At 52.1% G+C, this 69,892-nt stretch overlaps 2 protein-coding genes across 2 annotated transcripts; both read left to right on the forward strand.

Moving 5' to 3' along the window:
- The first annotated feature begins 2,722 nt into the window (after positions 1-2,722).
- Positions 2,723-35,402, forward strand: LOC142861049 (transmembrane protein 273-like). The gene is made up of 6 exons (XM_076010307.1): positions 2,723-2,842; positions 22,673-22,726; positions 24,134-24,274; positions 25,318-25,348; positions 29,013-29,036; positions 34,244-35,402. The coding sequence occupies exons 1-6, from the start codon at positions 2,797-2,799 to the stop codon at positions 34,266-34,268; spliced, it is 321 nt and encodes a 106-aa protein (XP_075866422.1). The 5' UTR covers positions 2,723-2,796; the 3' UTR covers positions 34,269-35,402.
- Positions 35,403-54,885: 19,483 nt separating this feature from the next.
- LOC142875691 (protein FAM170B-like) lies at positions 54,886-57,688 on the forward strand. Its single transcript, XM_076010406.1, has 3 exons — positions 54,886-55,047; positions 56,436-57,083; positions 57,186-57,688. Exons 1-3 carry the CDS (start codon positions 54,939-54,941, stop codon positions 57,266-57,268), a joined length of 840 nt encoding a protein of 279 aa, XP_075866521.1. The 5' UTR covers positions 54,886-54,938; the 3' UTR covers positions 57,269-57,688.
- Positions 57,689-69,892: the final 12,204 nt, after the last annotated feature.

Raw genomic sequence — 69,892 nt, forward strand, 5'->3', positions numbered from 1 at the left:
AATGTGACCATGTGTTTTTGTAGCTGTCGTCTTATTCAGATGCATTGTGGTAAGGAAATGTGGTCTGGATGTCACCTATTCTTTGAAATTTTGGGGACATCATGGTCCAGATGTGGCCATTGTTTTGGGGTAAATGTTGCATGTATGCTGAGAAGAATGGCTGTTTTTAATCATTGGATGCAGAGTTGTGTGTAATGCCAGTACAGCAATCTGTGTGTAAAATCTTCCCTGTCTTCACATTTTTAAAACCCTCCTACAAAGATGGAGGATTTGGCAGTTTCTCCTGACTTGCACCAAGGCGCACACAATCCTGCGAGCTCCGTGGCTGGTCCTGAGGGCGCTGGGGGAGGAGGGGTCTCCACTTGGCAGCACTGGAGGGACCTCATATCCCAGTGAGGAGTGGAATCTCGGCGCTGCGGGAGCGGAGCGGGGCTCACTCTCTTCCGACTGGCCGTGCAGGTGACCTCCCCATGTGGGTAACCCATGACATCCCTGCCTGCTGGGCTGGCGGCTGTGCCAGCCGGGCCGGTGTGAGCCAAGGAGGGAGTCGACTCCCCCATTCCGGGGGCGCTACCCGGTGCCCACGCGGCGTCGGTGCTGGCCACGTGCTCTCCCTGTCCAGCGGTGGCCACTCTGCGCCCGGCCCCGGAGCAGCCTCGGGGGCTGCGCTGGGCGTTCAGTATAGGTGCACCGGGCGGGGCACCCCCAAGCTGGGGACATCGCACTGCAGGAGAAGACAAAGGAGCCGCCACACTGGGGCGCGGAGGCGGGGTGCCGGGTCGTCTGGCGAGACTCCAGCTTATGGGCCATTTTGAGCCTGTTTCTCAGCAGGTAGCAGGCTCCGCATTTCCGGACTCAGGAGGCTGTGGCCCAGTGCAAAGCAGAAGTTGCTGCAGATGCTTCTCCTGCCGACGTCTGTAGGACAGGCCGGGCCCCTGCGGGGGTTTCCAGAGGAGATCTAGAGGAGAGGTTCTCACCAGTGTCTGCATTCATGCTCCCCATGCGGAAATATTTTAAAGTTAGTTGCCAACATTTGAAAATTAGCGATTTCACAGAAAAATGGAGCCACTTGGCATGGCTGGAGCCCGGCCTGGTCTGGATGCAGCTCCCCGTGCCCAGCTGCAGCGTGCGGGCTGTCACGTCCGCACAGGCGTTTCCTTCCAGTGCTCTTAGAGGACAGTGAGATGTTTCTCCTGAAAATGCCTCCACTAGCTGGGGGACATTTAAAAATGCACGCATTCCAGGGGAAACGAGAGAGAGTGTGTTTCTCTGTGCAGGTGAAAACTGATCTTAATTTCATGAAATAAAATGAATAAAGTGTGTCTGGGTGGAGAGACTGGTTCCTCACTACCAGCCTTCTCCACTCATGCCCGGCACTTACGTGAGACCTGAGAGCCACGGCGGCCACACTGCAGCACCTAGCGGGCCACCCAGCAGCCGCTGGCCCGACCTCGGCTTGGGCGGTGCCCGCGCAGAGAGGGCGCTGCGCGTAGGCTGAGGCCCTGAGCCCGGTGCTCACACTCACCTGTGTGGACTAGGCACCACACCCCCCATGACTCAGTTTCCTCCTCTGTCACAGGGCGGCTGGCCGGCATGAGTAACTAACTCATAGGGTCGTGAAGGGCTTGAGTCAATGTCACACTCTAAGAGACTGCCAGGCAGATAGGAAGAGCCCGTGGATGGGCTGCTGCTGCTGGGGTGTGACTGAGGGAGCCCAAGAACCACAAGAGCCCGATCTGCCAGCGCAGCGCCCGGGGGCTCGAGACTTGTCATTCAGTGGATTTATATTTTAAAGTGACATTTCTTGTGCGCTGGGGTGGGTGCGTGGAGTGAAGCGTTTGACAATGTGCAGGCACACGGGAGAACTGCAGGAGCGTGTGGCTGCAGGCTGCGGGCTGAGCCTGTGTCACCGCCAGCTTCCTCCAGGCAGGGCGTGTGACCTGGAGTCTGTGAACTTGGGTAGGAAACGATCACACCTCTGTTCTCTGACCTTGACAGAAACTTAACATTTCCTTCCAACACGGGTGCAGGTGCAGCAAACAAAGCACAGTGATAGCACCAGCGGTGACTTCATTCCTCATGGGAATCGCAGGTGGCGCATCAACACTCCAGCTGTCACAGGCAGCTTCACATATTGTTTGCGTTCATCACTAAGTTGAGACTGTGGTGTCCGTTTTATCTGCCACTAGATCTTACTGTGTGCATGAAGCAGCATGTGTACTTCTATACCACACATCTGGTTTTTAAAAAATATTTTAATGACTATGTTTTAATACCACTGATTTCTTTTATAGTCCCTATATGCTCTACCTTGGGCGTTTAAACTTGTTACTCCGAGGAGAGAGCGATGGGTCTCCCCAGACTCGGGAGGGTCGCTGGCACAAACGGTGCCCAGGCCGCGCTCTGGGCTGGAGGGTTCTTCCTGGTCCTGCCGAGGCGGGTGGCTGCTGCCAGGGCCGACTTCGGGGCAGACCAGCTTTGCCCCCGTGCCCTCCTGACGCTCACCAGCACGGGTCTTTGGGCGAGTAACCGCGCCCAGCCACACGGGCTGTGAGGGTCACAGAGCTGACACTGGGTGCAGGTGAGTCCCCATCGTGGGCACGCTGCCCACCACCGCCAGGCAGAGCCCAGGGCGACAGGGGCTTGCCTCAGCCCTGCCCTCAGAGATTGCTGAGAGGAACTGAGCAGCCGTGGCTTCCTTCCCCATCGGTCACGTGGGGCTTTGTTCCTGTCCCCGGAGCCTTGGCCACAGGGTTCACTGTGCCTGGCCTGCAGGACCAGGAGCAGAGCGCCAGCATGGGCTCAGGGGCCGGCGTGCTGAGAGCCCTCCTGCTCCTCCTGGGTGAGTGTGCGTGCAGACGTGGGGGGGCTTGCTCTTCTCTGGCCTTGGGGGCCTCAGTGAGCAAGCAACTGGAGGAGCCTTAACCCGCTGGGGCTCGATCCCTAAAGCATGGATCTGTCCCTGTGGACAGATGGCCTCTCTCACTTTGACAGTGAGCAGTGCTCTTGTTTGTTTCATTTCAGCTGCGACTTACAAATGCTTTTGGGCTAAGGATGAATAGGAAGGATCATGTGACAGAAAGAGCTTTGGGCTTGGGATTTGGGAAAATCTGGGTTTAAACTACGGCTCCATTTGCTGAACTAGAATAAGCTAGACTATAAATAAACTAGAATAAGCTTCTGACACTCTCTTGAGTGTAAGTTTCTGCACCAATGAAATGGGAGATAATAATGCTTACTTTTTAGGACTGTGAGAGAATTAAGTTAAATTTAATCAAGTCAAAAAAAATAATTACATAGAATGAGAAAACGTAGGCATGTGGATGCTGCCCCACCCTCAATGGCGAATCCGTGTTACTGTGCCGTGAAGTGGACTCCTTGTTACCTGGAGCGAGAGCATATTTGGTTTTTAAAATCATCTTTCATGTGTGCGTTGGAAGAAGGGAGAAGGGAGAGCGGCAGAGGCCGACAGAAAAGTAAGGGCCGCTGGAGAGGGAGAGTCCCAGGCCGGAGAAGCAGACGGAGAGGAGGAATTCCAGAGAGAGACAGGCGCAGAGAGATGGTAGCAACACGCACTGAGACAGAGACAGAGAGAAACATGCAACTTTTTAAAGTCCCCTTTGACATCAACTGCTATTTCCTAAAAAGCAGCAAATGTTCCTCATACACACAAAGATTTCTTTCCCACAACTTGCCCTGGGCCAAGACTCCAAGGCAAGCCGCTGTCTTCAGACGAAATCTGCGTCTTGGAGCAGCGGGCTGCGTCCGGCCGGGCGGAGTGAGGCCCGCGGGCAGCAGGGCTCCGCCTGAAGCCCGCACGAGGCCGAGGAGAAGGAAGACCTTGGCCTCTGGGAGTCAGCACACAGACGACAGACACAGCACCTGTCAGCTTCCGTGCCCCGGCAGCAGCCCTGAGGGAACGGCAGACACCGCTAGCAGCAGCCAAGAGTGCATCGGGCAGCGAGTCCGGTGTGCCGGCCTGGGAGGGGGTGTGGGAGGAGCTCTGATCCTTGTTTCTGCTTTTCGTCTATCTAGATAAGCAAACCAGTCTGTCCTGTGGGGAAAAACAAGGTTAAATTTCAGAAATCCGATGAAAAATGTGCAAATTTTATGAGCAAGCAATTCATTGAAGAATTATAAAAGACATGCCTTCAAAATGCTCAAGCTCACAAATAATAAAGGAAATGACACCATTTCCTTTATTTTGAGTATTTCTGGTGTGCCAGGTACTCTACAAAACACTTTCCGTTAGTTCATTCAGTCCCACAACAGCTCTACGAAGCAGGCACCGCCACTACCTGTATTTTATCAGTAAGGTTTGGATTATTTGGCCAGAGCATCTTGGCGTGCTAGTGCTTTCACATGCCATTAGAAGAGACATGCAGTGGGTAGGAGGGTGTGCCTGGGGCTGGACTCCCTGCATGTTAATCCCTGCTCTGCCCCTTACCAGCCTGGAGAACATGCACAAGTTATTCATTCTCTCTGTGCTCAGTTTTCTCATCTGTAAATTGGGGATAATGCTTGTACCTACCTCATGGGGCTATTGAGAGAATTAAAACTGTTATCACATTTAAAGCTCTTAGCACAGTGTCTGATGCGTGGTCAGCACTCACTTCGAGGGGTTTAATTGATCCAATCTTTCCAGAGGGCAATTTGGCAATATGTAGCAAAGTGCAAGCTATTCACAACTTTTTGCCCAGAAATTCTACCCCTAGGAATTGATCCTAATGAAATAATAGGATAAGGGCCTCCCAAAATATTTAATAGGATATTATTCAGCGCTGCTAAAACCACAGTGAAATCCAGAAAAGTGAGTATCAGTAGGACTCTGGCTAAATCAGTTACACTTTAATGTTTCAAACAATGTCCGATAGGTTTAGATGAAAGACACATCTTCCTAGGAACTGACGTGGACTTAACAGGAGTGACAAAGCGACAGCTATAGAGTTACGTAGTTGTAGTTATGGTTGGCACATGTTTGCTGATCTATCTGAAAGTTGACTGGAAGGAAGTCTGGAAAATGGGGCTCCGAGTATCCCTTACTCTTTCTAGGAAGAAGGATTATGGGGCACCTTAGTTTCTCTGTATTGGAATTTTTCATAATGATCATATACATTTTTAGCTCCAATAAATACATTTCTTTGAACAAAAAATAACATGACAGCTAACTGAACACAAGTGAAGAAAAAACTGGGCTTTCTCCTTAATGGCCGATGAATCTGCCCGGTCACCCTGTGACACCCACGCTCCCAAAGCACACAGCTGACCGGGCTGGCGAGGGCCCTAGGATGAGAAGCCAGGCCACTGCTTTCCACACACAGCAACACCGGAGTGTTTTTGAAAAAATAGTTTTGGAATACTCTATAAATATTTTTTTAAAAACTGAGATTAATGGAACAAACATTTATGGAGCCAACATCATGAATTAACAAATGTTAATTTTCTTTGGATACCTGTATTTAAAAGTAGGTAGCTACATCAACACATCCATCAAAAAAAAAATAGAATGTTAGGGATGGAATTAAAGCCCTCTGGCTCCCTTCCTGTGTCCTGCTCGCCCCTCCCCCTCCAGAGGGAGCTGCCGCATGGTTGGCCGCGCTTCCTTTGTGTGCCGCCTGGTAGCTGTTCAAAACTTCCCAGGAACCGGCCACGGCATGGTTCACATGCTGCACTCTCTACCATCCTGTAATTAGACCACACGCGTTATCCCAGCCACTCTGTAACTCCTGTGGGCACACTGTCGTTTATCCGTCTGCTTATCCACTCTTGTACTCATGGAATTTAGGTTGTTCCTGACCCTTTCGGGGCCCCCCTCCCAGAACTTGCATGATGCTGTGTTCTGGCTGACACCCTGGAAGGCGGTTGCTGTACCAATTCTCCTTTGATTGGATATTGTCGAATTGCCGTGGACATATCTGTTCCCCTACATACTTGGCCACACTTGATATTGTCAGACTTCTCCATTGTCGCCAGTTGGTGTAAAATATTTTCTCCAAGTTTTAGGTTGTGGGCTCTTACTTACTACTGAGAATATACATTTCCCTGTATTTATCAGCCAGTCAGTTCTTTTTTCAATGAATTCCTCGTTATATAGAACTTTCTTCCAAGGTCTATTTGATTACTGGTCTTTTATGTAGTCTTTTCTGGATATTAATTATTTGTCTGTTTCATGAGTTACTAACATCTTCTCTGGGTATGTTGTTTATCTTTTATCTTTGTGGTATCCTTTGCTATGCATAAGTCTCTCAATGTGATATAATCAAATTTATTGTTTTTTCCTTTTTTGTGTGTTTGGTTTTTATGTCTTGTCTAAAAACCATTTTTTCTTTTTTTCTTTAAGTTATTGCATTTTTTATGATTAGGTCTTTAATTTATTTGGAATTTGTTTTTATGTATGGCTTACAGAAAAGATCTAATTTTAATATTTTCTGTATGGAACATCAATTTTCCTAGTATCATTTATGTGCTAACCTTTCCTTTCTCCCTGCTTGACAAAGATTCTGTGCTGCAAATAGACTCTGCATCTCTTCCGTACCCATTAATACATGCTTGAGCTGTTCGCGCTTCCTCTTCTGTGTCTCCTTTTGCATCTGTCTCTGTTGGAATTATGTCACACTGTTTTGCTTACCATAGCTTGCCGGTAACATTTCCCCTTCTGTTTGTCATTGCTTTTAGAGTCATCTTGGCTCTTAGTTCACTTCCTCTTGCATGCAGAGCTCCTTCTCGGGAAGGAGATAAAATTCCACTTCCTGAGAGCCCACCCTGGGCAGGGGCTGCTCTCAGCACTCATTTATCAGCCCTGCCCCAAAGGTAGATGCTCTTATTATAGTCACACCCATTTTTACATGTAAGGAAACTGAGATAAAGATAGATCAAAGTAGCAAATTAGTGGCTGATTTGGGATTCAGACTGAGGCATTTTGATCCCCAAAGCTGAAATTTTAGCTCTAACACCAAACTGTCTCCTAGTCGAGAACAGAAAAGACATCATGAAACTTATGTAACTTTTTAAAAATTGTTTTCAATTTTTTATTTCACAATAATTTCAAACTTCAAGAAAAGTTGCAAGAATAATAGTACAAAGAACATTCACATGATTTGCCTATTTTAAACAATTTACCTTATTTGCTTGATCATACGTTCTCTTTCTATATATAAATGTATATAGACACATACACATAATTTTTATTTTTTTGAAACTTGTGAAGACAAATTGTATATATCATTGGTGTTTTTAAACCTGTAAATAAATCAGTGTTTATTTCTTAAAATAGAGATATTCTCTTATATACCACAGTATAGTTATCAACTTTAGGAAATTTAATGCTGACAAAATACTTTTATATACTCTATTGATCGCATTCCGATACTTTCAGTGGACCCAGTAATGTCCCCTATAGCCTGTCTTGTGCCCCCGGCCATGCCCCAGCCCAGGGCAGGAACGTGCCACATTAGCCTTCTTGAATCTGGAACACCCCCACAGCCTTTGTTTGTCTTTCACAACAAAAATATTATTGAAGCAGACAGCTTCCCACCCTTTTATTTTCCCCACAGAGCATTCCTCATTTGGGGGTTTGCAAGATATTTCCTAGTGATTAGATTCAAGTTACCCGTTCCCTACCGGAAGACTGCATAGTCAGGACAGCCCTTCTCAGCGCCTCACACTTGGAGATACGGGGTATCTCAAAAAGGCTGATGGACTTTTCATGTAATGACAAAAGACTGAAAACTAGGCTTTGGATTATGGTTGTCACAATTCTGAATAAATTATTTGCTACTCAAATACCAACTGGTCGATATTTTTAAATTTTGCTAAAATATTGATCTAAGAATAGCTATTGAAAATATCTGATGAAATTTCGAGGCATTTTATTAGAGCTTTGCATCTTCCTTTTAAAAAAGCTGCCATATAAAATATGTCTATGGACTCTAATTCCAACCAAAATGTCAGCCATCTGTCTCTGTTTTAATTCTGTTGGAAAGCATCTGCTGAAATCTATGTATTATTATAATCATGATAATAAAAGAAATGCAATATCACTTTAATTATGTTCCCATGCCTAAAACATTCTTCACTGGAGGAGCCAGAGTTATTGAAGAGAGAAGAGGCTTTTTTTCCTCCTTAATTTATAATGAAAAGATGGCAGAGGCCAGGGTAAAGAGAATTAAATTCGTTTTTATCTTACAAGTCAAAGTCATCACTTTACTCCTTGGCTCTTAGTCCCTGAGATCTTTGTAAAAATCTTTCCTGACAGCTTTTCCCCTCTTCCAAGTTCCTGCCAAGGCAATGGTTCAGAATCATGTGGTGTGCAGATTTCAGTGAGAAGGAATGCTTGATGTATTAGTTTTCTTTTGTGGCAACAAATCTCCAGAAATGTAACAAAAGAAAACGAGCATGCCAGGTCTCTTGGCAAGTCAGCAGGAGGTAGAGGAAGAGGCTAGGAGCCCAGGCAGGTAAGAGAAATTTCCTGATCCGGCAAGAATTTCCCTAATGACTTTTTCCCATGTTCTAATTAGATTGCTTGCTTTTTCTTTTCTTTTTGATTTTTTAAGAGTTATTAATATAGTCTAGTTACAAGCCCTTTGTCAAATATGTGGTCTGCAAATATTTTCTCCTCATCTACAGTTTATCTTTCCATCTTTTATAAAACAAGAGTACTTAATTAAGTCTAATTTATTGATTTTTTCCTGCCATGGATTGTGCTTTTGATATCATGTCTGAGGAATTTTCACCAAGCTCTAAGTCCTCAAGATATTATCCTAAAATTTATATAGTTCCTCATTTTACATTTAAATCTCTGATCCATTTTTTGTACAAATATAAATTTAGATAAATTTTTTTTGACCTATGGATAACCAATTGCCCCAGTATCATTGGTTAAAAAAAACTGTCCTTCCTTTATTGAACTGATTATCTTCCCTTGTCAAAAATCAGCTGGTAAGACTTGTGTGGGGCCATTTTGGGGTTCTCTTTTCTTTCTCATTTTTGTGTGTGTCTGTCCCTCTGGGGATACTACAGTCTTGATTCCTATAGCTACAAAGTCTCAAGATGGTAGGGATGAATCCTCCTACTTTATTCTTCTTTTTCAAAATTACTTTTTAGCATTTCTGGTTACTTTATCTTTCCATGTACATTTTAGAATAATATTTGTATAGCTACAGAAAAAATCAAAAGCTGGGCTTTTGATAGGAATTTCATTAAACCTATAGATCAATTGGGGAGACTTGGCATTTTTAGTGTTGAATTTCCCATGAACTTGGTATGTGTCTCTATTTGCTAAGATCCTTTTTGATTTCTCTCTTCAGTGGTGTGCCATCGGGCTTATACCTAAGTATTTCTGTGTGTGATTGCAAATCCTGTTGTATTTAAAATTTTCTTTCTGTGTATAATTTTTGGTATATAGAAATATGATTGATTCGTGTGTGTTGATCTTACACTCTACCTGAACTCCCTTATTCTAAAAAGAATATTTTTTAGATCCCTTGGGGTTTTCTATGTTGACAATCATAACTGCAAATAGGGTCAGCCTCATTTCTTCCTTTTGGAACACTACGCCTTTTATTTCCTTTCCTTGCCTCGTTGGGCTAGGAACTTTCAGTGCTAGATTAAATAAGATTGGTGGCAGCAGATATCCTTGCCTTGTTCCTGATCTTAGTAGGAAAGCATTTCATTTCTTACCATTAAGTTTGATTTTAGCTGCAGGTGTTTTTGTAGATATTCTTTATCAAGTTGAGAAAGTTTTCGTGGTTGCTCATTAAAGCATTTTTATGATGGTCACTCTAACCTCTCTGTTGCATAATACTGACACCTGTGCCACCCAGGTGTCGGCATCTGCTGAGTGTCTTTTCTCATTCAAATAGAGATTTTCTTAGTTCTTGCTATGACAAGTGATTTTCCATTGAAATTTGGGCATTTAGGGTATTATATTATAAAACTCTGAATCTTATTTAAATCTTCTATTTTAACAGGCCTCCTCAGACATCATTCTGGTGGGGGAAGAGGGACATTTCCTCATTGTTGCCAGACAGGGGGAGCCCGGGTCCCTCCCTCGGCCCCACTGACACCTGCTGGCAGAGGGGCTTGCCGTTCCTCTGTGTGGGGTGGAGGGCAGGCTCCCTGCGGGGTACCCCATACCTCCCTTGCTGGAGACAGGCTCACCACTGCTCTCCACTGACACCGTGGGGCGGGGTGGCCTTGAGGTTGGTGGGCAGTGGTGGGAGCCCTCCTCTGACCACACCCCCAAGCAGGAGGGCCAGAGGTTCCTTGTCACTGCCAGGTGGAGGGAAGTCCAGGTTCCCCACGTGCTGACACCGCCTGGGGGTGGGGGCCTTCTCATCTGGTGGGGATGGAGGCCCGCTGCCCCACTTCGCTCTCTGACCACCCACCATGGGGAGCTGGGCTCCTAGTTAGTGCCCAGTGAGGGTGGCAGTCCAGGTCCCCACTCGGCATTTGTTGGTGTGAGGGTGGCGGGGCGGGTGGGGGCACAGTTTTTCTGTGCCATTTGACCGTTGTGAATTGCTTATTGTCTAGAAGCCTCGTCTTTCTAGGCTAACACTTTCCCAGATTTTTGGCTTGCAAGAAATGGCTTCCCTGTGGCTCCTGGGCCTGTGCCTGTTGGCGTTTCTAGGCTGCCAGCTTCTCTGTCACTTGGGCCAGGATCCGTGAGGCGACAGAAAACCCAGGAAATTCACTGTCCTTTAACTTCTGGGGTTTCAAGGTTCCTATTTGTTCTGCCTTCTTCTCTCCACCTTTTGGGGTTTTCTTATTTTTGTTTTTTCATAAAATAGCTAAGGGTTTTAGCTACACTTAGCGAGAGGAACAGGGAGTAGTAAGTGCATTCCGTTGTTCCAGACGTGGAAGTCTGCAATGAGTGTTTAGTGTCTGGGCTGGGGCCTGGGCCACCTGGCGTCCCTCTGACACACACCCCTGATCACAGGGCTCCAGACGGGGGTGCCCCGTGGGGTGAAGGCAGTAGGTGCAGCCTAGGCAGAGTGAGCCCCTGGTCCTCAACGCCCAGTGACAGCCACGGCTGGGAGGCCACCAAGCTGAGCCCGCCCTGCTGACACACAACTATGCAGACTTTTCCACCAGCTCCCAAATTAAGCCATCTGTGCTTCCTCTTTAAAGTCACTGTAAGCATTAATGTCACACCCAGACCCTCGTTTATCTGCCAGAATTGCTTGAACGGTCCCTTTTATTAAATTTGAGTCTACTAAATAACTGGCTAGTGGGTCTCGGTAAGAGGAACTGTGCCCGTCCTCTCCTGCTCGTGCGATGAAGCAGATGGCGGCTGCCTCCCGTCCACGGGAAGAGGCAAAGGGCTTGGAGCTGGGCCAACAGGCCGTCCCAGAGGATTGGGATGTGCAGACATCCAGAGCTTTCTCTTTGCTTAAGCAACAATAGCCTTCAACAAACTTTGCTGGGCTGCAAAGATAGGTGAGTCAGGTTCCAACCTGAGGAGTTGACAGTCTATGGGGACAGTTACATTGTAGTGTGTGACATGCTGAGTTGAAGGAAGCACAAAAAGAAGCAGAGGAGAAACCCTTGATCCGAACTGGGCATTTTGGAGGGCTTCCTGGCGGGGAGTCTTATCGGGTGCAAATTGATTATGCCTCTGCCTGGCTGAAATCCTTCAGCTGCTCCACTGTGGCCAGCACAGACCAAAGCATGCTGTGCCCACGGACATCCCAGCTCTGCCATGGGCCAACCCTGGTGTTCCTGCTTCCAGCCCCAGGGAACATCCGTCGGGTGGCTGTCCGACCTCGAGACTTCCTCACGTCATCTCCTCTGCGTGGGAGGAGTGCCATGCCCCTCTAGGGCCATGGAGACACTCTCATTCCCACTGGACTGTCACCTCTGTCAGGGCAGGGATCCAGTCTGGCTGGGCCACCGCCCACACCTGCTCAGTAAGTGGCACTTGTCTGTGAGTTGGTTGGTGCTCGAGGTGGAATGTGAGCTCGGGAGCCAGTCTGTGAGAACATGAGCAGGGGTCTGTCTGGTTGGGAGCAGAGGGGTGGCGTTCTAGGAAGAGAGGAGAAAGGACAGCCTCTGCCGAGGCCTGGCGTGAGGGCAGCAGGGACCGCCGGGGCCGTGCGAGAGGTGACACAGGCCAGTAGGGAGGAGGGCTTGGTCAGCCCTGGGGAGGACGTTGAACGTCATCCTGCAGGACTTTCACCAGCCTGGAAGGAAGAGGGCTCTGCTGCATGCCGCATGCGGGCTGGAGGTCGGGGGAAGGTGACTGGGTGTCCAGGGCTGCGCGGGCTCATGCTGGCTGCTGGCGCCTCAGCGCACTCTCACAGCCACTTCCCCATGGGGAGCAGCGAGGGGTCTGAGATTGGGCTGTGTGGCTGGACTGTCCGTGTCTGTCACAGCCTGTGGCCAGCCCATGCTTAGCCCCTGTTGGACAGGGCAGGCCCAGGCTGTGTGGCAGCCCCAGGGAGGGGTCCCAAGCTGCCCCTGGGGTGCTGGGGGACAGAGGCCCTCCCAAGCTGCAGGTGAGCCTGATCATTGAGCCACACATGACATATGAAGATACTCGTGGTGACTACTCACCCTCCTTATCGGTGTGAGACTCTCCCCAGAGCCAGGCTGACTCTGGTTCAAACCCCAGATCCCTCATACTCAGGCACGTGGTCCCGAAGAGGTCACGTTACCTCCTAGGGCTTTCCCATGAAATGACGGCCACTGTCCCCCAAGAGGGGCCCCTGTCCTGTCCCCTGCCGAAGGGCCTTGCATATACATGCAGATTCAAATGCAAAGATGTATTTTTCTTTTGATCTTGTCAGGAATCTTTTGAAAGTCCAGGATCTGGGCCAACACACAGGTAAAGGGAAAGGGACTTGTGTGGGCACTGGGTCCCCTGCAACTGAAAGTGGCAGTTGTGGGCGGGGGGAGGGGGGAGAAGTAGGCGCAGCCTGGTGGCCATGTGGGAGCCAGAGAGGGAGGGAAGACATGCTTTCGTTTCAATTACCAGCAGACCAGAGTCCCAGATAATGGAGCTGCCTCTCTCCCTTGGTGCCCAGGAGTTCAGGGGGGAGCCAGGGGTTGAGTGGGAGAAGCCTCTGCACAGTCCGAGGGGGTCAGTCCCCACCCCTCGTCTGGAAAGGTTGGGTGGCTCCAGGTGGCCCAGGCCAGGCCTATGTCCTGCAGCTCTGCTGGTTGAGCCCTGCCACCCCGGGCTGAGCCCCTCTGGAAGGGCCTCTAGGGAGTGGACTAAGGGCCCGGGGCATGGGGGCTGGGCCGTGCCTGCGTCTTGATGTGTAGCTTAAATATTTAGACATGCGGTGTGCTCCGGGCTCTGTAAATGTCAAGAGCAGCCTCAAAAACGATAAGAAGAGTGGAGATGCCCAGCACAGAGCTGGCGCAGGGCAGGGATCAGTGAGTGGCTTCTCCTGGTGAACGGAGGCAGGTGGCTCAGTGTGGCTGCACTGGCTTTGCCAGGGGCTCGGCGTTGGCTGCAAGTTGCAGTTTCTTCTGCAGCATCATGGCTCTGTCCCTGTGGGCCAGGGCAGCTGCCATCCCACAGCCTCGATCCCTGGGCACGTGCTCCCCTCGGCCAGGTCCCCCAGGACTTCAGAGAGAAGCTTCCCAGAGGCTGAAGAGCACAGTATGAATATTGCATGAAAAATAATAACCCCACCACTTAGGGGTTATGTAACCTTTCCTCTTTCACAATACTTTACCATCATTAATTAGTTATTCTGCACTGCTGTGCTGCTTCCAGCCCCCCGTCTCTCTGCAAAGGCAAGCCCTGAGATTTGCTCTTGAAAACAGGCCTGCGCTGGTCTGAAGCACCAACGTCGAGGGGCTGGGCCCTTCCCCACTGGAATCTTAGCTCAGCCATGTCTCAGAAGGATACCTCCTTTCTGATCTGAGCACCTCCCCAGAGCTCCCCTTGCATGCTCTGCTCCCCACTTCTCCCCTGGCCCCTAGAAAAGTGGGGGACGTCCACCTCAAGTGGGTGGCGAGCTTGGTGGAAGGACAGCTCCCGCCTGCACCTCAGTGCACACACTCGCCTTCAGAGAATTGGCCAGCTATGGCGATGTGGCCACTGAGCTTGGGGCCGTGTTGTGCCTGGCTGTGGCCATTGGCTGAGCAATGTGCTACAGAATGGGGACTCACATCTCCTGGTTCCAAAGGGCCTTTCCTCCCAGGCACCCTGGGGGCAGAGGGGGCTTCAGGCCCCCACAGAGAGGATTGGAGATAGGGGAAAGTCACCCTGGTGTGAGGGTGGGCGAGATGTCCTGCTGTGATCTCTCATCTGGCCTCCCTGATCCCCGTCCACCCACCACAACCACGACAGCCTCAGGTCCCCCCTCGAGGTTTCAGCAGCTTCCCTGCCAGGTGTGGCTTAGCATGGTACCTCACCACTTCCTGATCAGAATGGCCCTGGGACACCCCTGGAGGCCCTGCTCCTTTGGAAGCTCTCCCAGCACCTGGAGCATGGCTCACGTGGCCTCCTGCTCACAGAGGCATGGCTGTAGGCAAAATGCCAGCCAGGCCAAGCCGCCCACCCCCGGGAGCAGTGTGGCCAGTCTGGCTGCAGTCCCTCGCAGCTGGCCGCAGACTCTCCCCTCTGCTGGTCCGGGACCCTCACCTGCCCACGGTGCTGGCTGCATCTTGCACCAGTGTCCCCAGCTGCTCCGACCCTGCTGAGCCACCTTCTTTAGTCCCTTGGCCCTCTGCACCTTTGTGAGCCTCCTGGCCTTTGCACCTGCCTCTTCCTCTGCTGGGACACCTCCCCTGCCTGGCCACTCTCAGCCCCGCCACCCACAGCCTTGCTTTGTCTCCATTGCCTCGAACTGGTCCTGTTGCCTTCGATTTAAATAAGGACCCCCCAGGGGAGCTTCCCTGACACCTCCAGGCCGGGTTGGGCGCCCCCTTAGCCCTCCAGGCCGGGTTGGGCGCCCCCTTAGCCCTCCGGGCTGGCTAATTGCTGTGTGGTCTCACACGCCAGCCTGCCCGGGTGTGGAAGTCCTCACTCACTCCCAGCCCACCTTCCCAGGGCCAGGGGCCTGGGCGGGTCAGCAGAGCAGGTGGCCTGCTCTGGCAACGCCTGTGTCCTCTTTCCGTGGGTGGGGGATCCAGGGACATGCAGGAGGTCCAGAGACCCCTGCGCTACGCCCAAGCCCTCTCTGCTTTGTGCTCCTTTCTTCTCGTGTTCCTTTCGCTGGGGCCCGCACAGCTCTGCCAGGTAGGTTTGTGTCCTCCCCAGACTAGATCCTTTCACAGAAAGAAGGGTGAACAAGCAGCTGTGGGGGAGGGGGGTGGCGGATGTCCTGTTTACTTGAAGTTGGGCAGCTAGAGCCATGCTCTGATGAGACCGCAGAGGGTGACAGAGGAAGAGCAATCTCAGGTGGTTTCTGGGCTTGTGATGGGGAGTCTGAGTTTTTGCAAGTCATGGCAGTGTTGGAGAAGGCTCCAGACCCTGGCGGAAGGCAAGCGACTCTGGGAGTGGGAGGACCATGTAACCGAGGGCACTCCACCCGGGAGAGGCCTGGAGAAGCGAGGCTGCCCTTGGGGTAGATGTGCTTCATTTCTAGCTTCAAACAGCCCTGTGGAAGGCTGGAAGGCCATAGCCACTGGCCTTGCTTTTCTGAGAAGCAGACCCATTTGTGAGCCCTGAGGAGGGGGGGCTGCCGGCACCCCTCCCACCCAAACCAGCTGAATCACAAGAGTGTGCCTTGTGTTCCACGCTGGTCCCAGGCTCGGCCGACATTGCAGGGAGTCGCAGGATAAATGGGCGGAAAGGCAGGGCTGTCTCTGGTGAGTCTTCCCTATCCGCCAGGGTCCCGGGTCCCGTTCTCAGATGAGAAGAGTGAGGCACAGGGTCAAAGAGCGGAGTGCAGCATAGCTAGACTGTCTGCCCTGTGACTCTGCACGTCCCATCCCCTTTTCAAGCCTCTTTTGTGTGCTGTGGGGTGCCAGCCGGGCCCGCGGGGCTCCTGGTCTGTGGGGGAAGTTGGAGCCGCTCACAGGGGCAGCCCCTCGCGTCACAGGGCCGGGTCACATGTGCGATGCTATCGCTCCATTTGTTCCTCTCTAGCTGCAGTTCACTTGGTTCCTGAGGCCCCACATCACTCAGAACCGTGCACTTGATCTTGTCTCTTCAAGCCACTTCTGGTTTACTGCTCTGTGACTTTGGGGTACTGGCTCAGTCAGTTGAGTGCTGTTCTCCCCTTCCGCCTGCTCCCTGCATCTCCCGCTGGCAGAATCTAAGTTCCAAGTCTCCCCCATCATCCTGCTCCTGGGGGAAACAGCTCCCCTGGGGTATGGGCAGCTTTCAGGCCACCGAGCAACTGTGTCCAGTGCAACGATGCAGGGGAGAGGTATGATGAGGTGGACCAACAGAGCGAAAGGGGACTTCCAGGGGAGGTGGCTTCTGTGCTAAGTCTTGAAGTAGGAACTTCCACAGATACGAGGGAGAGGCATTGCATCAGTGACCGCAGCGTGTGCAAAGGCCCGGAGGGGCCCAGGGCTGCTCTGCTGCAGGTCCTGGGCAGACTATCTGAGGCCGTGCTGGGGAGCTCCAGGCTCACAGCCAGCATCCTCTGCTCCTGTCTCCTCCTCGCCAACCTGATTTCCAGTGACGCCCTATCAGGACCTGCCACCAAGTCATCGGTATTCTTCCAATTGTACATGACAGTTACTGAGCTCAGATAAGAAAGAGAAGGCATTTCCTCACTGTCCAGGGAGACATGCTTAGGCAGCTGGATTCAGGGGCTCAAAAGCTGTCTTTAGGACTTATCTCAGCTGGACCCTCTTCAGTGGGGACTTCAGTCTCGGCAGGCTCCCCCCATATAGTGGGCGACTTCAGGCTTCCCTCAGCCCCACAGGTGTCGGATCCAGCAGACATTCCTGCTTCCCAGTGTCCCCCTCAAAGTCCCAGAGTTGAGTCTCACTGGTCTGAATTGGAACATCTGCCCTACCCCTCAACCAATCACTGTTGACAGGAAGAGGAACTATGCTAATTAATGAGGTGTGGTTCACACAGCCATCCTTACCCCTTGACCAATCACTGTTGACAGGAAGAAGAACTATGCTAATTGATGAGGCATGGTTCACACTCCAGTCACATGGAGGTGGTTCGCCAGAGGAAAACCAGGGTACTGGTAGCAGACGACGGGTTCAGGTTTGGGCAGGCCATATAACAATGTCCACTACAGCATCCCTGTTCAGACTTCCTCCAGCTTGTGTTGTCTGATGTTTGCATGAGGGTGCTAAGCTATGCCTGTGATGTTCTGATCTTTCTTCAGTGTAAATCTGGTCTCTCATGTCACCCTGTGAGCTCTTTCATGGGGCTGTGGGTCTTTGGTTGCTCTTAGATCTCCCCTGGGCACAGGACCCCCTGGAGTGCTCTGCAGGTGCTTTATGTGTGTGGACCCTGTCAGGAGACCAAAGATGCCTGCTCTAGACATTTGAAACTGCTTCCTCTAGCGGAGAATGTTGGAATTCATGAGATCTAAAGTTAGGAGCCATTCTGCAATATTTAGGTTCCAAAATGAATACGGCCAGGCATCAATTGACAAACACTTAGGGCAGCCTCTCCCTATTTTTAGTTCAGATACTTATAGAATGACATATGGGTGCATGCACGCCTACTGGCCCACAGCTGGGAATCACACAGCCTGATTCTGCCCAAATAAGGGTGGCAAAGAGTATCAGTCCCCCACTGAGGGTGGACCCAACAGGTGGACTGCACAGAGAGGTCTGGATGCCAGGGATGGGCTCTCAGCAGGTCAGATTCCAAGTGAGAAGGGGCAAGGCTGGGCCACGCCCTCAGCTCACTCTGAATCAGCTCCTCTCATCTCAGTTGCGTAGAACAGCCCTGCCGTCTTCCTCTGCAGACAGCAGTGTGGCTGTCCTCCTGTGTTGCTGGGGGCCACAGGCCTCAGGGCCATGCACTCTTGCAGGAGGCTCCTTGCTGTCAGGGAAGCCACTGGCAGAGCAGGTTGTGTACTGCAGGCAGGAGGGGGTGCATGGAGGGGCTGGGGCCCACTGTTTTGGCAGGGAGGAGCAGAGTTTCAGGTACAAATGGGGCATGGGGAGAAAGCAGAGACTCTGGAGTCAAGAGCCCATACATTGTGTCATTCTAATGTGCCTTTGTGCACATTAGAAAAACCTCCTTTGTTCAGGGCCTAACCCAACCATGCAGGGAGGCTGTGCAGGTGGAGCTGCAGAAGGCCCAGAATCTCAGCAGGGCCATCCAGAGGCGCCTTCCTCTCTCTGCCCTAGGCAGCAGCAAGGGCCATGCCCTGGCTTTGTGCACTCAGCCAGTGTGGACGGTCTGAGGGAGGTGGGTCGGCCAGGCTCACTTGGCCAGTGGTGGCAGTCAGATGGGGTCAAGCCAATTTGGCCACCTACTGTCTTCCTGAATCTACTGGTCAGAAGGGTCCCTGCCTCACACCCCTTATTCCTACCACTGGGGGATCCGCCTGGTACATCTCACCCCTGCTCAGCCCCCTGGACTCTCCCGGGTGCCAAATTCCACTCTTTGTTTTGCAAGAAAGACCAGAGACCAGAGGCCAGAGAATTCCAGCAGAGAGCCGTGGTGCGGCTCCAGCTGCTTCTGTGCGCTTCCTCCGTGGCCGTCACAGATCCGGGGCGGCAGGAGCATTGTGGAGTCCTCGGCCATGCCGGCCCATGGGCCCTGCTAGGACACCCACCAACCAGCTACTCTGCAGAGCCAGGGCACTTCAGCGCCGGGCTCGCAGCGGGCGTATGGCCCAGGAGGGCCTGCCCCAGCTTCGGTCCCGGCAGGAGGCAGGCGGCCGAGCGGGTGGCTCAGGATGGGTCCTCGCCCAGGGTGGTAGCGGGCAGGGTGGCAGCTCCCTGTGCAGGGGATGGCTGCGCTGGGGATTTCTGTCCCTGGGGAGGGGAGAGGCTGCCGCCGGGTGTCCGTGGGGCTGGCTAGCAGGCCTTGCCGCCATCGCCTGTTTCGGTGCCCGGCCTGGTCCGCCGAGCACGCTTGTGCGCTGCAGGCGGGCTCCTGGGAGAGTCACTCAGGGCCCAGCCAGCCCCGAGGGAGCAGAGCTCCGCCCGAGAGGCCTGCCAGGGCAGGGACCGGGAAGCCTCCGTTTCTGAGGCGACACAGAATGGGTGTGGAGGGTGGTGTCCAGCAAGCCCTCCCCCAGCGGGGGCTGAGCTGAGGCCCCGGCACGAGGAGGGGCAGAAAGAGCCCCGTGCTCAGGACATGCACTGGGGGGGTTGAGGAAGGGTGTCGCTGGCCTGGTGAGATGGGGCCTGGCTGCCCTTTGGGAGGCTGCGCCAGGCTGGGCCGCGGCTTTCTGACACTGCGGTTTTCTCCTTTCTTTGTGCTCCCTCCCGCGGACGGCGTGAGCCGCCCGGGCATAGCCTCCGCGTGGGGCCCTGCGCGTCCGCCTGTGTTTCCCCGTGCCTCTCAGCGCTCCCACTCCGTCTGCTCCCTCCTTCTTTCTCTGTCCATGTTTCCTCTTGAACCAGTGTGTGCGCCGCGGCGGAGGCGTGGTCACGCAGGGCCCTGAGGGGACCAGGCGGCATGTCAGCGTGTGGGGGAGGCTGTCCCCTACGGCCTCCCGTGCCCCTGCCTTCTGCCCACGGAGGGCAGAGAGGTCGGAGGTGTCAGCGCAGGGCCGGGCGCAGGTGGGGCTGCAGCACGCGCGGCTCTGAGTTTAGGGCACAGGTCTGTCCGTCACACGGCTCTGCCACATCCCTGGGAGGTTCTCAGCCTGGCTGGAGCACGAGGGTTAATTCAAAGAAACAGCGAAAGGTGGTGGTGTGAGGCTCACTGGGGATTCAGAGATAAACACGGTCGGCCATCTCGTGTGCAGTGTGTCAGTGCGTGTGAGAGGGCGCCCACCCATCTCGTGTGCCGTGTGTCAGTGCGTGTGAGTGGATCTGGTCCACCCATCCGGTGTGCAGTGTGTCAGCGCGTGTGAGAGGGCGCGGCCCACCCATCTCGTGTGCAGTGTGTCAGCGCGTGTGAGTGGACGCGGCCCACCCATCTCGTGTGCAGTGTGTCAGTGCGTGTGAGTGGACGCGGCCCACTCATCTCGTGTGCAGTGTGTCAGTGTATGTGAGTGGGCGCGGCCCACCCATCTCGTGTGCAGTGTGTCAGTGCGTGTGAATGGGCGTGGCCCACCCATCTCGTGTACCGTGGTGTCAGTGCGTGTGAGTGGATGAGGCCCACCCATCTCGTGTGCAGTGTGTCAGTGCGTGTGAATGGGCGTGGCCCACTCATCTCGTGTGCAGTGTGTCAGTGCGTGTGAGTGGGCGCGGCCCACCCATCTCGTGTGCAGTGTGTCAGTGCGTGTGAATGGGCGTGGCCCACCCATCTCGTGTACCGTGGTGTCAGTGCGTGTGAGTGGATGAGGCCCACCCATCTCGTGTGCAGTGTGTCAGTGCGTGTGAATGGGCGTGGCCCACTCATCTCGTGTGCAGTGTGTCAGTGAGTGTGAATGGACGCGGCCCACCCATCTCATGTGCAGTGTGTCAGCGCGTGTGAGTGGGCGCGGTGCACTCGGGGGCTTGCATCTGTTGGAAAGACAGAAATTACTGCATTTCCAAAGAGACCCGTGATTAGAACAAAGCCGTGAACTTTGCTTTGGAACCCCAAGCTTTATCCATCTACCAATTTAGGCTGCAGAATAATCCTCATGATCCTTGCCGCCACCACACAGAGCAAAGTGGTCCTCTGTAGCGCTTCAATCTGCCACGTCACCCTGGGCCCCGCTGACAGTGGACGGCGGGCAGGGTACTTACTGCAGGTGGAGGACGTCTTCCTGCCTTGGCCGCCAGGTGTCCTGCAGCTTGGTCTTCCCCGATGAACACCTGCTTCCTTTGTGACACACAGGGGCATGGTGTTCTCTCCTCTGCCTCTGCCTGGAAGTCTGAACGTGAGAGTCAGGCTTGGGTCCCACCATGGGTCACCCCACCCCACACCACTGTAGCCCGTGGCCTGGAAGGCTTTGGTGTTATTGCATCTGGCAGCTTCTCCACATCCAGATTCGTGCTTGCAGGGCTTCCTGGGCTCCCAGTGCAGCCCTGCCACTGCCACTTCTCTTGGCCCTTGGATGCATTATCAAGTCCTCTATGCCCCTGGGTCCTTGTGCATCAACTGGCGATGGTGACAGGGCTGTCTCATAGGGCTGTTGCTGTGAGTATTAAATCTGCCAATACCAGAACCACACCCAGCATCTGACTCACAGCAAGCGGCCTGTTAATGTGCACCTTCCTCTCCAAGGCTGACACCTCTGCATAGCTCTTGCAGGACCCCTCTGTGGGACACGGGCCCTGCTGTGAGTGATATCTCCCATGTTAAGGTTTCAAGCACTGGTTAGAAATGTGAGGCACCCCTGAGGCATGCTCTGTCATATTCATTCATTCATTATGCCATCCAAAAGGCCACCAGGATAGCTAAATAGCGGAAAGGAGGGCTTTATTGCAGATATCAGATTGCAAACTTCTCCTGTGTGGTGTGAAGGTGCTTTTTATGAAGAGGGAAAGGGCAGGTTGGGTTTTATGCCTCGCAGGGTCTGTACCTCACAATAGAGTCGTATATATTCAGCGGGTTTGGGGGAAAGGTATACATATTTGTAGGGGGTCACGTGCAGGTGCAATGGGCACACAAATATGTAACACACACCCCTTGTTCACTTTGATTTTGGGGCAGGGTTTCAGCATTAAAATGAGGTGGAATTTGGCTCTTTACCTCACAAGGTGAACTACTGAACACTAAGACAGTTTGTGTGCAGTCGCTATGAGCCAGGTTAAAACTGGCTTTTAAGGTCTGCTTCTCTGTTCAATCAGATCAGAGTTGTAGGGTCTGGTTGTAAATCAGAGTCAGGAGGGGTTGGAAAAATTTTTTGACAGCTCCCATTGTTGGCAAGCTTAGCAAGGATGTGGTTTTTCTTATGGCCACAGGAATTTAGGAAGTTGCCATGCCAGCTGAGCCCTGAACCCTTGGTCCTTAGGTAACTTTTGTGTCCTTAACCCTAGGGTCTGTCTTAGTTGGATAAAGGGGCATCTATTTTGGTCTTTCAGGTCACAGTTCACTCAGCAGACATCTAGCGATGCCCACTCCGGCCGGCACCGCACCGAGTCCTGGGCCCTGCGCCTGCAGCGGGTGGGGGAGCAGCGGGAGAGGCTCCGCGGGCTGATGCCCGGGGAGCGTGGGCCGGGGCACGGCAGTGCTGGGCGCGAGTGGCCAGCACGGGTGAGCACAGCCCTGCAGCGCGCATGGGGCAGTTCACCTAGGTGCGGGAGTCAGGAAGGAAGCGACCCAGAACCAAGACCAAGTGAGGGAGCAGGGGGAAGAAGGAGCCGGGCAGAGGGTGCGGCCCAGAGGCAGCGGACACCCTGCTTGCGTGGGGAACTGGAAGCCTCACAGTCCTGCTGGACTAGCGGGCCGTGGGCCGAGGCAGAAGCCTAGACAGGCAGGCTGGGCTCAGCGTGTGGGCCTTGGAAACTGTGTTAAAAGGCCCAACTGAACCGACAGAATCACATTCCTGGACTGGGTTTTGAGAGGGCCTCTAATGTCCCAGCAAGGCTCCAAGACCCTTGGTGGCAATCAGGAGCCCACCTGTGTGCTCTGAGGGTGGTGGCCAGGTGGGAGGGGTGGCCGGGGACCCTCACCGCCTGGCCTGATCGCAGCTGGCTTTGCTCTCACTGGACTCTGGGTTTTCTTATCTTACAGACGTTGGGGGAGCTCAAGTGTTGGCAACTGGCAAGTCTGCTGGGGCTGAAATTGGTAGGTGACTCCATCTAACCCTGGGTGCCGGGTCGGGGGGCAGAAGGAGGCTTTCCAGAAATTGCAGGCAGGTGGCTGCGGCGCTAGAACTGGTTCCACACTGGTGAGTGCAGAACAAGGGCCACCCTCCCTCCAGGCCTGCCTGAGTGGCTAATGGCTTTATCCCAGGGGGCAGGGACCTGCACTGGAGCCTGTGCTCAAAGGGGACACTGTTACCTCCCCAGTGAAGGGGTTCATTCGCTTGGTGGACATCAGATCAACAGACACAGCCTAGCTGATTATAGCGAGAGAGTTTTTATTACCTGGCACAAGTAAGGAGCACACTGGGGTACGCTCCAAAGCAGTGTGTCCCGGAACAAGAGGGTCGGGCTGGCTTTGTGAGCATAGGGCAGTGAGGCGTGATCTGACTGGATCCTGCAAGGAGGTGATGCCAGGAGGCTGACCTGAATGGACCCTGCCATGGGGTGACCCAATCCGATTGGGTCCTGGATCCTGCTGGGTGGTGCCCACTTCTTCAGCTGCCTCTCCTTGGTCCAAGCACTTAGGCTCCTCTGTGGTTGCATACTTGGTTCATCTGGGCATGCTCAGGTTGCGTGACCTTCAACCCCGGGGCCCAGGGCAACTGAGAAGCAACTCACAACTTTGTTACATACAAGTTGAGCCAGATGGTCTGGTGTGGTTACAGCAGGAGGCATCTGGGCCACCCCTGTCGGGTCTCTGTGCTGGATGAGCAGCTCCAGACCCATACCCCTAGCACCCTGCGCTGCAGCTGCGAGCCCCGACAGCAGGCTCTGCCTCCCTGTGCATCCCCCACCCACACAATTCCAGCTCCCCCCACCCCCTGCCTGGCTCACCCGCAGGCAAGGTGCAGTCTGCATGCACTTCCCCTTACGGGCTCCTGACACCACGACTCCAGCCGGCCCAGGGCACCCCAGTTGTGTGGCCTTAGAGTGAGCTCTTTGCCTGCCCTCCCCAGATGCCTGCAGGCTCCTCAAAGGCAGACAGGCTCCTGTTCGCTTGCCCTCAGTGCTCGCCTCAGGCAGGTGATGAACACATACTCGGCAGATGGGTCAATGAGTTGATGAAGGGATAAGAGAGGAAGGGCCACAGGAAGCCAGAGAAACCAGCCACCTGCCACCTGGCCTGGGGTGGCAGGTGAGTATGAGGGCCCTGGGAGGTGGGAACGATTTCCACAGCTGGAGGGACCAGGGGCCGTGCTCCAGGAGGACAGGGTGGGATGTGGCGGAGGCTGGGGGCAGGGGCTCACAGGCGTGGAAAATAGGCTGGCCTCGGCGGTGGGAGCGTGCACGCGCGTGCTTTGGACGTCACCGCTTGCACAGGGAGCTGAGGAAGACCTTGCAGTGTGGCGACTGACGGAGGCCGCTGTTCGGTTCCTCCCTGCGCCAGACATCAAGTACGCCCTCATCGGCACCGCGCTGGGCGTCGCCATCTCTGCGGGCTTCCTGGCCCTGAAGATCTGCATGATCCGGAGACGCTTGTTCGACGACTACTCTTCAGACCTGAGAAGCGCACACCAGGCCCCCAGTGGTGAGGACTGGCCCGGGAAGCACAGCGTCCAGGCAGCCGCCTGGCGAGAGGGGGGCAACTCCACGGCACCCGCTCGAGGAGGCACCAAGCCGCAGTGCCCGCGCAGCAGCTGCGGCCGGCAGGAAATGCCGCCACCGTGCAGCGTGGGCGTCTCTCTCTGCGTCTCTGTGTCTCCATATGCCGCCACCTGTCTGTCTCTCTGTCTTTTGATCTCTCTGTCTCTGCCCCTCTCTCTGCCTCTGTCTGTGTCTCTGCCACCCTCTGCACTTTCCACTCGGCTCTCAGCACGCCTGAGAACCGGGCCCCTGGAGAAGGGCGGGGAGGGGAGCTCAGGTGGGCCCAGACAGACATGTCTGTTCTCTTTTCCGCATGACATGATCAGACAGCGTCTCCTCGGAGGGGTGAGGCTGGTCTCCGTGCGGGCAGGTGGTGGTGGCAGGTGCTGCCCACACTGCATAGGTGGTGGCGGCACCATCCTGTTTCCGTGCCTCGGGCAAGTGCGCTCAGACCCGAGCGCCGCGAAGCGCCGGCCGCCCGGCCGCGGCGCAGGGCGTGGCTCCGGGCCGGTGCCGCAGCCAGTCTGCGGTTGCAGCCGCAAACGCAGTGCTGACTCGCACGCTTTTCTCCCGAGGTGTCGCCTCAAAATCGTCCCGTGTCGTGTCACGCTGCTTAATGCAATGATGGCACAGTGTCGCGGGAGGCGTTTCCGAGCAGAGGGGAGCCCCACTGCGTGGACTGTGTGTCCCTGTAAACGAGGGGGAGGAAACAGCCTCTCGCCCACAGCAGACAGGCCCCGCATCACTTGAGGGCGCCAGGGAACCAAAGCGGCGGGCCCAGGTCCCCAGCCGTTTTGGCACCAGGGACCAGTTGCATGGAAGACAGTTGTCCGCAGAGCGGGGCGGGCGGGCAGCTGTGTGTGGGGCGCTGCAGAACCAGAGGGCCGGGAGCTGCTGGTCAGGGCCCGGGGGAGGCAAGGGCTCCAGGGAGCGCTCGGTCCCTCCTCTGTGCCGGCCCTCCCGCCTAACACCACCCTCTTTGTCTAGACGCCACGCTGCTGAAGAAGAGAGCCCCGAGGTAAGGCCGCTGCACTGGGGCAGGGAGGGCCGTTGCTGTCCCCGCATCCCACTCCCTGGCCTGCCGCCCGCCCTTCTCTGCACTCTGCCATGCTTTCTAGGGGGACTGGAATGCGCCATGGCCCCGTCCTCCCACTCTCCTCTCCTTGGGACCAGTGGGCAGGTGTCATGACAGTGGGGGCTTCAGAGCACAGCAGCCAAAGGGGACTCGGGCTCGTTTCTGCACACCCTCGGTCAGATTCTGGCCCACCCCTTGCTTGGAACCCTCCAGCCACTTGGGGGTTGGAATCCCCATCCCCCACTTAAAATGAGGTCCCAGGCTCTGCCACCACCGCTTGGGAGGCCACACATGGTCTGTCCCAGGTTTCTTGGCTTCTCTGCTGGCATCCAGCCACACTGCTCTTTTGCACGGAGTACACGTCCTCCTGGACAGTCCTGCCTCAGGACCTTGCACTTGCTTTTCCTACCATGTGAACTGTTCTTTTCCCATATAGCTGCGAACCTCACCCCTCATTTCCTTCACATCTCTACTTCAATGTCATCACTTCATTATAGATGGCCTGTTTAAAACAGAATCTTCCCTCCCCCACAGCCATTATTCTCTTCCCCTTACCTGGCTTTATTGTTTCTTAATAGTTCTTTCCTCCAGTTGATGTTACATGCTATATTGATTTGTCTTTTTTTATGGTTTCCTCCCTAAAATGCAAGCTACTTAAGGGTGAGGTCTCCCTTTTCACCTCTGTGGCCCTAGCACTTAGCTCAGTGCCAAGAAGAGAGTAGGTGCTCTTGTACCTGTTGAATGAATGAATGAGTGCGCACGAGGCCATGAGCCAGGTGCTGGGGGTTTAGAACAGAGAAGTAAGACAAGTTCCCTCCATCCAGGCGGTCGCTGGTGGAGGCTGCGCGTGGGAGCGAGCTCACGGGAGGGCTGTGGCAGGGCAACGTGCATGTCGCCTCATGTCTTGGGGGTGCAGAGGCCGCACAGCCAGCTGGGAAGGTGGGCTTCAGTCTGCATGTGGAAGGACAGAGAGAAGCTCATGTAGGCACAGGGGACCCCGGGTCATTATGGAAAGCCTACAGCCAGCAACTCGCAGCGGGCAGGAGCAGAGGGATGCGATGTTTTTGTGTTACAGTAGCATGGGGGAGGGCCCAGCGGGAGACAGGGACGCGTGCAGGGTGGTAGAGTCAGGCCCGCTGCAGATCCTGCTGGAGCAAGGCCAGGTGGAGGTGACAGAGGAGATGGCAGACGGGGGATGTGGAGGAGGTGGCTGGCGCAGGACCGAGGGGCTGCGGGGGTTGGTACGGCCATGTGGGGAGAGAAAGGGAACTAGAGCAGCTCTGAGTTTTCTGCAAGTAGGTGGGGGGGGCAGCTTTGGTTGTGGGCTAGGGGTGAGACGGGGTGAGATGGCAGCTACTTTTTCGAACATGGTGAGCCTGAGGTTTCTGGAGATTTCCAAGTAGAGGAGATGTTCAGTAGATGGCTGATGTTCAGGACAGAGGTTGGGGCTGAGACGGTGGTGGTGGCTTTTAGAAAGGGCCGAAGCTCAGTCTCACCCCCTAGTTCTTCCCTGCGACCTGGGGCTTGGTAGGCACCAAGTGGTGTCCAGTGCAGGAGTGGACGGACGGATGGGATGACAGACGGATGCGTGGCGCAGTCGTCAGAGGTCGGGATGCACAGCCCCTGTGGGTCCACGCCCTGGGGATGAGCCAGCAATGGGCTTTCTGGAGAAGGTCACTGTTTTGAGGATTTCTGCTTCTTCGGATGCTCTGATTTTGGCAGAGCTTTCTGGCTGCGAGGGCCCTTCCCACTCTCCTTCTCCCTGCCCTCCTCACCCCCTTCATTATGTCTGCTTACCCCACTGGGGCCAGGGCTGGGGAAGACAGAGGTGTAGTTGGGAGTCCATGTGACTTATCACCCAAAGTAGGACTTTGTGAAAGTGAGAAGAGGCACTGCTAAGTCCTAGGGAGACAGGGACGTGTGGTCACCCTAGGTGGTGTGGGCCTGGACTCCAGGCCCTGGGTGGCCACATGGCTCTCTTCTGGCTAGCCATGTCCCTTCTGCACCAGGCAGGGGTCTTTTGGAAATGTGTGGTGAAATTGAGGACATTTGGGGCTGGGGAACTGGGGTGCCAGGCGTCTCATCTCACAGACATGCACACATTCACACACACCTGACCCACACTGGATGAAGCTGTCACATTCCTCTCAGTAGAAGAAACACGCTGAATATCCCACAGTGCCACCAAACCCGCGAGACCACTCATATTGGAAAGTGGGGCTCCATGCCCCACCCCTAGCGGACTTCTCCCTGGGGCAGCTCTGTCTTCTTCTAGCCCTTGGGGGACAGCGTGATGCCAGCTCCCTGAGTGTGCCTCTGCAGCGCCTGGCCGGAAGGGCGTCGCGGTCTGCGCTCACCCGAGGCAGCGCTCACCCGCTGTGCGTCGGGTGCTGTTGCAGCCCCCCACTGTGGAACCGGGGCCCACTGGCCTCCAGCAGGGTTTTCACGCTGGCTCTTGGTGGACTGGGACACAGGGAGGCTGTGGATGGAGCCTGGAAGGATGAGGAGAATTGGCTCCAGGTGGAAGGGGACCTGGAAATGAACAGGTGACCTCCAGAGCCAGAACCTGCATTGCCTTTGTGGGTCCAGGTGGCCTCAGTGCTGGGAATGCAGGACACGAGTTGGACAGGAGCAGAAGCTGCAGACTGCTGCAGCCAGCTGAGGACCTGTGGTCAAGATCATTGAGCCCTGTGGCGACTTTAGCACAGTGACTGGCTCACCACCCCTAGGAAGGGCTCTGAGGTGCTTGAGCTCCGCCTGGCACAGCCAGGCTACCTTGACCATGCAAACTGCCCACATGCATTGAGGGGCACTTTGGATCAAGGGTCTGCTTTGGAAACCTCTAGAACTTGATACAGACCATGTCTCAGGGACATCTTAGTCATGGAATTCACACAGCGTGAAATTTCACAAAGCCCAACTCTTAATCCCGGTGGATGTGTGTGCATGCGTGTGCATGCGTGTTTGTGTGTATGCATGTGTGTGTATGTGACAACTCATGATTGACTCTGACACATACGTGTGTGAGGGAAGATGCTGTGAGCAACACACACAAGCCAGTCTGCAAGCTCTGCGGAATGAACAGTCACTGTGTTCTTGCATGATCGTGCAAGAGGAGCATCCATGTTCTGTGTGTGTGGAAGCTCTGGATTATTTTGAGACATCAGGGCTATGGGAAGAAATTTCCATAATCCAGGCAACATGAGTGCAAAATATTCAACAGTGAACGTTTCAAAAGTGAAGTGCAGGGGAAAAAGCACATGGTTGGATGCTGGAGGAAGGCAGATGGGTGGAGGGAGGGAGACAAGAGATGAAGGACAGGCGAGGGGTGCTGGGAGGCAGTGGCAGGGTGGGCGTCACTTGCCGGAGCCCTGCTTGGCAGGCGTCACACCAGAGCTCCTCTACAAACAGGCACTTCCCAACACAGGGGAGGCACAATTCAAGTTTCCAAAACTGACACTAGATGGAGTCAGGCTGAGTTCCCGAGAAGCTAGATCCAAAAGAAAAAGCTGTTGACAAGCGAGCCGTTCTCCTGCAGGAAAACTTTCCATGTGCTTTCTGTCATCTAAGACTTAGCTAATGAACGTCCTATTATCTTGTTTTGCAGGCTAAACCTCCATTTCTCTGAAAGGTGAGTTGGAAGAGAGATCATGTGTACTGAAAGGAGGGAAGGCAGCCCGCCCGCAGGGCCCGGTTCTGGTGCAGGGGTAATTCGGCAAGATTTAAAATGAAGCTGTGGGGCATTTACCTACTTACAGTTGAGAAGACTGGGCTTGAGCAGGAGAGTTAATTTTTTTGTTCTTTTTCCAAGACCTTATTTTTGGCAGTGGGTAATCTAACCATTAGCCAATTTAGTTCATTTGATGAAGAAAAAAAATTCCAAAACATCTGTTTGTGTCATCAAGCTGTCAGTTTGGCTGAGTGTTTGCTTCCCAGTGCTGCTCCGGGGCTCAGAGCGGACAGAGCCCGTGGGTGCAGGGCAGGGACTGCGGGAGGGGCAGGGTCCCGGGTCCCTACTCCTGGGAAAGAAGGCATCCGCACCGGGTTTGCGCAAGTCGCCGCTCCACAGTCCACCGTCCCCAGCGCTGCTTTCTCTCGCTCATTCCCCCGCACGCGCTTTACCCAGAACGCTGCCCACTGAGATCTGGCCCAGTCTGACGCGCCAGGATGGCCATGCAGGCCTGGCAGTCTCTCCACTTCTCTCTCACCTTCTTGCTTTTTGAAAAACCTTCAAATCCACAAAAAAGTTGCAGGAACAATGTAGTCAAAATTTATACATGCTCTGCCTAGATTCACTAACGACCACTGTGCTCTGTTTGCTTTCTCCCTGTGTACATCTACCTTTCTTGGCTGAGCCACCTGAAAATTAGTGTAGATATCATGATATTCACCCCCAAAACATCACCGTTGATCTCCTACATAATCACAATGCAATGACCACTCCCAGGAAGAGTAATGCTATTTCAATATCATCTATTATACAGTCCACATTCGTATTTCTCCAACTGTTTCAAAACTGTCTTTTATCTCTCTGTTTTCCAATCTAGGAAAAATATTTGTATTTGATTTCAGCTCTCTTTAGTCTCTTTCAGTGCTGACCACACCCTCTGCCTCCTTCTCCCCACAGCATTGTCGATTTTGAAGTACGCGAGCCAGTTGTCTCATACAATGTCCCGTTTTCTGCATCTGTCTGATTGTTTCCTCTTGAGTAGATTCAGACCGAAGGTTTTCTTGTCAAGAATGTACCAGAAGTGACATTGCGTATCTTTCGTTGTGCTGCAGCAGGAGGTGTGTGGTGCCGGGACGCTTGTTGGCGATGCTTCTCACCTGATCCCTTGGTTAGAAAGTGACTGCTCGCTCCCTGCACCGCAGAGATAAAGATTTCCCCTTTGCAATGAGTAAATAATCTGGGGAGGGGTACTTTGAGAACTTGTGAATATCTTGACCCCCAGGAGTTCATCACCCAATGATTTTACATCGATTCGTGATCCTGCTTGAATCAGCTATTGTCATCGATGGTTACAAAATACTGACCTTCTAATTCTAGCATTCTGTCTACATTGACTAGCAGCCACTCTTGGGAGGAAAGGATTTTCCTGTTTCTCTTTCTCCTGCTTGCCGAGCACTCTTACTGCGGACTTCAACGCACTTTAATTCATTGTCATCATGATTCTTTTTGATGCTTCAATGGTCCCACATTTGGATGTGCAGGTCACTTCTTAGTGGCTTCTGTGCCCTGTGGACAGGACCCTGCTAGCCTCTGAGCACGTCCTAGACTTCTGTCACTGTCCCGGAGTTCAGGCTCACCGTTTGCTGCTCCAAGCTGATATCGCCCATTTTCCCAAGCACCCCTGTTTTCCTTTTCTTCCATTTTGTTACCGTGGACTGATTTTTAGGAACCAAGATCTGGGCACACCGTGTGCTCAGGGCTACTGAGGTGCCATTGCTTCTATGCCCTTTCAAGGGACAGAGTCGGGAAATGTGCATTTCAATTATGAACTCAGTACCATAAGGCTTTCCCCAAGCTTTCCCCAGTCCATATTTCTATATTGCCCCATCTAAAGTAAAAACTGTAGTTCTTAGCCATATAAATATTTTTACTCATTTGCTCTATCCTATAATACACACAAGATACTTCCAGAAATTACAGCACTATACAGCTATAGACCTGCTTCATAAACTTGAAGGTTTCCTTGCAATGCTTTTTACTTATGAAGTTTAGCCCTTGTATGCAGTAAGAGTATTGTGTTTTCTCTGTGTGGTTATGTTGGCAGTTGGATAGAATAAGAAACACTTGTTTTAATGTGTATACTATAAATGTTTCCCTTTTTATCCTTTTAATTTAATTTAATTTTTGAAAATGTAAAACATGTACATTGTTCAAAGACAAAGCTATGTAGAAAGTAAACTCAGAGAAGTCTAGCTCCCATAACTGTCTACTGTCTCCTGTCCCTCTGCTACAAGTTACTATTTTCTATACTTCTGGTTGATCCTTCCTGCGTTAATTTAATAAAAATATATTTAATTAAATAATATTTTTACATTATATATAGTTTTATACAATTAAAAAATGTGTGCATATATATCTTTTCCAGTACTTGTATAGTTTTATTTTTTACTTAGATCTCCTATCCATTGGCATATATTCTGGTATGAGCAATAGATCCAATTTTATCTTTTTCCAAAATGGCAATCCAAGAATTTCAACATTGTTTTTGAGAACCACCCTATTTCCCCAGTGTTTCATTTGCTACTTTTACGGCACCCTCGATTTCCTCATGTACTAGGGCCATTGCAGGCGCTACGCTACTCTCCACCGGTGTCCGAGGTCACTCACGTGCCAGTGCGTGGACCAGAGAGGCCTCGTGGTGCTCCCTGCGTCTGGTGGGCTCATTTCCCTGCACGCACGAGCACATGTGCACATGGTGTTTCTTTCCCAGGGGCATGTTCTTGCTATTCTATTCCAGGTATTCTTGCGTATTTATTTTTCCACGTGAACTTCAGAATCAATTTCAGAATCTCTCTACAGAAAACAAACATCTTGATATTTTTATTGGGATTGCATTACACTTACATATTAAATCGAAGATGATTGACTTCTTTACCGTGTTAAACGCTCCATCAGGGAAAAGAGATAATTTTTTTAAGAAGTCTGTTTTTGTGTGTTTCAAGAGAGTTTTCAGGTTTTGCTCTCATAGGGTCTTCACATTTCTTAAGTTTATTCCTAAGTATTTTATATCTCCGTGGCTCTTTAAATGGAGTTTCCCATTATGTCTCTTCCCTGGCCATTGATTGCATATTGATTTCTTTTGTACATCAACATGATAGTGGCTGCCTTATTGAATGCTTCTACTGTTTGTGTTTGTTTACTCCTTGATCCCTTGAGTTTTCATGATACTGTGTCACCTGCCAAAGGTAGACCTTCTTCCCAGTTCTCATCCCTCTAATTGTTTTCTCCTCTCTGGCTGGGTCGGCTAAAGCCACCATCGCTGACAGGGAGGCGGTGCACGTGCTCGCCTGGTGCTGGTCTTGGAGGGACACCCGCTGGTGGCTTCCATCAAGCGGGGCACCCGCGTCAGGGCCGAAGTGCACATATTTGATCATGTTAAGGAAGCATTCTTCAGTTCCTATTTTACTGAGTTTTAAAAATCAGAAATGGTTGTTGGATTTTGTAAAGGTCTTTTCAGTATTAACAGGTAGTAAGGTGGGTGTCTTCCACAGATCCACCCTGGGACTGGGCTGGCTAACCACAACGGATAGGCACCCTCGTCATCAGTTTTAGTTCGGTTTTTGTTGTTTTTCTTCTCTCCTTGTTTGTCTACATGATTCCTGGAGGGCCTGCTGAAAGGTCTGAGTGTAGCAGCCGCTACACCGTGCAGTCCCAAACTCTCTCGCTCTTTCTCCTGAGCCAGCACAGGATGTCACACAGCCCATCCACCCGCTAGCCCGCCCGCAGACTCTGTGCCAGACTCGGCCCCGCCTTCCTGTCCCGGCAGGTGGTGCCTGGCTCCACAGTGGCTCGCGATGTGTCCCTTTCCAGAGGCGTCACTGCCTGTCGGAGAGCAACGGCACCCCTTCCCCGGCACGGGGCCGGGCCGCCGGGCTGGGGGAGGCTGCCCTCCGGCTGCCCGTCGCTCTGGGCACTGGGCTCTCAAGTCCGGCCTCTCCAGGTCCCTTTCTTAACAGAACCTGAGGGGTCTTCCAACTAGGGCTTATTAAAGACAAGAGGGATGAACTTTCTGCTCAGCCCCTGGGCCTCCAGCCCAGCTGACTTAAATTCCACGTTCTGCTAGCCCCACCATCCTCTAAAGGAGAAGCACAAACACCTGACAGCTTTGAGGCCCTCGCCTGGAACCCGCGCCCTCCCCTTCCCCTCGCCCGGCCTTGCTTGTTCCCAGCGTCTGCCTTGTCTCCGTGCTGGCTCTGCCGCGGTCAAGCTCTACAGGGCCAGCCTTGCCCTGGCTCCTGGTCCTCACGCTCGGGCTGGGGGACTGTGCTGGCCAGCTTGCGGTCTCCGACTCGGCTTGTCTTCCTGCCGCTGGCGTCTCTTCTCTCCTGGGGAGACGTGAGTTAGGTGTCAGGAGACTGTGGCTGAACATGCGCAGTGGAATGTCAGAGACACCGCGCATCATTCAGCGTGCGTGCGAACATGCCAGTCTGCCCTCACTGCACGTGGCGTCGCGTGGAGCTGCGGTGAGGGTGGGAATGTGTTCTCAGAGCGTGGAGGTCTGGGAGGCCCTCAGCCGTGCGTGGCCACGGCAGGGTCTTTGCCCGGCTTTCAGCCCAAGCTGTCTTATTCAGGGTCCTGTTTGGTGACCTCATCTTTTCTCCTGTGTTCCTCGTTTCTTATACGTCTGCCCTCCCCTTCCCTTCCATCAAGGCTGGGACAGTAAGTACAGAGAAGTCCCACCCTCGCCAACAGCTTGCGGTTCAGACGTGAAAGCGTCATTGCGGAGCCACAGCCCTAGAGGTCTACTTTGTTCCCTGTAGCACCTGCCCAAATGTGTGCAAAGTCTTCCACAGCAGAAAGGGCCACTTTCCCTGAAATATGCGTACTAACCTCAGGGGTGGCATCTTCCCTTTGCGACGCAGCGTGGGTGAGGCCTGGCTCTGTGGGCTCCAGCGTGGCAGGCGGGGGCGAGCTGCGGGGCGAGCCCTGGCCCGGACGCAGAGGCCTGGGCTTCAGGTTCCTCCCTGTGCTGCACGTGGAAATGCCGCCTTGCCGGGCTTTGCTGGCGAGCTCCTCCATACCTGTTTGTGTGGGTCGCAGACACACGTGAGCCGATGAGGCACAGCACGCTCTGCCAGTGTCTTCCAGCTGGTTCTCTTCCTTCCCAGAGATGCACGAGTGATTGAGCTGTAGGTGCCGGCCGCGTCAGGAGGGTTCAGCCGTGTGGGCGACCACTCGCGGGCCGCTGCGGTCTCAGGACGCTTTGAATTCGAACACCCGTGGCTGGTGAGAGACCTTCACGTGGACTCAACACCGGAGGCAAGTAATGGAAAGAACGGAACTTACGTCCCTGTGTCCTGAAGAAAATGTCACTCCTCTTCTGCAAGAAGCTGGCTGCGCAGAGGGAGGCCTGAGCGCTTTAGCCAGCAGTAGGAAAAGATGGAAGCCAAAAAGTCCACACCACCTGTTGTAGTCCCCTCTGTTGCAGCTGTTCATGCTTTTGTGATGGCACTGTGTCCCACAGCAAATGGCTCATGGAAATGGGAATCGCCTGAGACACAACTTCCTGAGCACTATCATCCTGTCAACAGCTAAGCAGCACTTTCTAGAACCGTTGGCCTCACCTTCTTAGCTTCCAGGAAAATCCCATGTTAAAGACAGATCCTGTGAACACTCAGGAGCCCTGAGACGTGGCGACCGCGAGGCAGTCTCCAGTCCTGTGAGGGTCTGGCCTGGAGGGGAAACGGCAGGCGGGGCACCGTGGAAAGGGCCGGGTCGGGAAGGGGCCTGCAGCTCTGCGGGCCTTCACATGGCGGCGCCCACCCAGGACTAAGTGAGACGGCAGACGCCGGGCCTTGTGCAGAGCTACGCACATGTCAGCTGTCGCTACCAGCCTGATGTCATCGCTTTGCGGTTATTATTACAACTTGCATGGCTTTTGCATGAAAGACGCGCATGGTAGAGGCTCAGGAAGCCCCTGTCCCTATGTTGTTGCTGTCAAGGCAGGGCTCTGCGGTGCAGGCCCCACAGAAATTCCTCCCGCCCGTGACGCAAGCCTGTATTTCCGGGACTGCGTCACAGAAGACTCCTTGCCCTCTCATCGGCAGAGACTGGGCTGTCCTCCTTGCGTGTGACGAAAGAGGAGCTACATTTCAACACGGGGCGCTGCCTTATCACAATTTGCCTGGATTCCCAGGGTGTCTTTCATCTGACTTGGTGATGATGTTGTTCATTGGCAGCCTTTGTTAACCGATAACCGAGCGTGGTGATGCGACGTTCGTGAGCAATGTTCTGTGTGTAACATAGAATAAACCATCTTGTAAGGGATCCGCTAATTGATTTGCTTCCTTTAGCAGCACTTTAAATAAGACATCCGGTCTGTGAGGGCGGGAGCACTAGCGAACAGAAGGTGAGTGCTCCGGCGCACAGAACTGTGGGTCTTCTCCCCGCTCCACTCATGACATGCTCGTCCAGCTCCACCACGGGTCTCTGGTTTTGTTTCAGCCCCACACAAGGTTTCCTGTGTGAAAAACAGAGAAATATGCTGCAGTCCAGCGTCCTCGCCTTGGGTGGTAAAGGCTGACGTCATCTGGGAGGCAGAATGGGCTGGGGGCCCTTGGCAGTGGGCTCTCCCTAGCTTGTACCCGAGACCCAAGCTCAACGGCTCCCTTCTGGGAGTCCTTCCAGAGCCACTGGAAGCTCTCTGAAGCCCCTCTTCACAGCCCCTGCCCAGAGCAGCTCCGGGGACAGGGCCTTCAAGAGGGAGCTCTTGGACGTGACTGGCAGCCCCAACAAGCTGCAGGTGCAGCGTCTGGAGTCAGGCCGCTCGGGAGTGCTGTCCAGCTGTTAGGGATGCGCGAGCAGAGCCCCAGAGCTGCGATAGCCCCTGCTCTCTCAGCCCAGTAGGCCCTGGCGCCTCCAAAACTCATACGGTTCCCCTGCTGCCCCCCAGCCATGCAGCATGAAGAGCAGCATGGCCACAGGGAAGGGGACAAAGGACCCTCAAACACACTGCTGCAGGTGGCAGCAGCCAGCCTGCATCTAACGGCATGGCCACGGTTTGGGGCCTGCAGGGCTCAGGACCAAGGGGAGGGGAAGGCGAGGTGGGAGAGGGTTATCTGGCAAGGCCAATAAATTAAAAATCATCTATATGTGTATTAATCTATAGATCTATAAATTAAAAATATATTTACTTTGAATCTATAAAAATCAATACATTAACAAGTAAACGTGTGTGTGTATACTCTTCTGTGTGTTAAAGGAATATAAATCATACGATTCTAAGACACGGATGGTGGTTTGGCGGAGTTAAAGCTCCTTTCTCAGCAGGGTGCCTAGGCAGAGGGCGGCCGAGCTGAGTGGAGCCGAAGGTGCAGCTTGCATCATGTCATCTGGGAGCAGCTGAGCCGAGCTCGGCTGCCAGAGACGAAGACATCAGGGCTGCTGTGGTTTCGCCTGAGGCATCACATGTCAGCATCTGTCCCAACCCCTAGGGTCGCCTGGGCGTCCATGCCCCAGTCCAAGGGAAAGGTGAGTGTGGCTCGGGTAGGGTGCCAGTGGCAAAGAGGCAGAGGATGGTGGGTTTGGGATGGACCTTAGGGGAGAGATGCCAGGACTTGCTGATGGATGGAAGTGGACAGGGAGGGAGAAGGCAGTCACCACCCAGCCTTGGGGCCATTGCCTGGGACTTGCGAAGGGTCTGCAGCAGGGTCTCGCCTCTGCTGTGGCCGCTGTTAGGGGCCAAGGATGGGCTGCACTTGGAGAGAGTGAGCCCCACATTGCTGCAGGTGTTCGAGCCTGTGAAGTGGGGTTAAGAACACATGTGTTGAAGAATGATCTAGGACTTTCTCAGGGATTTATGAGAGAAAACAGGGACAACTGGCCTGGAGGAGTCGTTAGGCTCCTGCGCCCTAAGGTGGCATGTGCAGAAGGAGCCGTGGGCTGCTGTGGGACGTCCATGCGGGGCTGGCCCCACGCTACGACTGATTCTTTCCCTCGGGGTCATTTGTTATAATCTCACACTTGTCAGATTAATTAACCTTCCTTCAAAGAATATGATTTTTCATGAGTACATTATTGTCAGATGACAGTTGAGTGGCACATCTCCCAGGCTCGTATACAGATGCAGGGATGTCACTCGGGCCTTGGATGTCCCAGCCTCACCTAGCGGCATATCTTAGGTCCGAGCGTTCATGGTCCTGCAGTTTCAACCGACTCGAGATTTTCTCTCCATTTGTGGCCCTTCTCTGTGCAGCGCGGAGCGGTGGTGCAGCGCGGGGCGGTGGGGCAGCACATGGGGCTGCAGCCAAAAGCTGCTGTGTGAGTGGACAGGTCCTTTAGCGGTGGGACAGCTTGCCTGTGGTTTCCCCTGATTAAGGGCCGCATCTCTGTGTTCTGTGCTTTCCCACATAGGCAGAGTCTCGTACCAGACATTAGCACAGGGAACATTCACAGGGTGTTTACCAGTTCTGGACACTGTTCCAAGGGTTTTGCATACAGTAACTCTGGAAAGTCATTCAGTCCCCTGTGATCATCACCCTCATTTCACGGTTGAGCAAACTAAGATGAAGTTGAGTCACTCATCAGAGGTCAGTAAGTGGTGGACCAGGAAGTAGGTCCAGCCCGCACGCTGAACCCCCAGTGAACCGTCCACCCAAAGGAGCACGCGCGTGGTTGCGGCGGGTTGCTGGAGAGAGTGCAGCGTGTCTAAAGAAGCAGGCTTGGCAGTGCAGGCAAGACGGAGATCCACAGGCTACGATGAAGGTAGCAGGTGCCCGTCACTGTCCTCTAATTGAGAAGGGTTTCTCTTGCTCCACTGTGTCTCACTGTCCTTCTGGTCATCAATTCTGCTTACGCCCAGACTGAATGAACCCCAGTCAAGGCCTGACCGGAGGAGTAGGGATTGTCAGCGGGGCCAGACATCAGGACTTCAGAGGCTAACAGGGGGTGAGAGGAGTGTCACCCACAGCCCCGTCTTCTGGACGTTGTAGGCGGGAGTCCACGGAATGTCCCCTCTCAGAGTGAGTCTACAGGTGACGGCAGCAGAGCCCTTGCTGCTGGCTGCAGGTGCCCCATCAGAACAGCTCTGGGGTGACTCTTGAACATGGTTTCAATTCCTAGTTGTGCTGGACTCACAGTGTGTTGCCATCTCCTGATCTAAACTCAGAAAAGGGAAAAAATCAGAACCACATTGTAAAGGCTTCCTTATGCTTCCTTCTTTGCTAAAAAAATAATAGCGGGCAGCCCTGATGGGCTTCCCTGGGGAGCTCACACCACACTGCCAAGAGCCCCCCGCCCGGCGACAGAGCGAGCAAAGGGGCCTGGCGGAGCTGGGCGAGGGAGCACAGCGGCGCGGGAGCCGCCACAGCCGCCCGCACTCGCTAGAGAACAGCTGCCTTGCTGGCGCTAAACAAGAGCTCGCCCACCGCGAACCTCGGCGGGATTTGCCGGCTACCTGGCTAATTTTATTTACATGAGCAATAATAAAGATGAGTGAACGCTTAGCTTCTGTATAATTAGAATCAATTTTATTTTAAGTTTAGCTTAAAAGAAATTTATCTTCGTGAGAAAAATATCAGACAGCTCCCAGTGAGGGTCAGCCTACAAAGTCTCTGAGCAGTGCTCCTCAAAACTGTCGAGGTCACCCGAAACGAGGGAAGTCTGAACAGGCCAGGGAGGCAGGCTGAGGAAGTCACGTGGCCTCCTGGCTGGGGTGCTGCTGGGCCAGGACAAGGGTGTTGGGTGGAAGCTGAGCAAATCCAAACAGCGTGTGGCCTTCAGTCCATGATCACGCACCAGCGGCGGCTCATCGACCGTGACGAACGCCGCGGACCGGTGAAGGATGTGAGTCACAGGGGAGGCTGGCTGTGGGGCAGCGCCGACTCTCAGTACACTTCCAGCTTTTGGGCAGGTCTAACACTGCTCTAAAATTTAGAGGTGTGAACGGTGTCCTGTTGGAGCCTGGAAAAAAGGGAAACTCCTAACAGCCAGCAGAGCGGTGTCTCGGCCTGGACACGGAGGAGTTTGCCAGTCAGGAAGGAGGGCAGAGCCTTCCGCCTCTTGGCACGCCAATTCCAGGGGTACAAAAGAACCCAGCAGGCGACGGAAGGGCAAGGAAATCGCCGTGCCCAGGGCCACGGCCGGCCGAGGGGAAGGAGGGTCGGGAAGTCTTGGTGCAAACTAGGCGCTAACATGCTGTCTGAAGTTTGTGAAATCTGTTTTCTCATTCACAAAGCCAGTTGCAGAAGGACAATAAGTGACTATATTAAATGGAAGTTTGGAGATGTGGAGGAAAGATCCAGAAGTTCTAATATTTATTTAACAAGTGTTCTAGAAGGAGGGAGCAGACAGAATAAAGAAAAGGATATATTAAAAGAGAGAGAATAAAATTTACTATAGCTGCAGAAAGGCACTAGACCTTAGTTTAGAGGGAAGAATCTAGTGAGATAAATGCAAAGCCAACTATATCCAGAAAATTCAAAATTTGAGAGTACCAAGAACAAAGAAAATCCAATCAAATCAAAGAATAACAAACAAGCAAACATCATAATAAATAACAAATTAGGGTGGCAAAATAAATATAATACATAAAAATAAATGTGAACTGATTAAATTCACTAAATTTACCTATTTAAAACATATTTTGACTTTGAAAATTCAGCCACATGCTATTTATAAAGGACATAACTAAAATAAAAATTAAAGTGAGGTTGAAAATAAAAGGATGACAAAATTTACCAGACAAATACTGAAAAACAAAAAGATGTAGAAATAGTAATATCACAAAAAAAAATTGAATTCAAGTAAAAAACTTAACAAGGCACAGAGAAGGATATTTAACATTGACAATCCACCAGGATAATCAAAGCATCGTGACGCTTTATGTGCCTGACCACATAGCTCTGAAATAACATCATAGTAAATCATGATATTCACATAACGAGAAATAGCAGGAGGTTCGAAACCAGTTCTCCCAAATATCAACATACTAACTTTGGAATTTCTTAGATAGGCCACACAGAAACAAAAATAATCCCAACAAATTAAAAAGGATTGAAATTATATGCTCTACACTGACCACAATGAAATAAAAATTCTAAAAATTCAAAAATGCTAGTGCAAAAATATTTCTTTGCTTGCACATCCTAAAATACTTAGAAAAAAAAACTTGAGGGATTCGGAAGCTGGTAATGACAGAGTTGTGTCTCATTGCAACCCTTGAGCTAATAACAATTACTAACTCGGTACAAAATACACTTAAACAAGTGTTCAGAGTCACCAAAGAGCCACCGTAAGCCAGAGGGAAATTGACAACCTGAAGAAAGAGAAATAGGTGTCACATCTTTCAGCTCTGCCCCTGAGGACTGGACCAGTTTATGCTGCCCACAGAGACGGTTCGAGCAGGAAGTGGCTGTCTTGCTGGGCAAGAAGACAGAGGTGGGGGTTTAAAACCATCATAGTGGCTAGAATTTAGAAGAGCAACCCGAGGAAGAAAGCAACCTTAGAAGGAGAAACACAAAGTCTGCTTTAAAATTTCTCTTAAATCCCCGATGTTTGATGCGACACCATTTTGGATGTTTCCGTGAGGGTGCTCATGGCTGAGACTCACATTTGACCTGGAGAACTTGGGGTGAAGCAGGCTGCTTGATGGCGTGCTGGGCCTCGGCCACGTGAAGGCAAGCGCAGAGCGAAGACTGCCCTCCCCCGAGAGCGGGAGTCTGCAGCAGGCGGCTTCCAGACTCAGGAAAGCCGGACTGCAAGGATGGTGCGAACAGTTCTGACTGTCAGTTTGTCCATGTAATCAATAGATGCCAAATCGACAAACACAGAATCTAACGCAGTCAGCACAACTGAAAATAGGCACGCTTCAGAGGAATGCCGTGAAATCCAGAAGTTCCGTGGTATATCGTCCACAATGTTCAGTGTTCGTGGAGCAATACCAGACATTCAATGGAGCAGGAAAATGCAACTCTTAAGAGAAAACGGGCAATAGAAATGGATCTATGATACTCCAGATATTCAAATTAGCAGTCTTTAATATGTTTATATGATATGCATATATCATTAATATAAATATACACTTTTTTCAGGTAAATGAACAGAAGGGTGAACATAGAGGAATCTTTGGTGGGTAAATGGAAACTCTATGAAAGAATCATGTGGAATTTCCAGAACTGAAAAATGCATTATGTAGCCTGTGTCTTTGCACTTGCTGTTTCTACTGCTGGGAAATCTTTTCCCAGAGTCTCAAGCGACTGACCCTTTCTCCACCCTGAGTCCTGTCCTCACAGCATCCTGCTGAGAGCCCCTCAGAGGGCACGCCCATAGCTGTGTATCCACTTCCATGCAGTATTTTTCATGAAATGATTTGTCGCCACAAACATTATGTTACATATTTCTGCTTTTATCTACCTTTTGTTATCCCTCACAGGAATGCCAGCACAGTGTGAGGCAGAAAATAGGTGCTTAGTAAATATTTATTGCTACTGAACTACAGACATGAAAAATATGCAGAGAATAAACAAATATAAAAAATAGTTTATAGAAATAAATCTGTAAATCTGCATAAAATGAATGAATTTCTAAGAAAATTTAAATGACAACATTTGGCTTAAAAAGAAACTGGAAAACTAGACAGGTAAATTATGATGAGGGGAATTAAAAATAAAAATGAAAGTAGAGACTGCTTAAATCTTCATTACCAAATCGTTCCCAGTCCATTCCCATTCATAGCTCCCTTCCCCACATTCACCAGGGCTTTTTGCCGTCTAATCATTTTGCCATGCTTTTCTTCATTGAAATCATTTCCATTGTTTCACTGTCTCTTAATGTGTGCCCTTTCTAACTTTTTGTTACCATAAACTACATACAATGAAAATTCTTATGTGTATTCTTTTGGCACACACGTGAGAATTTCCCTGGGGGTGGACAGAATTTGACTCCTATAACTGCAGTTTGCACGTGGCGTAACTAGTGTAGAAAAGGTTTGAGTAATAGCATTGCTATTCAGGGGAGCCTGGTCTGCAAGGCCCCTCACTTGGAACAGGAGCACTTTCCTCTCTGGCCTCTCTGAGTCTGCACCTCAGGTCTGGCTCCAAGGATGCCAGCCTTCACGCGGACACTGTGCGAGGTGAGAGCTGTTTTTACAGGTGGTCTTGGCCAAGAGCAGCCCAGGGTAGGAGAGCAGTGTAGACAGAATGACCTGTGAGATCAGAAAGGGCAGCAGCGCGGTGGACACAAGCTAAGATTAGGGATCAAAGATAGCCCAGTCCCTGGTGAAGTGGGGTGGGGATGCTGCCACCACAGCTGCAGGTACAGGCGTGCCATGCTGGGGGCCCGGTGGGTGTCAGAGTGGTGGAGCGAGCAGGAAGCTAGTCACTCAATAACTAGCTGAGAGATGGCCTTTATCCCCATTAATCGGGTGCACAGACAGGGCGGTGTTAAGTCAGGGCAGGAATCTCTGGGAGCGGCAGCGGGCACTGAGCAGGCACTCAGCTCCTCACGGTGGCCATGGATCCCGCAGCCCAGCCATGGAGGAATGACCGAAGCTGTAGACGGCCCGGGGCCGGGTGCATGCACCTGAGCCGCAGCGATGCCTCCCCCCACACGCAAGCTCAGGCCGAGGGGACAGTCCCGCTTCCCAGAGAAGGGGGTGGGGGAGAGCGGATGGCAGGAGGGAATTGTCCTCAAAGGCGGAGGCTTCACAAGTTCTACGGGAGTGAAATTTTTAGAGACAGAATACTGTCTAAAGAGGATTTTTTGGAAGTTTTACCACATAAAACACTTGATGTTTCTTCAGGGAAAGACGGATTCTGGCCAGGGTGGGCACGGTGCGGTCTCAGGCCAGCTGAGTGCGTCCTTCTCTGTGACTTCGCGGGGGGTGGGGGGGTGGTGGCAACTCACCGGTGTAAGGTAAGACGGGGCGAGACGGGGAGGAAGAAACAGGCACGATCAGAGGGCGGTGACAGGAGGTAATGTTGACACCCAGAACCTGCAGGTGGGGCAGGTCACATTCTCAGTCATCACCCGGGCCCCAGAGGGAGCCCCTCGTCCCTCTGCGTTCTGAGCGGGAGCCTGTCATCTGAAAGCAGCGTGGGAGACACCCAAAGGTCGGATTTGGGCTGGGACAGATGAGAAGACTTGTGACTGTACCATGATGTCTAAGCTACAACTGCTGTTCGTTGAAGCTGTGAGGCATTTTGTCTCCAAAAAGGAAATATGTCTTCAGTTAATGACAATTCACAACACGTGCTCAGCTCTCCCGTGGCGCGATTTTCCATAAACGTGGCAGAGCCGCGCTGGCACCTGCGGGCCGGGCCCACACTAGCGCTTTAAGGGCTCTGCTGCTCAGAGGGGGCGGGAGGTGTGGGTGCAGAGCTGGGGGCTGGGGCAGGTGTCCCCGGAGCAGCAGGGTGTGGGGAGGCACAGGCGTGCCCCAGGGGCACTGCCGTCTGGCTCGCTGCCACGGAGACAGCCTGCTCGCTGCAGAGCACACAGGCCCACAGCTCCGAAGCCTGCGCCGCGGCCGCGGGCACAGCAGCCTGGAAATGCAGTGGGGGAGAAAAATGTTTCTTCTCCAGGACCGTCATAAGGACTCAGTGACACAATGAAGGTCCCTGCTCTGTGCTCACACGTGGATGGCGGCGGGTGGATGCGGATTCTGTTCTGTTTGACAGCCTGAGGCTGAGAAGACCGATCAGGGTGGGCCTTCCTCCCAGCAGCTGCAACAGCTAGTTCAGGTCTCAACCCCTGAAGGGGCGGGCTGCCCTGGCCTCCCCCAGGTGCTGGCCAGCTAAGCCTGCGGCTGGGCATCTCTGTCCCTGCAGCCTGGCCTGCTTGCCCGGCTGACTTTGATCAGGGCCATATGCCACTGTCGTCATTTGTCCTTGTTTGTGTTTCCTTGCAAACAAATGTCACATCTTTCTGTCTTTCTGGGAGTCCCTCTCTAGCCAGTTGGGTTTTAACCCTTTCCAGACAGGGGCAGGTTTCACCTCTGGGGTGAAACCTGAGAATTTGCATTGCTCATAAGTTCCCAAGTGCAGCTAATGTGACCCCACCGATTTAGCCCAAGCTCTGGTTTGGACACTTATGTTGCTTCTGAGTTCACTCATATAAACAACACTGCACTGAAAATGGGTTACTGAAATGTTGGGCACATCCTTAATTTCCTTAAGGGTAAATTTCTAGAAGTGGGATTGCCAAGACAGATGGCATCACAGGTTTAAAGTTTTACTACCTATTGCCAGAAAATTAGTTTCAATTTATTTTTCCAACAGAGGACACCAGTTCTGGACCTTGTGTTGATTTAATTTCTCTATTTCTATTAACAATAAAATGTGCCCACCTCATCTAGCTAATATAGCCGATGAGGACAGATTCCCAGTGTGCGGGGAATGTAAACCCAGGAAGCCTGCCTCGCCTGTCTGTCTCGGTTTCTTCATCTGTCAGAGGGGAAAGAATACTGCCTGGCCCCCGGCTCCGGGTTGCTGTGAGAATCATGAAATGTTGATGGAGTGCCCTTTCTAAACTGTGACTCACCTGCAAGCGGGAGGTTCAGACATCTCCCTGGAGGATTAGGACGCAGGCCATACTGTGGGAATTGTTCCAGAAACTTAGAACTACTAGGGAGATGTTGCTTAAGGGCTTATCTTCACAATCAGAACTCTTGCCTGTGGGAGGCCCCCAGTAGTGTGATTGTAAATATTCGACACCTTGCTGGTGGGGGCAGGGGGTGCTCTCATTTTAGCCTTTGCTTCTTACCATGGTGTAAATACTCCCACCAAACCTCTGTCTTAAAATGTAGTAAAATAATAGGAAGTAGAGAGTTTTGAGTATTTGTTACTTTTTTGTTTAACATAATTTATTTAATTATAGGTTTCTATGATTTTAATTTTGATAATGGCTCTGTTTAACAACTGGCTTGCAAAGTTCTTGGAAGATTTATTTATTTATTTTGGTACAAAGTTTTTTTTTATTTCAGCATATTGGGGGGGGCGTACAAATGATAAGGTTATGTATATTGCCCTTCCCCCTGCCCTCCTGAGTCAGAGTTTCAAGTGTGTCCATTCCCCAGATGGTATGCATTTCACTAATTATGTATGTATATACTTATCCCCCCACCTGTCCGACACCCAATAAATGTTATTTCTATATGTCCACTTAGGTGTTGGTCAGTGAAACCAATTTGCTGGTGAGTACATGTGGTGCTTGTTTTTCCATTCTTGGGATACTTCACTTAGTAGAATGGGTTCCAGCTCTATCCAGGAAAATATAAGAGGCGCTATATCACCATTGTTTCTTAAAGCTGAATAGTACTCCATGGTATACATATACCACATTTTATTAATCCTCTCATGTATTGATGGGCACTTGGGTTATTTCCACATCTTTGCAATTGTGAATTGTGCTGCTATAAACATTCGAGTGCAGATGTCTTTTTAATTGAGTGTCTTTTGTTCTTTTGGGTAGATGCCCAGTAATGGGATTGCTGGATCAAATGGTAGATCCACTTGTATTGCTTTAAGGGATCTCCATACTGCTTTCCATAGAGGTTAAACTAGTTTGCAGTCCCACCAGCAATGTGGGAGTGTTCCTATCTCTCCACATCCATGACAACATTTATTGTTTTGGAACTTGTTAATAAAGGCCATTCTCACTGGAGATAAGTGATATCTCATTGTGGTTTTGATTTGCATTTCCCTGATGATTAGAGATGTTGAACATTTTTTCATATATTTGTTAGCCATTATTCTGTCTTCTTTTGGAAAGTTTCTGTTCATATCCTTTGCCCACTTTTTGATAGGGTTGTTTGATTTTTCCTTGCTGATTTTCCTGAGTACTAAATAGATTCTAGTTATTCTGCTTCAGTGGAACAGGTATGAACGGCTCATGTTTGAGCCACAGCAGGAACACAGAGTCCACCTGGCGCATTTGGCAGATTGCAGGCCACAGGCATCAGTGATGAAATACAAACAGTCACACTGTAAGCTTCACCACCCAACCCACAACAAATCCAATCGATCACAGTAAAGCCAAACTAAGATAATTAAAAGGCAAGAATAGCCGCCGTTGAAGACGGATCTCTCAATACCTCAGTGGGGAGGTTCTGGACACAGAGCCTACTCCCCACATTGCAGTTCCCTCTCTGCACAGGTGTGGGGGCGCAGCTTGGTTGCATGTCTGAGCACCAGATGTCTGAGTAGGACCCCAAAGCCCTTTACTGGATGTGTAGCTTGTGAAAATGTTCTCCCATTCTGTAGGTTGTCTGTTTGCTCTCTTGACAATTTCTTTGGCTGTGCAGAAGCATTTTAGTTTGATCAGGTCCCATTTATTTATTTTTGTTGTGGCTGTGATTGCCTTTGGGGTCTTCATAAATTCTTTGCCTAGGCCAATGTCTAGAAGAGTATTTCCAACGTTTTCCTCTAGAATTCTAATAGTTTCACACCTGAGGTTCAAGTCTGTTACCCAGCGTGAGTTGATTTTTGTGAGAGGTGAAAGGTGTGGTTCCTGTTTCAGTCTTCTACATGTGGCTAGCCAGTTTTCCCCGCACCATTTATTGAATAAGGATTCTTTTCCCCAGTGTACGTTTTTGTCTGCTTTGTCAAAGATTAGATGGTTATAGGAGGATGGCTTTATATCTGGGTTCTCTGTTTTGTTCCACTGGTCAATGTCCCTGTTCTTGTGCCAGTACAAAGCTGTTTTAATTACTATAGCCTTGTAGTATAGTTTGAAGTCTGGTAAATGGATACCTCCCATTTTGTTTTTATTGCCTAGAATTGCTTTTGCTATACAGGGTCTTCTCTGGTTCCATATAAAGCATAAATTATTTTTTTCTATATCTGTGAAAAATGATGATGGTATTTTAATAGGGATTGCATTGACTCTGTAGATCACTTTGGGTAGTACAGACATTTTAACAATGTTGATTCTGCTGACCCAGGAGCATGGTATAGTCTTCTATCTGTTTACATCCTCTGCTATTTCCTTCTTCAGTGTTTCATAGTTCTCCCTGTAGAGGTCTTCTACCTCCTTAGTTAAATATATTCCTAGGTACTTTTATTTTCTTTGTTGCTATTTTGAAGGCAATTGAGGCTTTGATTTGGTTCCCATGTTGACTGTTATTGGCGTATATGAACACCCCTGATTTGTGTGTGCTGATTTTGTATCCTGAGACTTTACTGAATTCATTTATTAATTCAAGGAGTATCATGGTTGAAACCTTGGGGTTTTCTAGATATAATATCATATCATCAGCAAAGAGTGAAAGTTTGATCTCTTCTGCTCCCATTTGGATACCCTTAATTCCGCTCTCTTGTCTGATTGTTATAGCAAGGACTTCCAGCACTATGTTGAATAGAAGTGGAGACAGAGGGCAACCTTGCCTTGTTCCAGTTCTAAGCGGGAATGCCTTCACTTTTTCCCCATTCAGTATGATGTTGGCTGTGGGTTTGTCATATATGGCTTGTATCATTTTTAGGTAAGCCCGGTCTATGCCTATTTTGTTTAGCATTCTTATCATAAAAGGGTGTTGAATTTTATCAAATGCTTTTTCTGCATATATTAAGAAGATCATATGGTCTTTGTTTTTGCTTCTGTTTATGTGGTGAGTTCTTGGAAGATTTAGCAACTAGCCCTCATTAGCTAGCACTAGCAGGCCCACTGTACCACCAGTGCCCCCTTGGTCATAAACTCATGAAAATGCAAGTCACTTTTCCATCCTTATGGAGAAATAGTTACACTGACTTTGAATTTTTACATTTGACTGAGGGCTATACATTGGCAATCTGAGTTATTTTGATTCTCAGTTATCTGAGTTATTTGATATATATGTTTGGCGCTTATATTTTAAAATAGTCCAGTATTATTAGGCTTTGCAAAGATTGAACTTTGGGGTCCTACTCAGACATCTGGTGCTCAGACATGCAGCCAAGCTGCGCCCCCACACCTGTGGAGAGAGGGAACTGCAATGTGGGGAGTAGGCTCTGTGTCCAGAACCTCCCCACTGAGGTATTGAGAGATCCGTCTTCAACGGCGGCTATTCTTGCCTTTTAATTATCTTAGTTTGGCTTTACTGTGATCGATTGGATTTGTTGTGGGTTGGGTGGTGAAGCTTACAGTGTGACTGTTTGTATTTCATCACTGATGCCTGTGGCCTGCAATCTGCCAAATGCGCCAGGTGGACTCTGTGTTCCTGCTGTGGCTCAAACATGAGCCGTTCATACCTGTTCCACCGAAGCAGGTAAGTAATGTAAGAAATTATCTTTTGGCCTGTTCAGTGGTATTTCACCGTAAGGTACACGACCTGTGGAATTGGGCCCCATAAATAGACTGTTACATATTTGTTCCAATAAAGTAATAACATATTTGCTGAATGATCTTTATGTTCACAGGGAATCATTTTAAAACTATACATTGAAATTTAAATAATATGTAGATGCTTATAGTCTTGTCTTATAAACAATAAATAGATGCTCCCTCTAATCTTTACAATGTTTGTTGAATTTCTGACGGCCCAGGTGGATTTGAATTGGCTTCTGAAGATAGCTGTCTTTCCCTGGTGAGGGGAATCAAGGCTGACTCCATCCTTCCCACGGGCATTGGCAGGCTTCCCTGTCCTCCCCAGAGGTGGACCTGCATGCTGGCTGCAGCGGTGACACAGGTGCCTTGGGTGGGTGGCATGGTGCTGTCCACTCCCTGTTGCACTGCGTATGTACTAGAGCCCAGTTCTGCACAGGCCTGGGGCGTGTGTGAGGGTGGGGGCCAGGGCGAGCTGGAAGCAGTGTCCCGACCCACGTGTAGCCGGTCTTGCTGCACTGCAAGGGACAACGCAGCCAGCCGCAGCCGGGCATGGCTAAATGTACGCTTCCCCTTCTGGCTCCTATGCCTTGGCCTCAGGCTTCTTTCTCGGGAATTTTCCTGCAGGAATTTCATGTGGCCTGATCCAGCCTTCCTGGAAATCTCCACCCCCACTCGTACATCATTCATGGAGGGCTCAAGACTTTGGGTGCTGTCCAGAGCAGGGACTGTTGCTGGCTGGCCTCCCCTCAACCGTCCATTAAGCAGCTGCATCATCTCTCTGAAGGACGGGCTGGAGAGAAACCACTCTTAAGACAGGTCTTCGCTATTGCTGTTCTAGTCGTAGGGACAAAACCAAATCGTCCCAGTTATTCTGAGGGGTTATCTGTGAATGCATTTGCTGATTTCTGTCGACAAGACATCCATACTCCTTTAAGGGCACAGAGAAGCAAGCACAGCGCACTTACAAATCAGGGTAACTCACTGCTGGCCTTTGGGATCCTGAGATCTCACCCTCCAAGTTGGAGCCATGGGCTGTGCTGCCAGAGGTTCCCTCAGTACAAGTCAGCAACTGCTGCCTGAGGCCTGTGTCCAGGGCGGCCTGTGGCCAGCCCATTTTGGACACAGGGAGGGGAAAGACCCAGCCCTTCCCTAGAGCTCCCAGCGTGGTTCTCCAAGAACATGCAAAGGGCGTGGCCAGCCCTGGGGATCCTGTAGCTCCTGGCTCACGTGCTTGGCACCTCCCAGGATGTCCTTCTTCCCAGCTGAGATCACCCTTCCGAGGAAGCGTGCGTCAGGAGACACTCCTGCAGCCCGCATGTCGCTGAACATGCACAGTCCCACCAAGCCAGAGCTGAGCAGGAGGCAGGCAGGCTCTGGGCCCGCCAGGGCCCTGGGGCCTGGAGCACAGCCACAGCTGTGCCTGGGGGACCTGCCCCAGGGGCCGCCCCCCCCCCCAGCTCTCCGAAGACAGGGAAGGCCTGGGCTATTTGTGTGGGCGCCCTGAGGAGAGGGCCAAACCCGAGACAGTGCCAAACAGACCATGCACGAAGAGCAGCCTGTTATTATGTGTGAGGAAAACAAAAGCAAAGCTCCTTCCGCAGTCGCTTGAGGGCGCCGAGGAGGAGCTCCCGCCATCCGTTTCTCTGCGGTAAGTTCTCCTTATGTGGGCCACTGACTCACTTCTTTTTAAACAGTCGCAAGGAGCAACAGAAAATGAACTCAAGGATAATACTTCTCAGCTCCAAGCCTGTTTGTCTGATAGCTTCCGGCACTTTCTCTGCAGACTGAGCACAGCATAAGGCCATCGTTGATTCCTGGGGATTGCCCCTCCCTGGGAGAAAGTCCCCACTCTGGAGCCCCCCTCCCCACACACCTGTACAGCAGGCCCTGGGGCAGCTCCCGCTTCCCTCCTGCCCTCTGGAAGTCTAAGGAGAGCGGTAGCAGCGGAGGGCGGCAGGGTACTCCCCCTCCCAACGGGCCCCACTTTCAGCGTGAAGAGAGCACTGCCCACTCGAAACACCTTCCCACAGTGGCTCGGCCACAGAAATGCCACAGCCAGGACCGATGCACCTGGGAACATCGGGCTCCTTGTTCAAGTGCATGGGCTGTTTCTGGACTCTCCGGCCATGGAATGAATGGTTTGATTCTGCCTATAGCCTAGATCGCGGCACAAGCCTATTTCTGGGGTTAGAAGCCAAGGGAAGTGCGATGGGGCCTCTCTGCTTCCTGCTGGTTTGTTTCCTGTAGCCTTCTCAGCTGGCGAAAACAAAGGCTGGGAACAGTAGGTTTTGGAAGAAAAGTTAAGACAAGAAAATACTCCAGGCCTTCTTGATTAGATTTAGGGCTCACGTGCAATGTGTGAAATGAGCTGGCCAGGAGTCAGAGCTCCAAGAAAGTGCTTCGTTGGTCCTTCTGGGGTTCTGCACACCAGCCCCGCTGGCTGCAGCAGTGAAGCGCAGAGGTTCCTGGCAAGGCTGGGAAACCAGCTGGAAAGCGGCGGGCTGGCTGTGGGGGAGGCAGGAGCCGTGTGTGGGTGGTCTCAGCTGAGTGTCTTCACGGAGCAGGCAGAGGGGCTGGGACAGAGGCCATTGCATGAGTGGAAGCAGCCCAGAGGCCACGTGAGGGCGAAAGCCCACTGCACGCACTGGTGCAGCTTCACTGTGAACAACCCCCGGGGAAGAGGCCCCGCCGGGCAGCCTCAGGGCAGCCAGCCACGCAGGCCTGCCGCCAGGCTCGGGATGGAAGCTGTCGCCTTTGGCCTCCCACCCATGCCTCCCGAACCCCTGAGCCTCCAACCTCCGTACGTGCAAGGAGGCTAACGGAGCCTCTCTGGCAGAGTTATTGAGAAGACTGGAAAGAACATATGTGGATTCTGGGGGAAAAGGACCTGATCCAAGCAACTTTGAAAGTGATGTTTGGGCCAGAAACTGCAAAGCTAAAGACGAAAACAACTGTATATAAACATTGTAATCTGGCTGGTAAAGTTGTTTCCCATGGGCTGTTCCCCAGAGTGAACAATTCTGAAGCCGCCACACACGGACACTGGGATGGAACAAGCAGGGAAGCAGGTTGTGGTGGGCGACCCATCCTCCTTAGTTGTTCTGGGAAAACACAGTGCTCGCCTGGCCCCGAGCTTCTCTGACTGTGCTGAGGAAGCGCTCGGCGCAGACACTGGCCGACTGGCCTCACCGCACAGATCTAGACAGTACGGACTTGGAGTCGTAAGGGCGCTAACAACCGCCCACACCTAGTGTGTGAAGCACCTTTTCTTGTGCTCATGGTTCTGTGAGTGGGGGTTCCAGCCGTCGCAAGGGGCGGCTTGTCTCTGCCCTGTGATGTCCAGGAGCCCCGGGAAGACTCGAAGCCTGGGCCGCAGAGTCATCTGCAGGCACCTTCGCTCGCACGTGGTTGAGAGACCCCACCGGGGCTGTTGGCTCGGACACTCCTGCGGGCCCAGCAGGCGGGCTGGGCTCCCCACAGCGTGGGGCGGGTGCCAAGGGGAGTGGGAGCCAGGAGAAGTCATAGCATCTTCTGTGACCTAGCACTCACAGTCACAGAGCCTCAGTCCTGCGCATTCCATCGCAGTCACAAAATCCAGGCAGGCTCGGGAAGAGGGGCCCTGTCGTGCTCCCGGAAGGACACGAGGAGGTGACAGACTGGTGTGGCCGTCCTCGGAAAGTTCCATCTCTCACAGCCCTTTCAGGTCTCCTCTGCGCATTCACGTGCACAGACACCGCAGAACTTGTTTGGGGTTTCTGGGGGGAGGGGGTGGTGTGTTTGATTTTTACATAAGTGGGATCAACTATGTACTCCCTTGCATCTTATGCTTTCATTTAACATGAATTAATTTATTAGTATGTGTAGATCTCTTTCTTTTTATTGTGGTATGGTATCCCACAGTTTGATTATGTTGTAATTTATTTAACCATTCCTTTACTTTGATGAATCTTAGGAATGTTTTTTGCTTGTTTTCCTATAATACGCAATGCTGCAGCTAATATTCCTCTATGTGTTACTTTACTCACACAACACACAATCTGACTGTGATTGTGTGGAAAGAGATGCTGGTAAACTGCTTGGTGAGAGAGCACACTCACTTTAACAGGCACCACCACGCTCCCTTTGAGAAAGGTAGAGTGTCACTGTTCCCAATGGAGTACAAGGGTGTCTGTTTCCTCACATCCTCACCAGCACTTGGTATTTTCAATCTCTTTAACTCTTGCCTATCTTTTGGGAGCAAAATGCTGTACCATGTACCATGAATATCTAACTTACAGTTTCCTTCCTAAGGTTATGTTCAGCATCTTGTCGTACACCATCTGCAGTTCTCCTGGGAATTGCCTATGTATTTTCTATCCTTGTCTTCTGTTCAGTTTCACTGAAATGCAGGGAAAGACAAAGTGAACAGTGGGTTTTTTTTAAGCAATGAAATGAAAAAAGATGACAAAGATTCTCAATGCTTGTGAAGATTAATATTGTTGAAGTAGAGAAAAGCCACCCTCTAATTACAAATATCAAAATATTTTCTTTGCACATATTTTTAGATAAAACATAACCTCTGAACCATATGAAAATATTCTTAGTCATTTCATATGAGGTGAGACCAGAGTTGATTTTTTAAAAAACAATGAATACAAGTTTTCAGCATCATTTGTTGGCCAAGGCTTCCTCCCAGACAGGATATTTATTTAACCCCTTAACAATTCTAAAAATACAATGTCATCTCTTTCCGAACTACCTTTCATCTTTCACTCCTCTCCTTAATTTCTGTGTTGCAGCCCTTGTTTTATAAGGCAAGTCTCTGCGCTTGCTTGGTAAGAAAGGACGACGAATCTGCGTCGTGTCCTCTTCCGACCAGGGCGCTGTCTCCTGGTGCAGGTGTGACTGCCATCGCCAGCAGGGCGAGCTCCGTGCTGTCCTGTGTACTCAGTGGCCTCACACTCTGGAGCGAGTGTCTTCCCAGGTGCTCGATGCATGTGGGGTGGTGGTGGTGTTTTTGGAACATTGGGGTTATTTTCAACCCGTCTCTGTTTTGCACGCTTAGAATCCGGTATCCAAACAATTAGAGTTGATGAGACTGACCAAGGGTGGGAAAAAGGTTTGCCACAGAGGGAAGCTGGGAGAAGCGTGTTGGGGGAAGTGTGTCCAGATAGCAGGACATCCTGGAGCAGAGAGGGACGGCGGGTGGACGCTGGGCAGGCTGAGGGAGGCTGAGCGTGGTTTGCGTGAGCGGAGGAGGAGGAGGCGGCTCTCAGAGTCCCTCCGGGTGGGAGAGGCCCGGTCCGCCTTGGAGCTGCGACGTTGGGGAGCACATGAGAGGCAGATCTGAGAGGGAGTGACATCCTTGTCAGCCCAACATATTCATCCTTTATTTACCTGTTAACCTGACATTTATTTCTAGAATGCTTGTTAATATGTCAAACATTGTTCTGGACTTCTGGACACTAGGGAGATGAAGGGGGCAATGAGTGACGTCTTTACCTTTCCATTTGAGGAGGAGGAGACGGATACAGGGAACCCATGACACACATGCACTCATAGAACTTACGCACGTCTGAGGGTGGAAAATGCTATCATGAAAAATAAAGCCGGCTAGGGAGACAGAGAGACCGGGTCTGAGGACAACTCCTTTCCTGAGGGTGTCAGACTGGCTGTTCTCTCAAGGTGGTTTCAGCAGAGGCTGGGAGGGGAGTGACCTCACGGGGACACGGGGGGAGAGCCTGGAACAGGCATGAGGAAGAGCAAGTGAGGGGGCCCTGAGCCCAGGAGGGGAGGATCCCTGGTGTGTTTGGGGACAGCGAGGAGGCTGTAGCCGCAGGACCTGAGCAAGGAAGTGGGCGGAGGGGAGGTGTGGGGCGTCCGGGGCTGAGGAGCCTACACAAGGTCAGGGTGCGGGCCGGGGATGTGAGGAGGTGAGATTTCCCAGGTGGGAAGCAGGGCCATTTTGATGCTGACGATAACTATTTACGTGAGCATGTGTGTGCTGTGTGAATCTGGCGTGAGTTTGTGGCAATGTATTTGTGTGTGGTTAAGTGAACATGTGTGTGAATGTGCGTATGTTGTGTCTATGTGTGTCTGAATATGTGTGTCTGTGTGAACACATGTATGTATGTTTATGTTACTGTTTGTGTGTCTATGCACGCTCATGTGTGTCCCAGTGTGTGTCTGAGTGATCATGTATGTGTGGGAGTATATGCATGCTTATGTGTGTATAAGTGTGTGTGTTTGTGTAAGCATGTGTATGTGTTTGTGTCTTTGTGTGTTTATGTGTATACGTTTTTAAGAGTGTGTATGTTTTGTGTTTGTGCCTGTTCCTGAAAATACACAAAACAGAAAATGGGATTATGTTGGGAAACCTCCCCTGGCATCCAGGCTGGGTCTCTGTCCTTGCCATGGGTCACAGAACAGACCAGTGTCACTGATGAGGTCACAGAATAAAGCCAGGGTCCTAGTAACCGTGGGGAGCCAGCATCCACTTTGGCTGGGGCCAGCTGGAGGCTTCAGCACAGCCCAAGCCAACTGCCACTCGACAGCTGGAGCGCCGGCCCTGGGCGCTGCCTTCACATTATGAAACCCCACTTCACGGGTCACAGGGGAGGACAGTTACCAACCGAGGGGACCACTCTTAGCTTGACCAGCCTTGAGTCCACAGAGGACAGCGTGGAAGTGTGGCCAGGTGGGTCGACAGAAAGGGCCGGAGGGCGCAGCCAGGTGTACTTCCTGGGAAGGCGCCAGGTTGCCCTGACCCTGTTGCCAGAGGGCTGCATTGACAATACGAGTGGATGGTGGGGACCAAGGAAACTGATATTTATGGGATGTTTGGTATCACCAGGCTGTTGTTGTGAATGTATGAGGTGATTTCAGAAAGTATGAGAATGAAAATGTAAAATATGAACCATTATGTATTATTTTAATGTGGATTTGAAAAAAAAAAGCAGAGTTAACATGTCAATCGTGTGATCTCAACAACCAAATTAAAAAATCCTTTATAATAAATTGATGACAGAACATCACTTTGAAGACCATTAAAGCATGTTCATGGGCAGCACCTAAGGGTAACATCAGCTCTCAGGGCCGGTGACTCTAGCAGTCATTTAAATTCTGTGCCTCAGTTTCCTAATCTGTCCAATGGGAATCATAGCATTGCAGTTTCTTGGGCGTGTCTTGCGTATGAAAGGAGTTAACACTTGGCAAGCACTTAATGGTGATGTAGACACAATAAGTGTTCAAGGAGACGGCCAGCTGTCCCCGAGTGACATAGAGACGCCTCACAAATGGAGAAGGGGCAAGTGGGGCTGGGCAGCCAGGCCAAAGCACTCTCCACGCTCTGCTTTTTAAATGTGCTTTATTGAGCTTCCATTTATGTACACAACTTCACCAATTTCAAGTACATGATTCGAAGAATTTTGACACGTGTCTTTGTATGATCACCACCACCAGCACAGGGCAGAGCATCGTCAGAACCCCTGAAAGTCCCCTCACGCCCCTTTATGGTCAGCCCTCTTCACCTCACCCCATCTGTCCTCTGTCCCTATAAAGTTGCCTTTTCCGTAATTCTAGAATGTCATCTAAACAGAATTATATACTATGTAGTCTTTTTAAGTGGCTGCTTTTATTTAGCATAATGCATTAGAGATTTGTATTGTTGCATGTATCTGTAGTTCAATCATTTTACCTGCAAATAGGGCTGCACTGTACAGATGTACCACAATCTCTGTTTGTTCACCAGTCAGTGGCCTTTTCCATTCAGTTAAGTTTTAGTGAGTACATTAATACATTTTTGATACCATATTCGTAATGTACAGATAAATCTGTTTGTCTAGTCGCCTGTCCTGAGTTAAGTCAAGGCTTCAGTCATTGTATCTGCACATTATGCAGTCCTCGCCACCACCCTTTGGGGGCAGGCATTATTATCCTCGCCATTTCACGAGGACAGGCACGGGACGTGATGGCACCTGCCCAAGGGCCTCCAGAGCCTGCATCCTTCACAGTCAGGGCTCCTGAAGGCAGGTTGGGGCACCGGTCTCTTGGGGGCACTGATGAAAATGTCCTTCCGCTTCCCAGGGACCCTAAAGAAAGAAGAGCCACCTCCACAGCCAGGGCCCGCCACTCCCTACGCGGAGGACATCTACCGTGCTGCCAGGGGCCGGGGCCTGCTGGGCTGGAGCAGCTCGCCCTCGTCCGAGTCCTCCTCCGAGTACCGGTCCTACTCGCAGTGCCCGTCGTGCTGCTCGCGCACGTGCGGCGAGGGCGCGGCCCCGCAGAGCGTGTGCGCCTTCTACACGCACGTGCAGACCGTGCGCGGCGTGGCGGTGGCCTGGGAGACCGAGGCCGGCTTCCAGCCGGTCAGCAGGAAGCCGCGCATCCGCGAGGCGCAGTTCATCAAGCGGCAGCGCCGGAAAGGCTCCTCCTTCGAGATGGCTTCCAACACCGACCTGCGCTGGGACCTGGAGGCCTGCAAGAGCCCCCGCGGGCCCCCGCCGGACGACGCGGAGCCGCTGGAGTGCAGCCTGCAGGAGCTGCGGGCGCCCCCGGACTGGCTGGTCACCACGGGCTACGGGCTGCGCTGCGTGGCCTGCTGCCGCGTCTTCCCCTCGCTGGACGCGCTGCTGGAGCACGCCCAGCACGGCATCCGGGAGGGCTTCAGCTGCCAGATCTTCTTCGAGGAGATGCTGGAGAGGAGGCGGGCTCGAGGCCAAGCGCGGGAGCAACCGGAGGGGGAGGGGAAGGGGGAGGGGGAGGGGGAGGAGGAGGAGGAGGAGGACGAGGACGAGGAGGACGAGGAGGAGGAGGAAGAGGAGGAGGAGAAGGGGAAGGAAGAGAAGGAGCAGAACCCTCCTGACAACGGCGAGTGCTCCCGCGGCAAGCCGCTTCCTCCGCAGCCGCAGGAGCCGTGAGCGCGGGAGGTGCCCACCCTGCCCGCACCTCCACACTTGGGGCTTCCCCTCCCCCGCCCGCAGGATCGGGAGCGTGGGGCAGGGAGAGGACAGGGTCGTGGGTGGAAGTGAGTGGCGCGGAGAGCAGCCAGGGCCGGGACACTGGGCAGGAAGGAGCCTTCCCCAAGGGCACGGCGTTTCCACCGGAGTCCATTTCAAAACCCAAATCCAAAGAAGAGGGCTTCCAGCGTTTCCATGGTGGGCACAAGATCTGAACCCTGCAAACATGTGGCCAGAGGGATTTCTATTTTTGCTGGTGGATCAAGCAAGTCCACACTTGCTGTGTAAGTAGACGTGACTCACAGGAGAGCCAACTGCAATGAAGATTTGGCCCTATTTTTTTCATTGTTAGGAATGCGTCATATGCCCTAGTTCTATGTCTTATGTTGTTGGGATTAAACTTTAATAAATCAAAATTGAAGGCAGTGAGTAACTGAGTGCAACATGCTGTTAGATTGGACACATAGGAAGTTGCCCTTTCTGTGGGTTACAAACTATTAATAGCACAGAGACCTAGGGAGAGACAACTTCCCAGGGTAAAGACGGGCTGGGGACATCCTTCTGACCTATGAGTTCATATATGGCAACTGTATGTTTTTAAATGTATAGTTTGCCATGAAATTCATGTTCCTGTCCCAGCCCAGGGGGCTGCATTCATTCAAGAAAACCATAAGCACGCCCACTGTGAGTTAGGGATGTTGAGAGAGCACACACCCAACCTCTGTTACTTCCAGTGAGAGCCAGGTAGAAGGGGCACTTGCAAGGCAAGGGGATAAATCCCACCAAGGAGTTTTGGGGAGCCCGAGGAGGGGCCTCAAACTCAGGCTGTTTTATCAGGAGGGAAATGTTTCTAAAACAGGTGATGCTCACAGAGGCTTTGAAAGTGTAGCATAAGCTAGACCCAGGCTGCTCAACTGCAGCGCTGTTGACATCGTAGGCTAAATAATTCTTTGTTGGGGAGGTTGTCCTGTCTGCTCCAGGATGTTTACCAGCATCCCTAGCCTCTACCGTTCCCTGCCAGTAGCATCTTCTCCCCTTCAATTGCGACAATCACAAATGTCTCTAGACATTAACAAATGTCCCCTGGGGGCAAAAATCACCCTGGTTGAGAACCACTGAGCTAGGCAAAAGCCAGACCCTGTTAGAGGAAACAACAGGCTACATTTGGGGAGTTGCTGGACACTTGACCTGGCTAGAATGCTAGTGATATTTATCTGTTCATATAGTCCATGAGATGTGCCAGGCACTGTACTCATCATGGGGAATAGACGGTGAACAAAAGGAAGGAAACTGATATGGGTGCTGCCCTGTGGAGCTTATGGCCAATGGCCAAATCATGTAAAATTAAAAATAATTATGAAAGTACCTGTTTCCTGACCTCCAGGGCTCTGTGTGGCTCAGGCTTTGCCACCTTCTCCATCACTATATCTTAGCATCCTCTGCCTCAGTCACTGCTCCAAACAGATTGGCCTTCTTTCTTAAAGGATCCAAGCGTTCATACCTCAGGGCCTTTGCACTTGCTCTCTCTTCTAAGTGGAAGGCATCTTTTGTCTGTCTGTCTTCCAGCTGACCCATTGTCCGTCATTGAGGTTGCAACTTAAATACCACCTTTGCAAAGGGCCCTTCCCCAACCACACGGCTCTAGCATATGCTTCATTCTGAGTGCAGCTGGTTTGCAGCAGAGAAGTGACAAGATCAGATTCTTATTTAAAAAGCTCACTCTGGTGGTGTGTGGGATATTGATTGGTATAGTAGCAAAAGAAGAAAATGAGAAGTGGAGAGATCAGTTTGGTGACTTGGACACAGCTGGTCGCAAGCCAAGAGGGGGGAAAGTGGGAGCATCTGGGACTTGTTTGGGGGACAGCATCCAGAGGACTTGGGGACGGGTGCGTGTGGGTGGGGAGTGGGCTTTGCTGCCAAGGTGGAGTCCTAGGTTCCTAGCAGGAGTAAATGGGGGACGGTCGTACATTAACTGACATGGGGAACTTTGGAGGAAGATCAGGTGTGTGTGTGTGAGAGAGAGAGAGTGTGTGTGTCAGCATGTTTGTGTATGCGCACACACGTGTTGGTGAACACGCGTGTGTGATCCGTGTCTGCATGTGGACATGTGAGCATATGTGCTGGGAGGGGGTCAAGTGATAGAGGTCAGGACATGGTCACTTCTAAATGGTAATGGCACATCCAGTAGAGATGTTGAATGGAAAGTTCCTGACTTAGAACTCAGAGGACAAGCCTGGGCTGGAAACACAGCGAGGAGGTAGGCAGCGTGTGAATGGTACCCTATTTAAAACCACGCCCGTGGATGGATGGCACTAACTGGGGAGCATCTGGAGGTATGGGTGCCCTGTGAAGTAGGGGGAATGGGGTGGGGAGCATTTCTTAGGAGTTTCCTTCAAATTCAACAAAAGCAAAGACAGTTTTCAGGAGTGGTTAGCAGTGCCATGCTAGGGAGGGCTGCAGTGAGCGGAGGACGAAACGTTTCTCATTTCACTTGGTGCCGCGGCTGTAGGGCGCTGCTGAGAGCGTCGGGGCCAGGGGCAGGGGTTGATGGACGCCCCAGGAGTGGACACAAGGCAAACTGCACGAGGCAGCATTGGATATCTCTGCTTTAGAAAGGAAAGCGCTAATGGTTGTAGCTGGACAAAAGGACACTCAAAAAATGACAAAGATGGAAGAGAGAGCAAATCTATAATTCAGTGGAAATGATCCAGTAGAAAGGAAGAGCCTGAGAAAGCGAGGGGAAAAATGGGAAAGGTAAGCAGCATGGGCAAACAGGACCGGGGCTGAGTGGATGTGCAGACAGGGCCGGGGAGAGAGCAGCTCTGCGCTCCCTGCTGCCTGCAGATGGGCACTTAGGTCACCGAGGGCTTGGGAGCCAACATTATGGAACTTGAACTACCTCTCCCCCCCCCAAAAAAACTAGGAGAAGCTCTGGAGGGACTTGGAGCAAGTCAGTCTGCATCTGAAGAGATCACTCTGGAGAACAGGGTGGGGAGTGGGGCAGACTGAGCACCGTTTGGCTGGTGCCCAGGAGTCTAGCTACAGAGCTGGCGGCAGGATCCGTTCATGGGAAATTTTAGAAGATCAAAAACATAGAGTGTGGCTAGTGTCTGGGGAGGCTGGTGGGAGGAAGCTGTCCAGAATGGTCTCCAGGGTTTTTTCTTGAGAGGCTGGTGACGGTTGGTGCCACTTGCGAGTACTGGAACACCGAAGAAGGACATCTGCTGGGAGGCTGATGGGCCACTCTTGAACAAGCTGAGTTTGAGATAGAAACATTCAGAAGTGAGCTAGGTGGAAGGCTCTGGAGCTTGGACGAGTGGTAACTGGAATAGAGAGAGATTTGAGGCTGTCTGCACATGCATGGTTAGCTGAGGCCATGGAACCTTCCATGGTCCTCTTAGAACAGGCATCAGCGGTGGGCGGGATCTTAGCCTTTTTAAGGTGCAGCAGAGGTTACAGATCTAAACTCAGTGTGAAAGGGCCGAAGGATCCGCAGGAAGGAAAAAAGGACCCCCACTTTGTCAAACTCTTCTCAGAAGGGCCATCTGGTGTTTTAGGGGGCGTAATAGGCAGGCAGAATCCTAGGACAATCTAAGGAAATTGGAGGCTGTTGAGACAGAAGTAGTGAGCGCTAATGAGGAGGAGAATAGTTTTATTTTTAAAAAGTCAGTATGTGAGGGAATTAAAATGAGGCATGGTCTCTCAGCTCTGGAATTTAGGCCTTTAAAAGACAAGTAAGTGGACTTATGTGCTGAACTCGCTGATATTCAAAGGGCCAAGCATTGTTCTAAACACCTAATAAATATTGGATTATGCAATGTTCTCCACAACATGCTGAGTAGGTCCTTTTTTTTTTTTTTTTGAGACAGAGTCTCACTCTGTTGCCAGGCTAGAGTGCCATGGCATCAGCCTAGCTCACAGCAACCTCCAACTCCTGGGCTCAAACAATCCTTCTACCTCAGCCTCCCGAGTAGCTGGGACTGCAGGCATGCACCACCATGCTGGCCTAATTTTTTCTGTTTTTGGTAGAGACGGGACCTTGCTCTTGGTCAGGCTGGTCTCAAACTCCTAAGCTCAAATGATCTGCCCACCTCGGCCTCCCATAATGCTAGGATTACAGGTGTGAGCCACCACGTGTGGCCAGATAGGTCCTACTTTTATCCCTGTTTGATAGGTGAGTAATCTAAGACCTTACCAAGGTCATACTTAGTCTGCTGGTGTACGGCCGAGTCTCGCTTCACACCCAGGTAACCTGGCTCCAAGCCTCTGCTGTAATCATCACATTGAGATACAAACTTTAATGTAAAGACAGATGCGAGGTATTTAGGAAAGCAAACATGCCAACTCCACAGGCTGTATTTTCTTTAGGTTAAGTAGCAGCAGCTGGAGATCAGGGGAAGGAAAGATGATGGGTGTTCATGACAAATGAAGGATGACAGCAACTTCAGGTAAGCAACCTATTAATGCAAAGGATAACTTTAGCTGATGTGGATAGGGGAAGAGAAAAAGAAGAGAAAAGAAGAGAAAATCATTCTTAAGGCAGTGACTTGTTCTTAAAACATAACTTAAACTCAAGTGAGTTAAATTTTCATTTGTGGTTTAAACATCACTGAGACCTGTAGCCTTCACAGATAAGATGGGCATTGGAGTGAGTCAGGGAAACCCTTCCAAAGGTCCCATGGGATCTCAAGCATTTTAAACCTTTATTTTACCAAACCAGAAAAAGTGTGTAACTCATTTTATAAAACTTATATAAACCTGATAACAAGGCCTGACAAAGATGGCACTAAAAAGTAAGCAATATATCGATCTCACTTATGATATAAAGTAATAGCTAATTAAATTTAACAGAGTATGAAAATAGTAATTCACCATGACTGGATTTGGGTCATCTCTTGACTAAAGATAGTTAAAAATTATTAACTCTAGCAATACTTTACACTGAAAGGAAAATCTGATCATTTCAATAGATATTAAAAAGACATAATAATCAGACATAAACTCATACATGTATGGTCAAGTGAATTTTCAACAAGGATGCCAAGATAATTTAATAGGGAGAAGAATAATATTTTTAGCAAATTGTGCTGGGACTACTGGATATCTGCATGCAAAAGAGTGAAGTTGGATCCCTACCTCACACCACATAAAAAAATTAACTAAAAATGGAAAAGACCTAATTGTAAAAGCTAAAACTAAAAAACTCTTAGAGGAAACATGGGTGTAAATTCTGAGAATTGAAGATGTATCAATAACTTATACATGAATATTCATAACAACATCATGGAATATACATAATTCACATAATATAAAATGTGAAACAACCTACATGTTCATCAAATGTTGAACAGATAAACACAATGTGTATATGCATACAATGAGATATAATTCAGCTAAAAAATGAAATGAACTGATCCATGCTACATATGGATGAACCTTGAAAACATTATGTGAAGGGAAAGAAGCCAGGCACAAAAAGCCACATAATGTATGATTCTCTGTATATGAAATATCCAAACAGGCAAATTTATAGAGACAGACAACAGATTAGTGGTTCCCAGGAATCCAGGGGAAGGGGAAGAATGAGAGTAACTGATAATTATTATGAGGTTTCTTCTTGGGGTGATGAAAAAAAATTGTGAAATTGGTGGTGATGGTTATACAACTTTGAGAATATATTATAAACCACTGAATTATATGCTTTAAAAAGCTGAATTTTATGGTATATGAATTATATCTCAATTTTAAAGACATGTAATAAATACAACAACCATTCCTGTTGTAAATTCCTTAGAAACTAAGAATAAATTTTTTTCCAGATGCTATAGAATATCTACCTTAAATTAAAAAGCAAAAAAAATCTACTGATACTCCCATTGAAATTAGATAAAAGATGTCATGCATTACAATTTTTATTTGACATTGTTCTGGAAGTTACAACCCATTCATAAGACATAAAACAGAAATGTTATATATAATAGAAAATAATAATTCTCAGAAAAAGATACACTTTCTTAGAATTTCCAAATGAGTTAACTAGAAACTATTGAAATAAGAGATAATCAAAGGATTGAGATGTAAGATTGATATCAAAAGTATCCTTGTGTATTGTACATAACTAATTAGAAAATAACATGAAAAATATTCCATCTACTAATAAATAGATCTTCATGGAAATATTGCAAGAGCAATGAAATGTCTAAGTGATTATCTCTAGTTGAGAATTATTGATCAATTTTGTTTTTTTCTGCAGTTTTCATTATTTTAAGTTTTCTAAATTGAGCAAGCATGGCTTCCAGAATTAAAAGGCAATGAGCCATTTAATCAAATATTATCTCAGGAGTGACTTTGGTGGCTTTCCCAGTTCACATTTGTGGTGTACAGACCACCCCGTGAGAATCCCAGCTCTTAACACCTTGGTCCTCCGTCTTGCAGAGTTAAACTAGCTTCACTTTAAGAGCATCTTGTAACCGATTAGGTTCCAGCCAGCTCAAGGCAGTCAAGTCTCAAAGCTCTTTCCGAGATGTGTCCTCACTGCTTATAAAGGGCGAAAGCTGTGAGCGGGGGATCTAGAGAGAACAGGATGGGGGCTCAGTCGAAAGGGCGAGGAGACGAGTCCAGGACAGGCCTAGGACAGGCGCACGAGAGGCCGTGTACCAGGGCACGCAAGGAGAGGCAGGGCAGGGAGTGGAAGGAGCGTGCAGGAAAGGCGGGGAAGTTGGAAAGGGAGCTGGAGAGGGAAACAGAAGTGGCGGAGTCACAGTAACGTGAGGCACTGCTCGGGAGGTGGCATCACAGGGCCGGGGCAGGGCGAGTGTGGAGGAAGATGGGGGTGCTGTCAAAGAGGGTGGAGCCTCGACGGAGCTTTCCATGGGCGTCGACAGCCCCGCAGTGCTCAGTGGTGGGTGCTGCTGTGGCTGGACTGGCCCCAACAGTCCCGTGTGGAAGCCCTAACCCCGGCCCCTCAGAGAATGCCTGTGTTTGGAGACAGAGCGTTAGGGAGGGGACTAAGGGGAAATGGATGCAGCGGTGCGGCCTGCTCCAGTATGACTGGCGTCCTTAGAAGAAGGAGAGACTAGGACACAGAGAGGGTGGCCATCTACCAACCCAGGGGAGCGGCCTCAGGAGAAATCAGCCCAGCTGGCACCTTAATCGTGGACTTTTAGCTACCACGAGGCAGCACACTTCTGTAGTTCAGGCCGGCTGGTCTGTGGCGCGTTGTTAGGGCCGCCTGAGGGGCCGGCGCAGGCTCTGAGGAGCCGCAGCCAGAGGCAGGGAGGCAGGGCCACCAGGCTCCAGCGGCCTGGCCCATATTTTAGGCGAGGCCTTCCCGGTCAGGGCCCCTCGCACCCAGCACACAGCGAGGAACAGCCTGGGAACGCGCAGCTCACTTTGGCAGGCACGGTGGTGTCTGGCCCTGAGCGTGCGCAGTGTCGCGGGCACCGCCAGAGGGTTTGCAGCAGGGGCCGGGCGTAGGAGTGTTGCCACACTCAAGCTGCAGGTGCTCCTCTCCCGGGGCTGACCCCCGGCGCCACGGGAAGCGAGCTGGGCACGGTCAAGATGAGGATGTGCTGAGCTGTTGCAAAGAGAGCAAGGAGCGTCACAAAAATGTCAGGTCTACAGCTCAAATCTTGGGCACCAGGAACCAGACCCTGTGTGTGCACGAGTGTGAGTGTGTGTATGTTAGTGTGTGTGTATATGTGAGTGTGTGTGTATGTGAGTTGTGTGTATATGTGAGTTGTGTGTGTGTATGTGTGTGTGTGTGTATATGTGAGTTGTGTGTGTGTGTATGTGTGTATATGTGAGTTGTGTGTGTATGTGTATGTGTGTGTGAGTGTGTGTATATGTGAGTTGTGTGTGTATGTGTGTATGTGTGTGTGAGTGTGTATATGTGAGTTGTGTGTATGTGTGTATGTGTGTGTGAGTGTGTATGTGTGTGTATGTGAGTGTGTGTATATGTGAGTTGTGTGTGTATGTGTGTATGTGTGTGTGAGTGTATGTGTGTGTGTATGTGAGTGTGTGTATATGTGAGTTGTGTGTGTATGTGTGTATGTGTGTGTGAGTGTATGTGTGTGTGTATGTGAGTGTGTGTATATGTGAGTTGTGTGTGCATGTGTGTATATGTGTGTGTGAGTGTATGCGTGTGTGTATGTGAGTGTGTGTATATGTGAGTTGTGTGTGCATGTGTGTGTGAGTGTGTGTGTGTTAGAGTATGTGGATGTGTGTGGGGTACCTGCTGCTCTGCCCTGGGCTGTGCTGGTACCTGACCTGGGAAGAGCACAAAGGCGCTGTGAGTCCGGGCACACAGCCGGGAACTATGAGCGAGGGCATGGGTGTCGAAGGGAGCGAGAGTCCCCGCAGCAGTGTTGGCAAACCTGAGGACTGAGGACCAGCCTTTTCAAAGGCCAAGAAACATTCTTCCTTCCACTTCAGCCCGTGCTGACTTAAGTTATTGCTATTGAAAGGATGTAAACAGCAAAAAACATCTAAGTTTATAGTTGCTTTACGACTGCAAAACAAAAACAAATTTATAAATTAAGTACACACAGTTAATGGGCAGCAATAAAACTCTACCAACATTAACTTTATGTGGCTCTTGAGCTTGGTGTTTCTGAACCAACTTGCTTCTTGTGTGAATGTGGGACTGACGGGGTGTGACTCAGACTCGTCTGGGGGTGACGGGTCCTCACGGCATGTGCCTGGCAGTGGGTCCCTGGTGACGTGTGCGTGGTGATGGGCCCCCATGTGCCTGGCAGTGGGCCCCTGGTGACGTGTGCGTGGTGACGGGTCCCCATGTGCCTGGCAGTGGGTCCCTGGTGACGTGTGCGTGGTGACGGGTCCCCATGTGCCGGGCAGTGGCCCCTGGTGACCTGTGCCTGGTGACGGGTCCCTATGTGTCTGGCAGTGGCCCCCTGGTGACGTGTGCCTGGTGACGGGTCCCCATGTGCCTGGCAGTGGGTCCCCTGGTGACGTGTGCGTGGTGATGGGTCCCCATGTGTCTGGCAGTGGGTCCCCTGGTGACCTGTGCCTGGTGATGGGTCCCTATGTGTCTGGCAGTGGGTCCCTGGTGACGTGTGCCTGGTGACGGGTCCCCATGTGTCTGGCAGTGGGTCCCTGGTGACCTGTGCATGGTGGGATGGGCCCCCATGTGCCTGGCAGTGGGTCCCCTGGTGACGTGTTCCTGGTGATGGGTCCCCATGTGCCTGGCAGTGGGTCCCCTGGTGACGTGTGCCTGGTGATGGGTCCCCATGTGTCTGGCAGTGGGTCCCTGGTGACGTGTGCCTGGTGACGGGTCCCCATGTGCCTGGCAGTGGCCCCCTGGTGATGTGTGCCTGGTGATGGGTCCCCATGTGCCTGGCAGTGGGTCCCCTGGTGACGTGTGCCTGGTGACGGGTCCCCATGTGCCTGGCAGTGGGTCCCTGGTGACGTGTGCCTGGTGATGGGTCCCCATGTGCCTGGCAGTGGGCCCCTGGTGACGTGTGCGTGGTGATGGGTCCCCATGTGCCTGGCAGTGGGTCCCCTGGTGACGTGTGCCTGGTGACGGGTCCCCATGTGCCTGGCAGTGGGCCCCTGGTGACGTGTGCCTGGTGACGGGTCCCCATGTGCCTGGCAGTGGGCCCCTGGTGACGTGTGCCTAGTGATGGGTCCCCATGTGCCTGGCAGTGGGTCCCCTGGTGACGTGTTCCTGGTGATGGGTCCCCATGTGCCTGGCAGTGGGTCCCCTGGTGACGTGTGCCTGGTGACGGGTCCCCATGTGTCTGGCAGTGGGTCCCTGGTGACGTGTGCCTGGTGACAGGTCCCCATGTGCCTGGCAGTGGCCCCCTGGTGATGTGTGCCTGGTGATGGGTCCCCATGTGCCTGGCAGTGGGTCCCCTGGTGACGTGTGCCTGGTGACGGGTCCCCATGTGCCTGGCAGTGGGTCCCTGGTGACGTGTGCCTGGTGATGGGTCCCCATGTGCCTGGCAGTGGGCCCCTGGTGACGTGTGCCTAGTGATGGGTCCCCATGTGCCTGGCAGTGGGCCCCTGGTGACGTGTGCCTAGTGATGGGTCCCCATGTGTCTGGCAGTGGGTCCCCTGGTGAAGTGTGCCTGGTGACGGGTCCCCATGTGCCTGGCAGTGGGTCCCCTGGTGACATGTGCCTGGTGATGGGTCCCCATGTGCCTGGCAGTGGGCCCCTGGTGACGTGTGCCTGGTGATGGGTCCCCATGTGTCTGGCAGTGGGTCCCCTGGTGAAGTGTGCCTGGTGACGGGTCCCCATGTGCCTGGCAGTGGGTCCCCTGGTGACATGTGCGTGGTGACAGGTCCCCATGTGCCTGGCAGTGGGTCCCCTGGTGACGTGTGCGTGGTGATGGGTCCCCATGTGCCTGGCCGTGGGTCCCCTGGTGACGTGTGCGTGGTGACGGGTCCCCATGTGCCTGGCAGTGGGCCCCTGGTGACGTGTGCCTGGTGATGGGTCCCCATGTGTCTGGCAGTGGGTCCCCTGGTGAAGTGTGCCTGGTGACGGGTCCCCATGTGCCTGGCAGTGGGTCCCCTGGTGACGTGTGCCTGGTGATGGGTCCCCATGTGTCTGGCAGTGGGTCCCCTGGTGAAGTGTGCCTGGTGACGGGTCCCCATGTGCCTGGCAGTGGATGCCTGGTGACGTGTGCCTGGTGACGGGTCCCCTTGTGCCTGGCAGTGGGCGCCTGGTGACGTGTGCGTGGTGATGGGTCCCCATGTGCCTGGCAGTGGGCCCCTGGTGACGTGTGCCTGGTGATGGGTCCCCAGGTGCCTGGCAGTGGGCCCCTGGTGACGTGTGCCTGGTGATGGGTCCCCATGTGTCTGGCAGTGGGCCCCTGGTGACGTGTGCCTGGTGATGGGTCCCCATGTGCCTGGCAGTGGGCCCCTGGTGACGTGTGCGTGGTGACGGGTCCCCATGTGCCTGGCAGTGGGTCCCCTGGTGACATGTGCGTGGTGACGGGTCCCCATGTGCCTGGCAGTGGGCCCCTGGTGACGTGTGCCTGGTGATGGGTCCCCATGTGCCTGGCAGTGGGCCCCTGGTGACGTGTGCCTGGTGATGGGTCCCCATGTGTCTGGCAGTGGGCCCCTGGTGACTTGTGCCTGGTGATGGGTCCCCATGTACCTGGCAGTGGCCCCCTGGTGACGTGTGCCTGGTGACGGGTCCCCATGTATCTGGCAGTGGGCCCCTGGTGACGTGTGCCTGGTGACGGGTCCCCATGTGCCGGGCAGTGGGTCCCCTGGTGACGTGTTCCTGGTGATTGGTCCCCATGTGCCTGGCAGTGGGCCCCTGGTGACGTGTGCCTGGTGATGGGTCCCCATGTGCCTGGCAGTGGGCCCCTGGTGACGTGTGCCTGGTGACGGGTCCCCACGTGCCGGGCAGTGGGTCCCTGGTGACGTGTTCCTGGTGATTGGTCCCCATGTGCCTGGCAGTGGGCCCCTGGAGACGTGTGCCTGGTGACGGGTCCCCATGTGCCGGGCAGTGGGTCCCTGGTGACGTGTGCCTAGTGATGGGTCCCCATGTGCCTGGCAGTGGGTCCCCTGGTGACATGTGCGTGGTGACGGGTCCCATGTGCCTGGCAGTGGGTCCCCTGGTGAAGTGTGCCTGGTGATGGGTCTCCATGTGCCTGGCAGTGGGTGCCTGGTGACGTGTGCCTGGTGACGGGTCCCCATGTGTCTGGCAGTGGGTCCCCTGGTGACGTGTGCCTGGTGACGGGTCCCCATGTGCCTGGCAGTGGGCCCCTGGTGACGTGTGCCTGGTGATGGGTCCCCATGTGTCTGGCAGTGGGTCCCTGGTGACGTGTGCGTGGTGACGGGTCCCCATGTGCCTGGCAGTGGGCCCCTGGTGACGTGTGCCTGGTGACGGGTCCCCATGTGCCTGGTAGTGGGCCCCTGGTGACGTGTGCCTGGTGATGGGTCCCCATGTGTCTGGCAGTGGGCCCCTGGTGACGTGTGCCTGGTGATGGGTCCCCATGTACCTGGCAGTGGCCCCCTGGTGACGTGTGCGTGGTGATGGGTCCCCATGTGTCTGGCAGTGGGTCCCCTGGTGAAGTGTGCCTGGTGACGGGTCCCCATGTGCCTGGCAGTGGGTCCCCTGGTGACGTGTGCCTGGTGATGGGTCCCCATGTGCCTGGCAGTGGGCCCCTGGTGACGTGTGCCTGGTGATGGGTCCCCATGTGTCTGGCAGTGGGTCCCCTGGTGAAGTGTGCCTGGTGACGGGTCCCCATGTGCCTGGCAGTGGGTCCCCTGGTGACATGTGCGTGGTGACAGGTCCCCATGTGCCTGGCAGTGGGTCCCCTGGTGACGTGTGCGTGGTGATGGGTCCCCATGTGCCTGGCCGTGGGTCCCCTGGTGACGTGTGCGTGGTGACGGGTCCCCATGTGCCTGGCAGTGGGCCCCTGGTGACGTGTGCCTGGTGATGGGTCCCCATGTGTCTGGCAGTGGGTCCCCGGGTGAAGTGTGCCTGGTGACGGGTCCCCATGTGCCTGGCAGTGGGTCCCCTGGTGACGTGTGCCTGGTGATGGGTCCCCATGTGCCTGGCAGTGGGCCCCTGGTGACGTGTGCCTGGTGATGGGTCCCCATGTGTCTGGC

This window comes from Microcebus murinus, chromosome 14 (assembly GCF_040939455.1).
Source record: "Microcebus murinus isolate Inina chromosome 14, M.murinus_Inina_mat1.0, whole genome shotgun sequence".
In the NCBI taxonomy this organism is placed as follows: Eukaryota; Metazoa; Chordata; class Mammalia; order Primates; family Cheirogaleidae; genus Microcebus; species Microcebus murinus.

What these genes read in the sequence shown, in the direction of transcription:
- LOC142861049 (XM_076010307.1), top strand. Translation starts at nt 2,797, where the DNA reads ATGGGCTCAGGGGCCGGCGTGCTGAGAGCCCTCCTGCTCCTCCTGG. An exon ending in GTCTGCTGGGGCTGAAATTG is followed by an intron (nt 22,727 to 24,133) that starts GTAGGTGACTCC and finishes TCCCTGCGCCAG; the next exon opens with ACATCAAGTACGCCCTCATC. An exon ending in AACCTCCATTTCTCTGAAAG is followed by an intron (nt 29,037 to 34,243) that starts GTGAGTTGGAAG and finishes CTTCCTTCCCAG; the next exon opens with AGATGCACGAGTGATTGAGC.
- LOC142875691 (XM_076010406.1), top strand. Translation starts at nt 54,939, where the DNA reads ATGAAACCCCACTTCACGGGTCACAGGGGAGGACAGTTACCAACCGAG. An exon ending in CAGCGTGGAAGTGTGGCCAG is followed by an intron (nt 55,048 to 56,435) that starts GTGGGTCGACAG and finishes TCCGCTTCCCAG; the next exon opens with GGACCCTAAAGAAAGAAGAG. An exon ending in AGGCCAAGCGCGGGAGCAAC is followed by an intron (nt 57,084 to 57,185) that starts CGGAGGGGGAGG and finishes AGGAGAAGGGGA; the next exon opens with AGGAAGAGAAGGAGCAGAAC.